Here is a 61,695-nt window from a genome sequence, read left to right as displayed (position 1 = left end):
ATTTAAGTTCATCTTGTCAGAGTAACCACAATAATTTGGCCTCTGTTGTGTTCAACATTTCATGTGCTGCTAGATTTAGTGCAGAATTACGGCCCAGGTAGCTGCTATGAGAGGTACTCGTCCACCTTATTTAGATGCTGTCTGTATTAACTGCTCTGCTAACAGGACCATTAGTGCTAAAACTTCTATCCTGTGATGACCAGTCCTCCACTATGGCCTTTAGCTATTCTCGTGTGACGCTGTGAACTGGAGGCCATACACTATCCCATGCTTGCATGAGCAATCACAGGGGCATTAGCCGTGTTGTTAGCAAGCAATCATTGCCCCTTTTCTTCACTAGCAGCACTAACATCTTGGTGCTGGACCAGTAGATTTTTTTAACTTTTGAACCAGATCTGTTATTCTTTCACTCAGTACAATGCACCTCTTTTAGCTTCATAGAGATGTATCTGGCCCCATTCTTGCACGACTCTCCTTATGTCATGCTAAAACAAGTAAAGTAGAGTATTGGAAGACCACTGGTGAACTACTATCACGCTATTTTTTTTATAAATGTTTCATTACTTTATTATTTTGATTTTATTACTTAGCTAAGAGTAAAATGTGCAGCTCTGTCAGCTTAGCGGTTAGCATTTACAAAATAATAAAGTAATGAAACATTTATAAAAAATAGCGTGATAGTAGTTCACTTTTAAGGCTTTAAGAACAGAGATTTGTAGAATGCCTGTAGTTATCTATCACCACACCATTTGTGCAAGGAATTCCAAAAACAGGTCTGTTGAATCACATTTGTATGTAGTGAAATATCAAAAAGATAATCCAGAAAAGTTTTAATAACAGCAGCTGCCAATTTTAGGTACAAAGATTGTAAATTATCAGGGCCTAGTGGTTTATTTTTATTTTATTTTATTTTTTCAAGTTTACTAGTAATCTGTTGAGCATAAACTCTTTGAATTCTGTTTAAAGTAAGCTGAAAGGCTCATCCACAAGGGTATCCCATAGTGAAAAAAATAATAATAAAGAATATGATCTTTTACTGATCATGATTTAATAATATTATAATTAGTTAATAATAATATATTAAAATAGTAATAATAATGTATATTAATAATATTAATGTATTACCATTAACAAAATCACATTAAAGTTGTGAGGAGAAGTTGAAGCATCAAGAAAAATTAAGTGAGAATGAAATAAGTCCCTATAGGCCTCTGCTGGATATATGTGGTAATTGCACTTTCTGTATTTAACTATAATTTCTAAAGTTTTTCCACTGACCTGCAGATGGCAGTATTCTATTTCTAAAATATAGAGCAATGTCCAAAAACCATTTAGATTTAATTTAGATCATCATTAAAGTGATTTTTTCATGAAAAATGAATTTTTCATTAACCCCTGGGTGCGTAGTTGAGTATTTGTGCAGTAAATAGGTATAAAAGTACCAAATATCCACAAAAACACAGCATAAATGTAAAGTTGAGAAGTAAACCAAAAAAATATTATATAGTTTTTAATATTATAAATGTATATTTCTTTATGGAATCACACTTTGGATCTTTGGGGTCTATATGACCCCAAGGAAGACGAACGTAAACCCCACTTAAGGAGAGCTTGAGGGTTAAAAAATGGAAAAATTCTTTCTAATTTAAATATTTTACAAGAATTACAACAAAAAACAGTTTGATGCAAGAATATATATTTTTATCAATATTTGAGAAATTCAAAATTCCTTTGATCACCACTGCTCAAAATGGTCTAAATTTATGAAGGCTACACATTCAAAACCTCGTTACTCTGAAATTTGTAACGTAAATGTTAAGTGTAAGTGAAATGTTAAGTAATGTAAGAGTATGTAATTGAATAATCGAGAGTATTGAATAATTGAATATTTACAATCAGAAATCCTGATGCGTGGGGGAAACCCCAAGGACAAATGCGTGTACGATCTGGAGATTATCACGTGAAACAAAACTATATCCAATCAGAAAGCGAGCCGACAGAAGACGGAAGCATAACACGCTCATGGCGTGCAGAGATGGAGGATCAGCTTGTTGATTTGTGGCAACAACACAAGTGTTTATACAGCGTGTCCTATAAAACTATCACCCGTAGTGTTTATTCTCAAGTCTCAAGAGATTTTCCTGTGTTCACTGTCGGGACTACGGTTGAAAATCTGTTGTGTGTGTGTGGTGTGCTGTCCTTGTCACATCATGGCACACCGCACATTATAGAAGCAAAATGGTTAAATCTGGGATTTTTTTGTCATCATGTTTGTGGTCTTTCACATTTTAAATTATCTTTTATTTTATTTTATTTTATTTTTTTTTTTTAAATCTTTCAGTGTGTACTCAGCATTAGGTCTTAGGTGTTGGCATATAATTTACGAGACTGAAAAAGAAAAAGAAGGCTACATATCGTCGATTCTGAGAAAAGAACACAATGCCACATACAAAGGTGACAGGTTATTGTTATTAACACTAGCATTTTTGTATGTTTATGTCTTGTAACACTTACTGCTACAATACTGTTTCTTTTTTATGGCATGCAATAGGGTTAAACCCAATTCCGAAGAAAGAGCTAATTTAGTTCCTTCAAAAGGACTTCCTATAATTCAAATCATCCCAGAAAATTCCAAAAGCTACACCCAGTGGAAAAGCCCCTTATAGCTTACAGCTGCCATAGTAAGTAAATCAGTCAGGATAAATGTACTAGATATTAAATTAAGTTTTTAAATTCACTCACTTTTTCAATCTGCCTCTGGAGACTTAAGTGACTACTGTTTGTGAAGATATCATCATCTTCACCAGTCTTTTGTGGCGAAGGTGGAAAGAGGGCCTCTTAAGCAGCTCTTTTGGCTTCCTATTATGGCCAGTGAAGTTGTCTTAATTGTATTGTTGCTTGATTAACAAACAAACATGGCCACCCATATGTTTGAGAGTGGATGAATTTCTTAAGCAAATATGACATGCCCTCTTCAAACTCTGGATCAACAATATACTGTCTCACCATCGCACCATCAGTCAAAACTTAATTCAAAGTGGTGCTGGGCAACTGTAGGGGGTTGTCCTCCTAAGAATAAGACAAAAAAAGAACAAATGTTGATTGTTTTACAAGTTTTTATTATTATTATTATGATGATGATGATGATTACTTATTTAGCTTTTATTATCAGAATCAGAAAGATCTTTATTTGCACTTTATTGTGTGTTCACACACACACACACACACACACAAGGAATTTGTCTTGGTGTTAGGAGCTTCCAGTACAGAAAGTACAAGTATAGTGCAGACATACATAAAGTTAAGGTAATAAAACACTAATATTAAAGAGAATATACAATTATAAATAACCGTAGTAATAAGAATATACAGAAAAAGGAAAAATGTCCATAGACAGAAAGTTCTTGGAGGTTGGGTATAGGGGCATCAATAATCCTCTCAGCAGTTTGAACTTCCTCAGCTGGTGGAGGAAATACAGCCTCTGCTGGGCCTTTTTCACAATGGAGTCGATGTGAGTGTCCCACCTCAGGTCCTGAGAGATGTTTGTACCCAGGAATCTGAATGACTCTACTGCAGCCCCAGAGGGGGGAATGCAGGGGTGGTTCCTCCTGAAGTCTAAGATCCTCTCCACTGTTTTGAGAGTGTTTAGATCGAGCTTGTTAAGACTATACCAGACAGCCAGCTCTTTATCCTCCCGTCTGTAGGCTGACTTGTCTCCGTCCTTGATGAGGCCAATGATTGTCGTTGTCCGCAAACTTCAGGAGCTTGACAGAAGGGTCCTTCGAAGTGCAGACATTTGTGTAGAGGGAGAAGAGCAGTGGGGAGAGAAGACATCCCTGAGGGGTGCCAGTGCTAATTGTGATAGTCCTGGATGTGAGTTTACAGATCAGATCAGAGCAGGTGTCGGGTGTGAGCCTGGCCTTTCCAAATCAACAGTAAAACACATTGAGATCGTCAGCCAGATGTTGATTCTCCACAGACTATGGGAGTGGTGTCTTGTACATGGTGATGTTCTTTAGACCACTCCATACTGACACCGTGTCAACTGCTGAGAGCTCTTTTCTCAACTTCTTAGTAGTTCGTTTCAGCCACTCTGATCTCCTTTGTTAGTCTGTTCCTGGCCTGGTTATACAACATTTTATCCCCAATTCTGTAAGCGTCCTTTTTGGCGTGACAAAGCTGTTTGAGTTTCCCTGTAAACCACTGTTAATCGTTATATTATATTACATTATATTATAATAGTATATTATAATAGAACACATTATTGACATAAAATGATTTTTAATCTGTGCTGTCAGACACTGTCAAACTATAAGTCATTAAAAATGGCTTTTAAAAAATGACTTTGACTTTGAAAAATAACTGAAAACACAAGTTTGCATCAATCTATGACTATTTAATGGTTTAATGACAATGACAAATGGTTTAACATGATAACTGGATCATTTTGACTAGATAAATTCTGACAACATGGTGTATGACTTGTGATTTCATTATGTTTCCATATATCAGTGGACATCGATGACTGTTAAAAGGTTATGAAGATATGCCAGTAATGACAGATGATAACATTGAGCTTTTTAGCTTTTCAATTAATTAACAAAGTCATTAATAGAGCTTCTTGTGAAGTAACAATTTACTTCAGAAAATGAACCTAATCGGAAGAGGAGCAGGAGGACGAACTACAGGAAGAAGTTTAATTTTGTTTTAATGTAGTTCAAAAATATTTTTTATTGTATATAGTTCACGGTGCACTTTGTTTTAAATACTTTTGTTTTAATAAATCTATATATATATTTTATATATTTATTTGTTGAATGCACAATTTTTTATTCACTCCTAAAGAACTCCTCAGTCAAAGCATGAAAACATTTGGTTAGAAGGTAGGTATGTGAAAACATCCAATCTATTAAACCAATCTCATTCACTAAATTGGAAATGGGATTTTTGTCCAATTAATCGATCCCACTGAATAAATTGGCAATGGACACCTAAAGCACAAACAATTTAGGTTGCAGCAAAAAAAAAAAACAAAAAAAAAATTTGCCAGTAAGTCTTTAAATATTTACTGAAAAACTTTTAAACAAAATTACACAAACCACTCAAAAAGAAACATCAAAAAGAATTCAAATTGTTTTTTGAAAACTCCAACAGATTATTGTTCTTCTGATTTTCAAGTTGTTTTACTGTATCATTTTTTTAATAATTGCATACCAAAATCATGACAAATGCTATTTACATTGCTTTATAGACATTTAAAAAAAAAAAAAATAAAAATATTAAATCAAATTGTTTTCTGCATTTTTTAACAGATTATTGTTTTTCATCTCCAAAATGTACCACTGTGGTGATTTTCAAAAAATTTTAATATATCATTTTTTCTGCAATAATTTCATACCAAAGTCCACAAATGCTATTTACATTGCTTTATAGACATTTAAAAAAAAAAAAAAATGCTAAATTGCTTTAATTTAAAAAAAAAATTGTTTTCTGCTAATTCCAACAGATTATTGTTCTTCATTTCCAACAATTATTGTTTTTTTTTCATCTTTTCCCATTTTTTTTCTGCTTGTTGTACCACTGTGGTGAAATTTTAATTTTTTTAATAATTTCATACCAAAGAAACTGCTTGACAAATGCTATTTACATTGCTTTATAGACATTTAAAAAAAAAATTTAAAAATTGCTTTCTTGTCAAATTTGTTTTAAATTGTTTTTTTTCTTTTTTAAAACCAACAGATTATTGTTCTTCATTTTTTAATGTACCACTGGTGATTTTTTTTTTGTTTTAAGTTGTTTACATTTTTTTTTTAATAATTTCATACCAAAGTTTGAAATGCTATTTACATTGCTTTATAGACATTTAAAAAAAAAAAAATAAAAATATTATTCATCAAATTGTTTTTAATATTCCAACAGATTATTGTTCTTCATCTCCCCATGTACCACTGTGGTGATTTTCAAGTTGTTTTACTGTATCATTTTTTAATAATTTCATACCAAAGTCATGACAAATGCTATTTACATTGCTTTATAGACATTTAAAAAAAAAAAAAAAAATATTAAAAAAAAAAAAATTGAATTTCTGCATTTTTTATTTTTAAATTGCTTTTTAGACATTTAAAAAAAACATAAAAATATAAAATCAAATGGAATACTCCAACAGATTTTTGTTCTGCATGTCCCCAAGTACCACAGAGATGAAGTTGTTTTATTGTATCATTTTTTTAATAATTGCATACCAAAGTTGACAAATGCTATTTACATTGCTGTATAGACATTTAAAAAAAAACAAAAAATAAAAATATTAAATCAAATTGTTTTCTGCATTTTTTAATAATTTCATACCAAAGTTGATTAATCAATTTTATTTACATTGCTTTATAGAAATTTAAAAAAAAAAAAAAAAATAAAAAAAAAATTTCATTTTTCAAATTGTTTTAAATGTATATTTTTTTTTTTTTTTTTTGATAATTTGCATACCAAAATCATACAAATGCTATTTACATTGCTTTATTGAAATTTAAAAAAAAAAATAAAAAAAAATGCTTTTACATTGCTTTTTAAAAATTATTTTAAATCAAATTGTTTTCAATTTTTGTTTTATTGTTCTTTTGGTGTAATACCACAAATCATGAAAAAATGTTTTTTTTTATTTTTTTTTAATAATTTCATACCAAAGTTGACAAATGCTATTTACATTGCTTTATAGACATTTAAAAAAAAAAAAAATAAAATAAATTAAATCAAATTTTTTTCATTCAAATTTTTTTTTTTTTTAAATTAAAATTGCATAAAAATCATAAAATGCTATTTAATTGCTTTATAGATTTTTTTTTTAAAAAACATAAAAATATTAAATCAAATTGTTTTCTGCTAATTCCAACAAATTACAGATTGTTTTTCATCTCCCCATGTACCACTGTGGTGATTTGCCAGTTGTTTTACTGTATCATTTTTTAATAATTTCATACCAAAGTTGACAAATGCTATTTACATTGCTTTATAGACATTTAAAAAAAAAAAAAAAAAAAAATAAAAATAAATTGTTTTCTGCATTTTTTAAATTCCAACAGATTATTGTTCTTCATCTCCTCATGTAAAAAAAAAAACATAAAAATATTAAATCAAATTTTGAAATTTTTAAATTTCATAAAAAATTGTTTTTTTTCTGTTTAATTGCAACAGACATTTTCTTTTTCAAAAAAAAATTTTTGTATTAAATCTTGTTTTGCAATTTTTTTCTTTTTTTTAAATTTCATACCAAAGTCATGACAAATGCTATTTACATTGCTTTATAGACATTTAAAAAAAAAAAAAAATATTAAATCAAATTGTTTTAAAAATTTATTGTTCTTCATGTCCCCAAATACAAAATTTTTTGTTTTTTTTTTTTTTTTTTAAATTTACCAATTTTTTTTCTTTAAAAAAAAAAACATAAAAAAATTAAATTGACAAATTTTCTATTTACATTGCTTTAAATAGACATTTAAAAAAAAAAAAATATTAAATAAAAAATTGTTTTCTGCTAAAATTTTTTTTCAAATTAATTTCAAATGCAATTCCAACAGATTTTTGTTTTCATCTCCCCATGTACCACTGTGGTGATTTTCAAGTTGTTTTACTGTATCATTTTTTTAATAATTTCATACCAAAGTTGACAAATGCTATTTACATTGCTTTATAGACATTTAAAAAAAAAAAAAAAATAAAAATATTAAATCAAATTGTTTTCAAATTTTTTTTTTTTTTTTCATACCAAAGTCCACAAATCCACAAAATGCTATTTACATTGCTTTATACACATTTAAAAAAAAAAAAAAAAATAAAAATAAATTGTTTTCTGCAAAAAAATTTTTTTCATTTTTGTGCTTTTAATAGACATTTTGCTTTATAAACATTTAAAAAAAAAATAAAAATATTAAATTGCATTGAATTTTTGTCAACAGATTTTTGTTCTTTTTGTCCCTCAAGTACCACAAATGATTTTGTTTTATTTTATTTTTTTTAATAATTGCATACCAAAGTTGACAAATGCTATTTACATTGCTTTATAGACATTTAAAAAAAAAAAAAATATAAAAATTGCTTTAAATTTTTTTTTAAAAATTTAAATTGTTTTTTTTTTTTAATTTAAAAAATTTAAAAAATTTTATTTACATTTTTTTATAAAAAATTTAAAAAAAAAAAAAAATAATTTGTTTTCTTCAACTCCAACATTTATTGTTCTTCATTTTTTAAAAATTTTGGTTTAATCAAAATTTTTTTTTTTTTTTTTGAAATTTTGAATACTATTTATCATTTTTTTTAATTTCATACCAAAAATGACAAATTTACATTGCTATTTACATTGCTTTTTAAAAAAAAAAAAAAAAAAAATCAAATTAAAAAAAAAAAAAAAAATTTTAATAAATTTTTTAAATTTTTAATTTTTAAAACATTTTGTTTTTCATTGCTGTATAAACATGTGGTGATTTTCAAAAATATTTTTAAATTGTTTTCTGCATTTTTTAATAATTTCATACCAAAGTCCACAAATGCTATTTACATTGCTTTATAGACATTTAAAAAAAAAAAAAAAAATATAAAATCAAATTTACATTTTGTTGAGTTTTTTGTTTTGCATTTTCCCCATTTCACCACAGAGATGAAGTTGTTTTTGTTTTATTTTATTTTTTTTTTTAATTGCATACCAAAGTTGACAAATGCTATTTACATTGCTAAAAAGACATTTAAAAAAAAAAAATACATAAAAATATTTAATCAAATTGTTTTCTGCAATTACAATTAGTATTGTTCAATTTTCACCATCTTGATTTTTTTTTTTTTTTGAAATTTTGTGTAAAACTCACCACATATGGTGCATGTCCACCCTCAATTTATTTGACGGCCTCTGAATAAATTGGAAATGGACATTTTGTCATGCAAATATTGTTGATAAAAACACCTCTACTGTACTTGGAATACCCATTGGAATCCATTTAGGTGAGTTTCATGTCATAATACTGTACAATTTGTACTGTACAAGTTTTCACACATTGGTGCATTTTTATTTGTTGAGTTTTTGGAAATTTTTGTCATGCATATTGTGCAAAAACACCTCTCAATTTGGAATTTGACAAATTTCAATTTGTCTTTGAGTTTCATCAAATAAATTGGAAATTATTTGACATTTTGTCATGCAAATGTGTTGATAAAAACACCAACATTTCTACTGTACTTGGAATACCCAAATTCCAATCCATTTAGGTGAGTTTCATGCCACCGCCGAGTCGATCGACCCCCTGGAGCCGGAGGTACGGGCCCCCGTATGTTCGGGCCCCGAACCTAAGGCCGGGGCCTAGAGGCTTGAAAGCGGGCTCGACGGATAGCCGTCAACGGCCCCTTTCGGACGCCGCCACCCCCGAGTCGATCGACCCCCGGGGGGCGGAGATACGGGCCCCCGAAGCCCTAAAGGCCAAACATTTGACCGGCCGTAACTCGCCCAAAAAGAGGGCAAACTCCATCAAAATCAGGGTAACATTAGAACATGGGCACCTCTTTCTGATGTCACCTGCCCCAAGTCCCTACGACCCGTCGTCTCAGAACGGGGGACGTCCCACTTCCCATTTAAACGCGTACAGGTTTGGTGGACGCGCGCTCCCTTTTTTGACCTTTTGACCCCAAAAGAAGGCCGTACGGTCACAGGACTTTACCGACCCACCGAGGGGGTCCCCTCGAGCCGAAGGTTTCGAATTCGGCTCGATCGGCCTTTTCGGAAGCGTGTCCACGAACCCGCTAGGCCGAACCCATTCAAATAAATTGCAGGTGGGATTTTTTCAGAAACGTCCCAGGGGCCCGAAATTCGGCACGGTGGCTCCAGGGCCATCCCCGAGCGAGGCACCTTTTTTTCCCAAGGCGCGAGGCCCTAGGGCCCTAGGGGGAAAAAATCAAGAGGCTCCTGCACAAAATATCTCCCTCAGCCTTTTTAGACTCTTACGCAGTCAGAGCCTTTCGAGTGATTTCAATGTGTCAGAGGGGCACTTTTTTTCCCAAGGTCCTAGGACTTTGCGCTTCGGGGTCGCGAGTGAGGGGCCCCCGAGATACCGGAATCTCAAATCTCGGGTCCCTACGACCCGTCGTCTCAGAACGGGGGACGTCCCACTTCCCATTTAAACGCGTTGAGGTTTGGTGGACGCGCGCTTTGCACAAACCTTTTGACCCCTAAAGAAGGCCGTACGGTAGTAAATGTGACTGCTATGTTTATTATTAAATTCAACAACAAAACACCTCAAACGCTCAATTGCAGACATTCTTGTCTTCCCCTGCATCGGAGTCGACATAATACTCACAGCTTACTTAGGGCGGGTCTAAGCTCACGTCAATCAACTACTGTGGGAGCACCCTTGGTCAGTGTGACATCACACCAACAAAAAGCTGAGAATGGCTCGAGAATTTTAAAAAAGGGGATATTTCTTATAAAGATCACAAAAATCACACTAGGTGGATTTTTATCATTATAGGGTGGTTGTGTACACACACTGCCAACAAACATTTATGTTCAAACAACATGTAAAAGTGAGTTTTGCATCTGATGACCACTGTAAGTACTTAATGTAAGTATAAGCAGGAAAATTGACTTGGGATCAAAACTTTTGGATTAAAAGTGAACTATTATACTATTATATCATTAGATTATTACGTGAAGTATGTTGGGGTTGGTTGAGGAAGTTTGTTGAGGTGAAAAAAGTAAGTACTATATTTCCCTCTGTAAATGCAGGTGAGTAGAAGTAGAATAGAGAAGCGATATGAAAACATACTTAAGTAAAATAAAAGTACCTCAAATTTGTAGGCTATAAGTAGGCTACAGAACTTCAGTAAATGTACTTAGCTTCTGTTCACTACAGATTTTTTGTTTGTTAACTTTGCTTAAGTAATTATTAGCTTATGTTTTTTTGCAGATTGTTGGCCACTGGAGACTCCTACTGCACCATAGCTTTCAGCTATCATGTGGGAGTGAGCACCGTGGCAGGGATTGTTGGAGAGGTCACCAGGGCAATATGGGACACCCTGGTGCAGGACATCATGCCAGTCCCCACCACTGAGGACTGGCGAAGCATCACCACTGACTTCCTCCATTGGTGGAACTTCCCCAACTGCCTTGGGTCCATTGGTGGCAAACATGTTATGATCAGGGGCCCTGACAACTCGGAGTCCCTGTTCTTCGACTACAAGGGGACTTAATCAGGAGGATGAGCGTTGGTGGTGTGCTGGCTAACTCCCTTGGCCTGCCACAGGATGCTCTGTTGCCAGGTGCAGAGCATTTGGGATTACAGCCACATGTTCGTGGGTGATGAGGCCTTTCCACTCCACTGAGACCTCATGCAGCCTTTCCCAGGACACAGTCTCTCCGGCAGGCATGGTTTTCAACTACAGGCTGTCACGGGCAAGGCTGATTGCTGAGAACACCTTTGGTATTCTCACAGCTTAGTGAAGTATGTACAGACAAGTCATTGAGATCAGCCCTGCCAATGTGTATGTCTGTGTGAAGGCTACCTGTGTCCTGCACAACTTCCTGAGGAGGTGTACAAACATCACCAGGATGCCCATGCCATTGGCTGGTGATGGACAAACTGCTGGCCTTCATTCTTTAGACAGAGGGTCAGAATGAAGGTAGAAAATAATACATTTTCCACTTTTTTTGTATGTGTGTGGGAAAAAAACTTTATTAACATTACAAGTAAACCTCAAGGAACATATTAAAATAATAAAAAAAAAAATCCATGTCATGACCCCTTTATGCTGCAGTTTTTGCGTCTAAACATCTAAATTAAACACTTTTTGGCATTCATATGTCATGTTCATATGGCACATACTTTTTGACTGAGGACAGAATCAACAAGGTTTTAGATCTTCAGCTTGTACAGGTAAGTTAATGTTATCAAACACACATATCACCTGTCTAATATTACACAAAGAAATGTTTTTTTACAGAGCTCAAAGGTCCCAAGTAGCACCTGGTGTGAGTTAGAGGGTCTAAAGCGCACCATAAGGTTTCTGACTGGGCAATATATGAGTGTCAGCCCTCATCACAGACAGAAATCGGTAGGTAAAGACATGCACATGTCCACTAAGGCTGTTTGATTCCTAATTTTTTTAATTGATTCCGATTGCCGGTTCTGGAATCGATGGGAACTTTTTCACTATATTTTAATTTTTTGAGATGCACCTGTATATGCCTACATTCCATCTCTCTGTGGTCCCAAAGCCTTGTATCTTCAACTACCCAGTGCAAAAAACCTATTGTAGTTGTGTTTCTCAATCATGGTCCTGGAGTGCCCTAACAACCTTATATAACACAATTTAGTTTAATTAATCTTGATTGGGAATACATTATAAGGAATACGCTCAAAATATTCCTGAACCTGGACTGAGAAACACTCAGGTATTGTCTTCAATTGTGTGACATTTTCACCAGGATGACTCTGGCACAGGTGCCCACCCTGGACCTGCACATCAGGTGCAGATCCACAATACATGATGTTTTACTGTGGAGAGAAGAGGCATTGAGTGAGCTCACCCACCCACCTTGGCTCAAAGGCCAACATTACACCAGGTGACAAAGGAAAATCTGTCTCTTCTAACCACGTCAAGATACACAGTATATGCTGCACAACACTTATACACACACATATTCAGAATAAGTGATGCTTATATTGATGGGTTAACTTTTTAATGACTTCAAAAATTATGACTAATTAATACTACCAGTTCAACTGTTTGGAAAGTAAACAGTTTAACAAAGTGACTTTTATTGACATTTTAGTAGTTTGAAACTCTATATTCCATAAAAAAAGAAAAAATACATAGAAATTAATCTGTATAATAGATAAACTATTGCCAGCTCATTACCGTTTTTTGTACCATAATTTACATAATCAACCCAGATGTGTGTGAGTGTATATACATACGTTTACAGTGAGGAAGCAGGGAGATGAGAATGCTTATTTTGTTTTTCTTGCCTCCAACATTGATATGTTATGCTGCTGCTTTCTTGCTCAATCTCTGTTTATTGCATTGGTTACGAATCATCTCTGTTGGTAACCATCTAACCATAACATTAACCTTTACCCTACATCTGAATAGCTTTAATTTTCTCCCAGATTATTAAGAGGGAGATCCTGGAGGCAGAGCTGGAAATAATTGAGGTGTCAGAAAAAAATGATACGAAATGATAAAAAATTAAAGTCTGGAATCACTTGATCTAAAGCAGAGTGTAGCATGGTACATGAAATGACTGGATCCAGCTGAGAGCACTGAATCACTTGATCCAATGTATTGAATAAACCAATGTTGATTACATTTTGAAATGGGACATTGGGTAAGTTTGTTGTTTTTTTACTGTTTTCTCATTTTTCTTTTTTTTGTAATTTGTCTTTTTGACATTAACCATTTCATATTTCTGTAAGTAATGTTCAACCTTGCATTTAATATTGTGTAACAACTTTGTTTATTGTTTACTTTTTGATTAATGTTAAATTTCTGCTTAGTTCTGCTAAGTAACACTTTGATTTCATGACTGTAGATTATTTATTTATGAGAAATTCCTGATTCGACATTATAAATTCTCAATTCACAATTACGGATATTTTCATTCTGTAAGAAGCTAAAAAAAAAAAAAAAAGATCAATTTTTTTTTTTTAAAATAATGCAATTGAAAAAACAAACAAACTTGCTTTAGTTTTCACAAGTACTTTTCTCTGTATTTTTTCTTTTTCAGCATGGCAACTCCAATTTATCCTCCAGAACTTTTACAGTTCAAGTGTGTAGCAGCCCGACTAAGCAGATGAGCCCTTACCTACTCAATTAAGAGGAAAACTGAAATAGCAAAATTAAAAACTGATCAGTGCTCTCACTGATGGCACAACTGAATTTAAAGAAAGGGTTAGCTACATTCTTCAAAATCACACTATCAAATACATATGGTCAGATGTATTTGTCCATTGGCCCTGGAACACTAAAATTCAAGACAGTTCCACAAGGAAAATTCCACTCCACAACATACACGTGTGAAGGGACTTAATGCACAACATTACTTTTGCTATGCCATTTGAGTATAACATGCAATTTGGACCTGTCAACATACATTACAATGAATAAATATTACATGAACAAACACGCTACTTTTCTGTATCTTTATTCAATATCTGATTATAGGCTACAGTTGCAAGTGAGACATTGTGTCTAAAAGCAACAGGTCAAGAAACAACTATTTATATCCAGATATAAAAATGTACACAAAAAGAAATACACCAACAGTGAAACATACCCGTACCGATACACCAGTACTGAGAGTTGCCACTTCTAGACTACTTTTATCCCCTCAGAGACCTTCCTCCTGGGTAATGGATGTTACTCCTTTTTCCAGAGACCATTACCCTGGTTACACCTACAAGTAGCCTGTAAGAGGAGTGACGCAACAAAGGTTTGGAAAAAGATTTAAACTAACTAAATTAACGAGTACTATGGGGTGTTTCTTATATTTAAATAGTATATAAATAATCAATCCTTTTGTGGCTTTACAGATTTAATGTCTATCATTCCAAAGCCTGCTGTGTCATTGAGGGCCACAAAAGGAGGGCCATCTTCTTCTTTGCCCTAGAAGTGGACACTTCATCTGTCCCTGATGTCATTGTGGCTTGCACCATGCTACATAACATTTGTGTCAGCAATGATGACACCAGTAGAAAATGATCAGCTGGGGAGACTGTGAATGGAAGTGTGCTCTGTGAACACATTCAGAAATAATAAATAAATAAATGGATACAAGAATAAAGTTAACTTTTTCTTCATTTAACAGGTATTACCATCTTATTCCTGCTCCATGCACCATTCAAATTTCCAACACACATCAATGTAAAATAAGTTTTTAGAAAATTACTGAGTTGACTGTTGTCTTCTCATTGGAGTGTACATCATTTTAACCATGAGTAACTACTGAATAAATTAATACATATACAATTTTGGCATGAAATTCTAGATGGCGCAGTCCGACATTTAATCTGACCTCATTATCACATGGCACAGCTGATTGGTTCTCTCCTGTATCAGTAGCCAATGAGCTCGCTGCTCAACATTCAAGTATGTGACTAGTGTTTGCTGTAACAGTTTGCAGCTTTCTTCAGAAACCCTTCACCTTCCCCAGCTCCACCTGTATAGATCTGCTGCGAGGTGATTCATGTATGCTATATGGTGATTATTCGTATGTGTTAAATGTGCAGCAGCAGTAGTTCTTACATGCCCTCATCAGCATGTTGAGGATGTATTGGCAGTAGCAAGCCTGTAGCAGATCTATTCTGCAAAGACCAAATACATTGATATTGTTATGTACATTACCAAGCCAATCCCTCCGTGATGAAAGAAATATATTTAAACTAAATTACACTTATTGTGATTGGAACTCAAAGGAATAAATGTTTTTATTCCAAAATTCTCTAAACTTTATCTTATACAAAAGACTAGTAAATAAAAAAGAACTCCTCAGTGCTAACAAGAAGGGAGCTTTCCATATGAAATGCTTTCATGGAACTGGTTGATTTAGATATTAATTACCCATCTGAATTAGCTTTTTGTTTTTACATTATTTCTTTAGTATGTCACATTGCACAATATCAGTAAGACTTTAATGGAAAGGTTGATATGGAAAGCTTTTGGGAGGGACTTTCAATGGAAAGGATTTTTAACAAGTAACGCAAATGTTAGTTAATGTAAAGAAATTTTTCTTATTAGTATGGTTGGACTGCATCATCAAATGTTAGCAGCAAAGACACTGGTTAATAAAATTTGATTGAATACATAAAAGATATTTTTGTTATTTAAAATTTTACTATTGCAAGTTCGCGTCACATTCCGAGTTTGCATTTCACTGTTTTAATTCATTTTAATGGAGACTGAATCTGTTTTTTGTTATTTTTCTTTGTGCACAGTGCCTCAGTACTTGCGATTTCTGTCAATAAACGTGAAAACAAAGTATCTGGCGTTACCTATTTTAAAAAGTAACTCAGATGTTTTCTTGTAAATGAAAAAGTAATGCATTAATTTACTAGTTACTTGAAAAAAGTTATCTGATTACGTAACTTGTGTTTCTTGTAATACGTTACCCTTCAAAACACTGGCAATTTACTATTCACCGTAATGCACTGTTGAGATATTTTTGTATATTTTTAGTAAACCCAGTATCCTCTGAGATATTCTCCACTGTTTAACCTGGTCCAATTAACATTTATGTACCAACTATTAAAACATGGGGGACTCATGTTGCTCTTGTCCTGTCATTCTTAGTTTTGTTTTTCTGTATGGCAGGAGGTTTATAGCATATCAGGACTGAGAACACTTATTTCTTGAGTTAGTGTAGGTTTTGATTTTGAATAACAAAACTGACAAAGCTTTAGGTATAGCAGCAAACAGTACAACTATCTTCACATAAATCAATGCAGAACCTGCACAACATACTGTAACTTTCTAGCCCTCTCAGACCTTTTCTCTCTTAAAGGAAAAGTCCACTTCCAAAACAACAATATACAGATAATGTACTCACCCTCTTGTCATCCAAGATGTTCATATTTTTCTGTCTTCAGTCGTAAAGAAATTATTGTTTTTGAGGAAAGAATTTCAGGATTTTTCTTCATATATCTGTCTTGACTTTGTGCCCCTGATTTTGAATTTACAAAATGTAGTTTTCAAAAGGCAGCTTCAAAGGGCTCTAAATGATCCCAGCCGAGGAAGAAGGGTCTTATATAGCGAAACAGTCTGTCATTTTTTTTTCCAAAAAAAAAACAATTGTATATAACCCTAATCGCTACTACGAATCACGTCTAAGTTCATTGTCTGTGTACTCCAGCTCAAAAAGGTAGAATATGGTGAAAAACTCCATCTTATTTTCTCCTACAACTTCAGAATCATCCGACATGTTGTACCTTTTTGTTTGTAAACGTTGTTTGACTTACTTGCACTTTCTTAGTCTTTGCGCGGTTGCTTTGTAAACACTGGGTCTGTAGATCTGCCTACATTTGGCGTGACCTTTCCACATGATTCAATAGTACGGTGTGAACGCGCATGCCAGAACCTGTGCTACACGAAATGACAGATCATTTCGCTAGATACGTTTCTTTTAGAGCCCTTTGAAGCTGCATTTAAACTACATTTCAGAAGTTCAAAATCGGGGGCACAACTGAAGTCCATTATGTGAAGAAAAATCCTGATATGCTTTCCTCAAAAACTATAATTTCTTTATGACTGAACACAGAAAGACATGAACATCTTGGATGACAAGGGGGTGAGTAAATTATTTGTGAATTGTTGTCCTGGAAGTGGACTTCTCCTTTAAAGGAGCCTCACTGCTGCAACAGTCAAATGACTTTCTATTTTAGTTTCAGCAGAACTAGTGCCCCACCAACAGCTGGAGATACTTAACATTTTTAACATTAAAAATTGGATTCATATCCAGGACAAATTTTTATGCTACATACTGAAATATGAATTGTTTGCCATGTCATGCACTATTATCTAATACCTGTTATTTGCAGCTGAGTTATGTGCAGGACACAGAACGTCCTTGGGCTGATACTGTTGTGAAAAAAGGGATCACATGTCTCGTGTGTGAAGCCTGGGTTTGCTAAAAAAAAAACAAAAAACAAAAAAAAAGGGTTCTGACGGTTCTGACAAAGAGTAGTGGTTATGACGTATGAGACATCTATTGAAATATCAGTGAAAATAATAATTGCTATTTCCTTTTTATTTTAGGTGGCGCAGTTCACAGATGAATGCCAATTCAAAGAAAATCTCCTTGCAAACAATTACAGTGCGTACAAATCACTGGCACATTCTAGGATGTACATCGGATTAAGTAAGAATGCTAAAAGAAAAAAATGGAAAACAAGTATCTATCCATGACGGTGACATATTTCTTGCCTAGAATTTAAGCTCATTGGGAAGGGTGCAAGACGGAGGAACTGCGATGCACTTTCTACAGAAGTTACTTGTGGGATTAAGTGTGTCATATCATGTACAGTGTTTACATATTAGACTATTTATGTCTGTTGATTTTACATTCATCACAATGTCCTCTTTCTGAGGTAAAAGACAATTAATTTATTTATTTGTTCATTTATTCTCATTGCTGCTAACACGTGTTCATGCTTTTAGAAAGCATAATCGTGTTGGAAATATTACAGACAGCTGTGATGTTTTCTTGCATTGGCCAGCACTGTAAAGACCACTTTTAACATTGCTTGCTTTCTTTTTTGTTGTGTTCATTATGTAAAGAACAGGTAGTATGACATTACATTTATTAAATATGTCAGTGGCAGTCATTTAAAAGCATAGGTTTTATTAAGAAATATTAAGTCCATGTTTGTGTTTGATTTTTTGCTCACTTCAAGCCACTCATGAGGGAGATGATCTTTTTAGACTCAAAATATACAGTGCATTGGTTTTGTGATGCAAAGCCAATTTTAGTACCACTGTAAATGAAATATTTTTGTTCTGAAGAAGCGTTTTTGAACAAAAGGATGTGACACCCCTAAACAACGCTAAAAAATGAAGTTTTTTTTTAAATAATAGGAGGTGGTGTAAGAAAAGAATACTAAAAGAAGAGGCCACAAAAACATTGAAAGTACTCACAGATGCAAAATACAAGCAACTGAATTGCTTTCGGCATTCGCCTCGTTAAAAAACAAACAAACAAAAAAACAGGAAGCGTTTAAAAAAAAAAAAAAAAACAGAAACAAACTGCCTAACAGTCACATATCTTATCACCAGATTTTACTGTTCATAATGCAATTATCTGTCAGAGATAAAGAGCTAGAGTTCTCACAAAATGTAAAAAAACAAAGCCAATGAAATTAGTGGCTCATTTCTTCTGTTCTGTTTGAACTTCAATTACTTTGACTACTAAAATATTCTCTTCCTTTGTTAGTCCCAAATCTTTCATCAGTGACTACCAATGTTGCTTTTATTGTTTTTCCTTCATTTTTTCCAAATTCCTCCATTTTCTCATTCCAACTTTTTTTTGCTAATTTGTCAGCTATTTCATTACCTCATTCCTATGTTTGCTGAAACTGAACATCTATTTATAAACTTTATAAATAAGGTTTAGTGAAATGTCATCTGTAGTTGTTTTACTGGTATTAATCTCAATAAAATACAACTTTGACTTCTTTCACCCACTGTAAAAACAGTGATATTGCAACTAGCTCCGCTGTGTATAGGTACAGGTATATAATATAGGTATATTATTGGAAATATTGGCTGCACCTCACAAGGTGTTGTTGAAAGTAAAAATGACTTCCTTGTTTACAACCCTGCGCCAGTCTCTTTCAATATAAAAATCTTTACTGCTGACTCACTCATAAAAACAGTCTCATATCTAATGGCAGAACAATGTAACTAAATTCACCATCACTAACAGACCATTTCTCAAAACTACTGTTAAATACTAATTTATTAAATATATACACACATATATACACATACATACATACACTTTTTGACCAATCATTTTACTAGACAAGACCCTTATTCCTCGACTGGGATCATTTAGAGGCCTTTTGCAGCTGCATTGAAACTGCATTATTAACCTTAAATCCGTTGAGCACCATTGAAGTCCACTTGTATGGGGAAAAATCCTGGAATGTTTTCGTCAAAAAGTAAGTAAATAACCCCCAAATAATGTTTAAATAATGTTTAACTGTTATGTTGAAATTTGGGAGCGTTCAAAATGCATTTTAATACACCGATTTCACGTGTCCACCATATTGTAATTGAAAGCAAAGCTCCGGTGGGAAGAAACCTGAAAGTAAAGGTAAACAACATGCCTTGGACTACAAACCTCTGGCTGTTGCCATGATTTTCGGTCTTGGATGTAGAAAAATGGGCAGAGGAAGGATGTAGCAGCAATTGGATTGAAAGATACGTCACTGATATTGAAGGTAAGGTTAACCTTTACACAAAGCCAAACCTAGATACACAGTACAATATATTAAAAATAATTAAAACAATAATGCAGCTTTAGTTAGTGTCCCTACTTCCTTTGACTAGAGTTAGCCAATATGCTGATGTTATTTGTGTTTTCATACGTTTACACAGAGCAACACCATTGTGGTGTCGTGCATGACACATCCAGCATTTGCACTTTTACTGTTTTTTTTTTCATTATATAAAGCCAAGATCTGATTGTAATTGATGTCATCTTGTTGCATACAAAAAACACAATTCCTGAAGGCTCAACACAATTCACTATAAGATATACAAGGACAATACTAGATTGATTTGACATGCAAAACTAAATCAAGAGAAACTCCATGTGAACCAAAGCTTGATTATTTAGGAGATGCTGAAAAAAATAAAAGTGCCAAGGAAGTTCAGGGAGGCAGTGGGAAGTTTAATCTAATTGTCCACCTGCACATGACCAGATTTAGTGTTATGGTGTTATTTGTTTTTCATACTTGAGCTTAACATTATTGTTTACATTTATTTATTTTGTTTGTTTTTAAAATTCTACCTGCAGACAGATACAGAGAAAGATGGTATTTGGTATCTTTATGTCTTTCAGAAAGATGCATGTCCTGTTAATAATACTGGTCTTTCTAGACCATGTCCCCGGTAAAGGAGAAGATATTAGCTGGGACAGTGCTCATCTCACAGGAATTAAACAATTTGAAACTGTACTGCAATGCTGGGATTGGCTATCATCTGCAGCTATTGCCAGATGGTAGGGTTTCTGGCATGCACAATGAAAGAGGCTTACCTTACATAATTAGGTTTACAAAAAAAATCCTTTACGAACACAAATGACGCATAGTGGCTGTTACACAGTTTAAAAAAATGCAATAGTGCGAAATTTGAAGAGGCATAAGTGGTGTTTCCTTCAAAAAGGATGCTCTAATTTTTATGTAAAAGTCTAGTTCTCTGTGGAAAAAAGTATGAAGTTTATATATCCAAAACACAAGTAAAATTACAGTTTTTGTTCCAGTATTTTAGAGAAAGCAGTATGGATTGTGAGCCACAGCTGTGTTTGCTGAGAAGAGATCTGAGGTCACATGGGAGCCAAACATGGGTCTGCAGAATACCAGTGTGCAATGGCAGTGTTCTGGATGTCTTCTCCTCAACATTCTGGGGAAATGACCTCGGCATGATGAAGAGTGTACACCTTGTAAGATCTACAAAAGAGGATATTTCTACACTCCAGAATCACAGCAGTGTTGTACTGATATTCTCTGGCATCAATGAATGACTTGTGGCAGTGGGGAGAACAACAGAACAATGTACACCAGCCCCTGTTATGTTGAACTCCCAAAATTCAACATAACAGGGGCTGCAGCAACATAACAGGGGAGAACAACAGCAATGCTCAACAGCGTTCATCAACAGAAATTGATTAACTCTACATGATCATAATTAACTGATCATAATGATGACATCAAATGGGAGGGAACTGAGCTGTTCAGATGGGAGGGGATTCATTTATCAGACAAGGGCAATATTTTTAACAAACTTCTGAGTGCCATTTATCATAAATCATAAGAAATCTACAAAATATTTGTTTGTCATCCTTCCTCTCTCTCTGTCTCTCTCTCTCACACACACACACTTTCATAATTTTAGGATTTAACTCTTTTTCTGTCTATATAAATATACATATTGTTAGTTATTATATAATAATAATAATAATAATAATAATAAACTACACAATGGATGCATCAGAGCCACAACTGGCACTAAACAGCACAAGACAATTTATATGACTGCATGCATAAATGTTTTTAAAGTGTACACTTTCTAGGGTGTCAGCTAAGACTGATCTTTGAAAAGGAAACCCTACTGAAACCCAGCTTTGCTCATTCATCTACTGGAGAGCGAGTGTTGGTGACTATGGATGCTTGTCACATGCTCAAGCTAACACAAACACACTGCAGACATACAGTTTCTTACCGAGTCCTTCTGATCAAGTTAACCGGAACTCTATTGCTGATCTAAATGAGAGTTTTAATGCTGCAAACAAGGTCACAAGCAAACTTGAGTTGGAAGAGCTCTGAATGAACACTCATTATCCACAGTCTGTGTACACACTTAAAATCTGTAAGTTGATCTGCACAAGGAGAATAATACTTCAGAATGGTTTTAAGAGCAAAGAAAGAGAATTTAAATACTCTGCTGAAGGATGTGTTTTGCATCATTCTATGTAATCGGTGCCAATAAAAAATGTTTAATCAATATTTTTTAAATATCCATGAAATGAAGACACCTTAAAAAGAAAAGAAATTGTATTGTGCCATCTCAAGTTATATGTACTGAGGGAGGTTCACTGAAGGCAAGTTGTGGATGAACCCAAGTGCAGCTTTATTGAAACAAATGTGAAGTCCAAAGCAACCCAAAATCCAAACAATAAACAAAGACATGACTTGACTTGACTTGACTTGACTTGATGTTAAACAGGCTTGACTTGGAACAGACTCACCAACAGCAGGACAACATCATCAATACATGACCAGAAACAATGGCTACATGAGGGCTAAATATAATCAAACAAAGAGGGTCACATGACACAAACCAGCCAATGAGAAACAAGACATGTGACTTGGACAACCAATCAGATCATGACACATTGAACAGAGGAACCCATAGCAGGAATACATGAGGGCAAGGGAAGCAAAACGCTAACAGCATGAATCAAATTATAAAATAAAAGACATGAAAAAAAAGAACATTAAAAAATATTTTAAAAAGGGGAAAGGAGTAAGTAATTTTGATCCACACTCCATACCAGTTGGTGGCGGAAATACACCATTTTGTTGTTTGTCAACCACCAATAAAATTTCAAAAAAAGAAAAGAAAAAGAAGAACAACATAAAACAAACCTCAAAACCCCACGTTACACTATGTTATTTATTATTTTATGACTACTCTTCTACCTCATGTTTTGGTATTTTTGTCAACCCTGTTATTGACGCAAGCGTTACCACATACTATAGTTTAATTTGAACTCATATGCCACTGAATGATATAGGCATTAGTTTAATAATATACCAAGGGTCACCTTTAAAATATCTGAATTTTACACAATCTTTAAAACCAGGGTCAAACCTACTCAGTGTCATCCGTTACCCACATGTCAAAACGTGTTACTGTTACTAGATTTGACAATTTCAAACAAATTTGTGAATTGCTGGTCAAATTCACAGATGCACATATTGTACACTTTGAAGGGATTTTACTTGTAGATATTGATTATATTAAATTTAAGAAATAATTGTTTAAATTTAAATTTTTAAAATGGTCACAGCATTGATATTGCATGATGGCCCCATTGCTTAACAGTGAGACTATATTTAAAACAATATGCAAATATGATTTTTATATCATTTTACCTTCATTTTACAAATTAAACGTCCTGATGAAAAGGAAAATCATTGTGTGGGACAGGCCAAAAACCTTACCTTCACCAGCATGATTGCTATTTAAATGATTTAAAATAATAGTATAAAAAATAGCATTATGTTTTTTTAAATTGCACATTTATTTGTTGCTATATTAATTCTATGTTTAGTATTGATTTAATATAACACATCTATGTTGTTATAATAAATCTGTGTGATTTATTTGTTATTATATTAAATCTATTTTTGATTGCCACAAAAGGCACAGATTTTGTGGAATGACCCAAATCATGGAGGACAGTTTTTGCCATTTAAAATGAGCCAAATGTTTCATTTTACAACAGATTAGGAATAATCCTTTTTGCTTATACCGCATGAGAAAGTTGACAAAATATTCTTTCCTTGCTAAAAAAAAAAAAAAATGGAGGATTACATCCATCTGTTGTAACATGGATGCCCACTGAGAATGAGATTTTAGTATGGCAGGTGTGATGCACAAGTAAGGAGATCTTTAGAAAGTCTGACCTGCATATACTTGGTTAGAATTGATAATTAAAGATTCTGAGGTCAATAGTTTTCCTCTTGTAGTGTTTTTGAACAGTGGCTCTAAAGAAGAGGACCTCCTCAGATTTTGAAAAGAACAATAGAATAATATAACAATAAAAATACAGTATTTTTAATTTTCTAAGTTATAATTCTTATAACTTCTGGGAAAATTAATTGGCTTGAACAAACCAACTTAGTGACTTAAATATGACCATGGTATGAGACATTTTCTTGTCTTTTTTTTTTTTAAATGCTGGCACTGTCTGGAAACTAAAAACTATAAAAACTTTATAAATAGTATGAACGAAAGTTAATATAAAGTAGCATGTAGTGGTCCAGGCTCCCAGCAACTCTGGATCACTATTCTACAACTACAAGTGGGCAATCTCGATTTTCCTCTTAGCAGCTGTAGATGGCAAATTCTGCTTCAGCATCATAGATCTTGGCAATTATGGGAAAACCAGCAATGGTGGCTAATAGTCAATTTGGGAACACTTTTCTCATCCTACTGGATGCCCTAGTGGGGCCCCAGCCTCACATCTTTGTTGCAGATGAAGCCTTCCCTCTCTGCAGAGACCTGATGAGACCCTTCCCTGGAAACACCCTTCCCAGAAGACACAGCGTGTTCAGCTACAGACTTTCATTGGCAAGACTGACAGTTGAGAATACATTTGGTATACTCACAGCACAGTGGCAAATATATCGGCATGCATTTGGTGTCAGCCCTGCCACTGCAAAAGTCTGTGTAAAGGCCACCAGTGTGCTACAAAACTTCCTGCAGAGGACAGCACGAACTAGGCGGTAGGAAGTAAAGTAGGGAGCAACAATACAGCATGAGAAGCAATGCATGTGAGGGAAGTCTTGCTGACTACTTCTGCACTGAGGACGCAGGCAGTAAAGACATTTGTAATGTTACAAAAGCTTTCCATTTCAGATAAATGAACAATGCAGTCATGAAATGATCCTGAACTGTTTTCAACATTGCTAATAATCAGAAATGTTTTTGGAGCAAATTAGCATATTAGAATGATTTCTGAAGGATCATGTGAAACTAAAGACTGGAGTAATATTGCTGAAAAATCAGCTTTGATCATAGCAATCAATTACATTTGAACAGATATCCACAGAAAACAGAAAAACGAAAACAAAAACAAATAATCAAGATCAAATATACAGCCTTGGTGAGCAGAAAATACTTTAAAAACACTGGATTTTTTTTTTACCGAACTAAAACTTTTGAAGTGTGTATCAAATCAATATTGGATCTTACTGACTTCCACTAAATTGACAAAAACATCTAAACATTATTTGAAATCATTTTTGTTCTGCGGAAGAATTATCCCCTTAAACATCGAAAAGTCTGACACCAATTAATATATTAAAAAACCGTAACGTTTATATATACCCACACATTTTCTATTTTAAAGACTTCTATCTTTTGCTGTAGTGTGTCAGTGGAAAATATAAGTTTACATTTCCAAACATTTATTTTGCAATTAACTGTAATAATCCAGTGAGATTTTGTCTGACAACAGGCAGTGCTCCACACAGCGATCTGATCTCATCATCATCATCCAGTCTGACTGGAATGACATGAAACTGAACAAACTAGACTAAACCCATAAGAACTGTGGTAACATCTCCAAGATAATTCAAGAAAACTACCTGCAAAGATACCTGAAAAACTATGAGTAAGTGCACCTAGGGCAGAAACTGCTTTAAATGCAAAGGGTGGCCACACCAAATGTCGATTTGATTTTAGTTAATAGAAGTTAATAGATAGAAAATCTGTTTTAAGACTTTTTTTTTGACAGCATTCTCATTTTACAGCATATTTACACAAGTGCCTAAAACTTTTAACAGTATCGTAGCTTTGTAAGTAGGTCATCATATTATTCATGTACTTAAACAATGGTAGCCAAAAGCCCTGAGGTAAGATAAGACAGTGGCTCACCCCTTCTTAAGTATAAGGCATTTATTTGTTGTAATCCTACATTACAATTCTTTAACTTTAGATCAAACATTTTTGTTTTTGTTTTAAGGAAACCTTAAGATCTATTTGAATTTTTTTGGAAACATAAAAAATTAAAAATTCTATTTGTTTATGAAAATTGGCCATTTAAGTTTTTTTTTTTTTTTTTATAAAATTGTTTTTCGCTGCAAGATTTATAAGTGGGAAGTTATACTTCATCATAATCAATGGCACACACTCTATGTGGCCTCTATTCATGTCTGCGGGTTTAGGCAACGCCAATAATATTGCATTTGACCCCCACCAAAACATGAGTGGGCTAGTTGTAGCTGCCCTTTGGCATCCATAAACGAGACACAGAGAGTTTCTGACAGGTGCTTTTTTTCTTCATTTTGCTCGTGAAGAGCGCCATGGACCTTTCTTACATTTCCGGTGTTACACCAAATTCTGTGACCATCGTATTCTGTGATCCTAGTAGGCGCTGTTATCACTGTTTGGCTTAAACTCGATCACACAGGCGGATTGGGTTTTAACATTAAAATACAGGTGAGATCTGTGACACGTTCATAAAATGTTTGCGTGTGAACGCGTTTGGTGCCCGTGCACATTGTATCTATCTATGCACAATGAGAGAGTTTTGCAAATGAACTCATCATATATAGCCTAAGGGAAAATCTTTAACACAGAAAGACTTGATGTCCAACAAATGTACTGTGTACTTTAAAAATTAAAAATAAATAAATAAAAAAACTTTAAAAGTTTTAATATGAACAGTGCAACTTTTACAATACTGAATTGTCATTTATTTTATTTATTCATTTTCTAACACTTTTCATTTTTAAAGTTACTTTAATTTCTATTTAATTAAAAATATGGTGTTAAATTGTGGTTTGTGTGCATTGTCTCTCTTCTCTCTGTCCAGTTGCTCTCTCTCCGTTACTCCAGGTTCCTGTTCATAATTGACTGGATAAGCGGATCGGATCCTTCTGCGTGCTTGCATCTTTTAAAAAGTCACAAAAAGTCAGTGTTAAGAAGACAGAGGTGTTATTGTTTCAAAGCTAGTCGTTATACACACAATATTTTGTTGTTGGCTTTTCTATCTTTTTCTTTCCTGTTGTTACTATTATTATATTAGTATTAAAAGGTAAACTGTAAAGAGAGACAACGCTCGTAGTAGAATTCCTTTTGATCTTTTTATCATTACTGTTGTATTGTATTAAAAGGTAATGCGTTGATTGCATGCAAAGTATGCAGTTTTGCAGGAGATGGGCGACTATTTTGTTCTGAAGAAATGTATTTTTCTTCTGTTTTGAAACAGATAGGGATGACAGCTTTAATTTTGTTCATTTTTATTTTGGGGTATATTTGTTACAGCCCAGTGAAGGAGCAGAGACGAGCAACGCAAGATAAATGAATATCAGCAGCAAGGAGTACAATTCATTTTCATTTATTGTGGAAGCATTCAGATAATTTTCCCCTAAATGCCACAATACAAGCTTCCGAGACAGAAATATTGCTGACTTTAAGAGCTACCATAGCCTAACAAAATAAAAATGAACAAAAATGCAGGCAACAATTAAAATTGCTCTTGAAGCTGGCATCACACATGAAGCAATTAAAGTCTTCACCTTATAAGTTAGAAAATAACTCATGGTCCATTGGTAACAAGGACTAACTTGACTGATGTGCATATATTAGTAGGATTATGTGCAAGTTACAACAGTGCATAATGGATTCTAACATGGTAACTGAGCTTAAGAGGTATCTTCTTGTGGGGGAATATCCCAAAAATGCTGACAAACATCAGTGTTACATCATAAAGAGGAGATCCTCAAATTTCTGCATGATTGGTAAGAGAATAGCATAAACTATAAATAAAATAATTATGTGCAGTGTTTGCTGCCTGTAAATTTGACAGTACTTAATAAAATTAGAGTGCTGTTAATGGTTTGCCGGTGTAAAACCATGGCAATAAAGCTACTTGAATCTTAATTTGTTAAGTGCTGATTTAGTCACTGTTCATGCAAGCACAATTATATATTTTGAAATATAGCCTTGATCCCAAAAATTACAATACAATGTTCTTTGATAACTTTGATAACTGTGGTCAGTCAAGTCATTATTTGTTATAGTGAGAGTAACAGAGTGGTTTGTCCATATATATATATATATATATATATATATATATATATATACATATATATATACACACACATATATATATATATATATATATATATACATATATATATATATATATATACATACATATCTATATATACATATATATATACATACATACATATACATACATATATATACATACATATCTATATATACATATATATATATATACATACATACATTTTATATATACATACATTTTACCAATTCCAAACCACATCAGTCTTAATAACTACTGTTAATTTTGTGTTTAATCATTTATATGTGATATATAATTGTCCGTGAAGGCTGAAAGTGAAAAACTCCTTATATTCAGGTGTGCAGAATTATTAGGCATGTTTTCGTTTACAGCTAAAATGAGCCAAAAAAGAGATTTAACCCAGACTGAAAAGTCCAAATTATTAAATGCCCATGAGAAGAATGCAATACTAATGCATTACAAGAATTTGCAAAGTTAAGGCTTGACCATTGGACAGTGAAATGCTTGTTGAGTCTGCATGGTCAGAAAAAACAGGTGGAGAAGAAAAGATGCATGTTAACTGCAAAAGAATTAGGAATTAAGGTGAAGAATTAGGTGTGACACCATCAGGAACCGTTTCCAGTTCTCCAGCGCCACCATTTTCCAGAACTGCAACCTACCTGGAGTCTTCAGAAGTACAATGTGTCAGGTTCTCAGAGACTTTGCTTGGTAAAAAATCCTAAAAAATGCCCCTGACTTAAGAATAACAAGCTGACGTCTTGTGAAATACATGAAGACAGTTTTTTTATATGCTTTAGAGACAGATAAGTTGAGAGTGACTCTTGAAGGACAAGCATCACATCCTCTTGTGCCTCTGATTCAAGAATTTATCTTCCAAAATCTGGCAGTAAGTTTTGGGAGTTCATTTTAGTCCATCTCTGCAAGTCAGACTTTTCAGGATAAGAGACTAAACATGAACTCCCAAAACTTACTGCCAGATTTTGGAAGATAAATTCTTGAATCAGAGGTACAAGAGGATGTGATGCTTGTCCTTCAAGAGTCACTCTCAACTTATCTGTCTCTAAAGCATATAAAAAAACTGTTCATGTATTTCACAACACGTCAGCTTGTTATTCTTATTAAGTAAGGGGCATTTTTTAGGATTTTTTACCAAGCAAAGTCTCTGAGAACCTGACACATTGCACTTCTGAAGACTCCAGGTAGGTTGCAGTTCTGGAAAATGGTGGCGCTGGAGACTAAACGGTTCCTGATGGTGTCACACCTAATTCTTCACCTTAATTCCTAATTCTTTTGCAGTTAACATGCATCTTTTCTTCTCCACCTGTTTTTTCTGACCATGCAGACTCAACAAGCATTTCACTGTCCAATGGTCAAGCCTTAACTTTGCAAATTCTTGTAATGCATTAGTATTGCATTCTTCTCATGGGCATTTAATAATTTGGACTTTTCAGTCTGGGTTAAATCTCTTTTTTGGCTCATTTTAGCTGTAAACGAAAACATGCCTAATAATTCTGCACACCTGAATATAAGGAGTTTTTCACTTCCAGCCTTCACGGACAATTATATATCACATATAAATGATTAAACACAAAATTAACAGTAGTTATTAAGACTGATGTGGTTTGGAATTGGTAAAATGTGTTTGGAAAAAAAATATGACCAGAATATCAACATGCCTAATAATTCTGCACACAGTGTACATCAAATACGTTTACTGCAAACTCTCTAAATTCCAGCCTCAGCCCAATCAGAACTACCAGTACTTACTTAGAAACCTATACAAAGCAGCTAGAAAGAAATGCTCATTTTAAAGAAATACGTCAGATGGATTTAGAGGCTTTTGCATCTGAACTCTTCGTATATAGATTATACATACAATGTTTGTAAATTTATTTTACATTTGTGGTAAAACAAAAAACAAACAAACAAAAAAGGTACATGCAAGGAGAGATAAATTACCTGAAATGGTTTAATTGTGTCAGGAATTTTCAAACACATAACAAATTCTGGGTCACAAATTCTGATACCCCTTTTAAATATTAGTAGTCTGTTTTTGTGACATCAGCTTCATGAACATTTTTAAATGTTTCTGTTGCATACAAGATGCAAAAATATGCTGCTCTGCAAACAACTGGATTGTGTTTAATCTCATGAAATAAATTGGTTTAATAAGCCTGTTAAATAACCAGCATTTCTACACAAACATTCCACACATCCACTTTAATTTTTATTTATTTATTTATTTATTTATTTAAGAAACAGTTAAGAAATTGTACAAACATATATAGGAGAACATTCGAGAGGATCTACAGTAGCCTGCATAACACTTAAGGCTAAAACATAAGCAGAGGGAAAAAAATAATAATAACAAAAAACTAAATTAAATAAATAAATAAAAATTAAGAGGTAGATTTTTATAAATGTAAAAGTATTAGAAAATGAAAAATAAATACAAATTATTTAATGTAACAGCTGTACTGTGCATATTTAGAACCAAAATTACCCAATCCGCCTGTGTGATCGAGTTTAAGCCAAACAGCGACAACAGCGCCTACTAGGGTCACAGAATACGATGGTCACAGAATTTGGTGTAACACCGGGTTTCTCATAACGGAAGTCGTCATAGTTGGGTAAAATCCAAGAGCAGTGAATGGGAGAGTACCACAAATATATTTTTTGCATTCCCATTTGCTCAAATAGCAAAAGAAAATGTACACGATAGTGTTTTCACGACTTTCAATCAAAGGAATAAAATATAGCTGGACTGATATCGGCAGTCAGAAGAGAGAACAATGTCAAATTCACGGTCCCTCCCATAGATGCGGCATTAGACGCACCCTGGCATAGCGTTAACTAGTTTTTTTTTGTAACTTGATGAAAAGGTGATATAATACAAAGTATAGTGTTATAAACGTACATACATATTTTAAAAAAAATCAAAATATAAAAAACTTTAAAGGATTTATGATGATGATGACCGTTGAAACGCGTCGTCACAGGCTTGTGAAAAGGGTCCGTTGAGCTTTAGTTTGCGTAACACCGTGAAACTACAAAAAGGAACAACAAAACCAATAACTACAACTCGTATACAAAAAAATACCATTGATAAAGTTCACATTTACGGAGAAACGTATGTAAAATAAATGATAAAGTGAATAAAGACCATTTGAAAGGACTAATTAACAGGCAGAGCTCACTGATTAACATATACGTACAAACGAGCTTGTATGACTCTGAAACAAACTGCAACACGTAACGTACGTCAACATCACATACCTCACTCCGTTTACCAAAGGGTACCAAGTAGGGCTGGCGATATGGCAAAAATGTAATCTTGATAATTTTTCCCCATATTGAACGGTAACGATATATATTTCGATATAAGCTGTTAATGCTGCCAGCTTTAAAAGAGTATCCCAACAATGACTGAAGCCACAAAAAATCTATTTCACACTGCCCCAATAAACTGACATAATGGCTTAAGCATGCAATGACAACAAAAATGGAATGAATTATGAGAAATTATCACGTTATTATTGTAGGACAGATGCATTACTCACTTTTTAAAACATTAACGCCATGTAACATGCTTAATATATATGCATATTTATTAAATAGCGTCAATCAGGTCTAGACGATCATTTATTTATTTATATCTGCCTTTACAGCGCACAACCACACGCAAGTTGGTGTTTGTTAGGGCAGTGTGAATACAACAGCATTTTCTAAATTATGCAGTCAAACGTGATAGCCTTAAATGCTGTGAAATCGTAGGATATGTTATAAATCCTCATATGCTGTTTTAGCACTTTAACTTTAGTAGATGCTTAACTTACCAATGGCTAGATGCAGCCGGTGACCAAAACACTGCAGGCGAGTCCAGTTTTTAAGTGAGACAGCCTTAACAATGTTTGCGCCGTTGTCCGTTGTAATGCACACCTGGCGGCCCTCGCTAAGGCCCCAAGATGCGAGTGCATCCTCCAGACCCGCAGAAAGTATTTCCGCAGTATGGTCGTCTGGAAAATATGCAATCTGCAAGCATCTTGATTGCAGACCCCCAGTCCTCATCGATGTAATGAATGGTGAGGCTCAAATATGGCTCGGATGTGCGGCTGGATCATAGGTCGGTGGTAGTGGCAAAGTATCTCACGTTCCTTAGATTATTTTCCAGCTTTCCGCGGCACTCTTCATACAGCTGAGGTAGTGCGGTTTTGGAAAAGTATTTTCTGCCAGGGAGTTTGTACCTGGAGTCAAGCACTTTCACTAATTTCCTAAACCCGTCTTGTTCTACTGTGCTTAGGGGCATCATATCTTTCGCTAGAAAGTTAGAAACGGCCCTGGTTATATCCTTGCTCCTTTTGGAACACCTTTCATAAGGTGTAATGGCCACGAAAGACGACAGGATCGATTTCTGCTTTGGTACAGCCCCACTGCTAGCCTAGTTGACGGAGTAGCGTCGGCCCGCATTTTCATGCTTTCAGTGTGGTCATTTGGGTGATGGAATAGGTTGGTTGTGTTGCCAGTCTTGGTTTTCACAAACCGACGACATATTTTACAGATCGTTTTAATCTGTGCCTCGTCATTTTTCAGATAGCCGAACCACTTCCATATAACGGAATTCGTGCTACCTTTTTTGTCGACAATTTCAACATCTTTGGATAATAACTCGAGGTTAGATTCACTTTCGTCGCTGCTTCCACTCATTTTTTTTGTCGTCCTGGTGTCAAGTTTGCTTCGCAAAGTGTGGTAGGAAATTAACTTTGACGTGCACGGCACGCGCAAGCTGCACGCTGTTTGGCTGTTGTCGTATTGTTCTGCTGTGTGATTGGCTCTTAGATTAATCCATATCGAGCAAAAAATGTCTAGAGCTTATCATCGTTATTAAAATCAAATAAATCGCGATTCGATATGATATCGTTTATCGGCCCAGCCCTAGTACCAAGATAAAATTAAGCAGAATCCAAGCATTGTTCACTGGAAAACTCTGTATCTTCATGGACTGAGAAGGAACATGAATCTACAATCTTTTCCTTGCTCTTCTGACTACTTCGGGTTACGCCCCCTACCACGTAAAGCACGTAACATGCTCAGAACAAATTTAAAGTTGTGGCAAAATGGGACAAGTCCATGCCAGGTCTTGTATATCGCCACAAATTAGGCGGAAGTAAATAGGACACGGATATATATAAGGAGTAAAAACGGAAGTGAAGGGGCGGTGTGGGAAAAGGAAATTCAAGCGTTACCTGTCGGCTGTTGTACTGTATGCGCTGCTGCAGCTTATTGTGCTGAATTGCATAGACCGGGTGCGAACGCCAAAGCTAAAAGAAAATTAGTTCCGCATGTGTTGCCGGTTGCAAATTTATTCAGACAAGACAAGTTCACCTGCTGCAGGTATTTAATGATTTTTTTTAACTTTTCACGTTGAACTTTCAAACTCCTTAACTCTTTTCTTCCTTGGCGTTGTCTATTTAGCAGCTGGCTGGCCGCCCCTAAGGCCGGTGACACACTGGATGCGTGGCGTAAGCGTCTCAGCTGCGTGGCGTGTCCGTTTTTATTTCGGCTCCCATGTTAACAGGTTAGAGCTTGCACACTGCCTGCGTGAGACGCGCGCTTGCTAGAAATAGAACCGACGCCTATTTTTCACGCGACACGCAAGCATGTTGGAAGCGTTTCCAGGCAAAATAGAATAGGAAAATATGTTTATATGTCATTTTGTACACAAATACATATTAATTAATGATATTTTGATGTTGGAAAGTTTATAGGTTGACATAAATTCAGATATATATGTAATTTAAAAATAAAAAAATACAAATAATTATCGATTTTCAAATATTGCACCTGTCAAACAGTCTATTTTGCCGTCAATACTGTTGACGGTGTCCTTTATCAGTAGGCTTTATATTTATGTTATATTTATATTAACATGAAGTATAGCCTTCCACAACTCTCTCCCCATATGTGAACAAGGGTGATCCAAATCACGTGACTTGACACAGGCTACACTTCGAGTTTGCAACAATGGACGACGGCAGGTTAATTGAAGAGGTGGAGAAACACAGACAATTGTACGATCCACAGGATCCTTGCTATAAAGATCCACGAAAAAAGGAGAAAGCATGGGACTCAGTTGCTACAGCTATTGGTTATAATGGTAGGTTTAGTATTTATATGATATTTGTGTTTTTGTAATTGAATTTCTGCCATGAAGATAGCTCAGATTGCTGACATGGCATTAAATAAAAATGATAATGATATAATGGTAGGTTTACTATATATTGCCTACATAGGCAACTTAGCGATAGCCTACATGTGGTCCAATCGAAGTTTGAGGGTGCAGGGTGTATAAAAAAAATTTCTATAGCCTACTAATCTTTTCAGGTCGGTTATCATCCCTCCCTCCATTATTATTTGTCAACCAGCACACACTTTACTGCTGTCTCCTGCTTGCACTTGCACTTGCCTTTTATAAATGTATAAATCCATTCAATACATAATTAAATACCTAATTGACCTACAAATCTTTTTATATATATTTTAACGTCCAGTTGTTATATTTGTGTTATTTTTTGTCACCATTACATTGTTCTAACAATATAATTAGCATTTCAAACGTAAGTTTGAAGTGATGTGTTCATCTGCCACATACCACAGAAAAACCTTTCAAAACACAAGTCACCAAACAGACTACAAAACAGAGCTTTTTTTTAATGCAGGCGTATTGACTGTGATAATATAAATAAAATAAGTAATTTTGTAGAGATCAACATGTCAGTCTTTATTTAAGATAATTATTATAATTATTAACATAAAAAGGATATTAGTTGAAGGATATTTGTCATCAATCGAGGTGCCACGCAGAACATTTCAAATTACAAACAAACATGACAAACTATATACAGGAATAGAAAATAAAGTTGTTAAATTATGTACAATGAATGTATGTTGTGATGTGATCACATGCTCCCTTCCAGAGAATTGAAGAAAGCGCTGAATTTCTCACGCACTCCATAGGCATCCTTGCTGCCTCTGTTCCCTCCCATGTTCCTTATAATAGGCAACATGTCTCCTGTATGTTCTGCCTCATCCTGCCATCTCCGGTTTTGCGCTGGGTTGGTGAGAAAGTTGTGCAGGATGCACAAAGCCATAACGACAGTGTCCACAAAGTGTGGTGCCATCTGCAGCCTCGAAAGCAGCACTCTCCATCTCGCAGTGAGGATGCCGAAGGCACACTCAACAACCATTCTGGCTGAAGACAGTCGGTAATTGAAATTTTCTCGCCACCTTGGGAGACGATGACCCGGGAAAGGCCTCATGAGGTAGGTTTTCAGTGGAAATGCCGCATCTCCAACAATTACATAGGGCATGGGACCCTGCACACCTGAACCTGGTAAAGGGCTGTCTTCGGGCACATTCAGTGTTTTGGCCTCCATGCCCCTGCCAAGCCGCGAAGAGCCGTACACCCCCCCGTCACTGGCCCGGCCAAAGTCTCCCACCTGCATGTAGGTGAACCTGTAGTCTGCATCCACAAGTGCCAGAAGAACAATAGAGAATGTCTTCTTATAATTAAAAAACAGACTTCCAGAATTGGGAGGTGCTTTGATGGTGATGTGCTTCCCATCTATTGCACCCAAGCAGTTTGGAAATTTCCACTTGTCCCAAAATTTGGAAGCAATGGCTTTCCACTGGTCCTCAGTTGGTGGAGGAATGTGGGTTGACATCATCCTTTTTTCAATGGCACTGCACGTCATGTGCACAGATGAGCACACTGTTATTACCCCCAAATGATATTGATAGGCCAGGCTAGCAAAGCTTTCTCCTGCTGCAAGGTATCTGTGTCAGAAAGAAAAATATGTCATTGTCAATATGAGTAATTATATTAGTAATAATATTACAACAAAGTGTTAGTAGTATTGATGAGATTATATTTTCTCCTCATAGGTGATGATTGCAAAAGAAGGTGGAAGGTGCTGAGAGATGCTTTTGTAAAACATAAAAAACAAAAGCATCCTCCCAGTGGCTCTGCAGGTGGGACAGTCAAGGAATGGAAATACGAGGTAGAAATGTCATTTCTACTGCCTCATTTGAATCCAAGAAGGTTAGTATGTACTTTAATTTCCTTGTTTTGGTTATAGAGATACTTAATAACTTCTTAGGACAAAACATTAAATTGTTTACATTATACACAAAGGTTGTTTTTAAATTGTATAAAGTTAAGTGTTACTTAATTATCACAAGGACCACTGTTAATCTATTTTAGCTCAAGATGTTCACTGGATCCAATACAACCACTGGAAGACACACAGGACCCCATTGATTTGAGCGCAATAGAGGAGGATGTGGAGCGCACTGCAACTCCAACATCACAGAGGTGTAACACCCCAACCCCACCATCTGGGCCAATCACATCAACACCCCACTCCCGAGCTAGTCCCACTCCAGCCCACCCCCGCATTCAAGCTATTCTGTCAGAGACTAGACAAAGCACTTCAGCTCAAACAAGACCTGCACGTGACAGGAGAAGACAAGTAGTAAGTGAAGCTGAGCAACAGCTACTGGACATCATCTCCATTCCAACTTCAAATGTCCCTACTGCGCAAGAGGAGATGTACTATTTTGCTTTGAGTTTGTTGCCTAGGCTAAATAGGCTATCACGTGAGGCACAGGCCCAGGCCCAAACTCACTTCTTGACATACCTCACTGAACTGGAGGACAGACAGCTGGCACAGATGAACACCCCAGGTCCTATAAGAGGAAGCCACTCTTCCACCTCCACTGCATTTCACCCTTACAGCCCCACATTCCAAGCCCGGTCCCAATATCATCCTGTTCCTCCCCAAGATGACCCTCCCAGGACATTTTCGGAGAATCTGTCTGACCCTTTACCCCACAGCTACCACAATTTTTAAATAATGGCATTAAATGTAAATAGTTCAGTTTTGAAAATTAACATTATGTGGAATAATGTATCTGTTTTAGTGTAAAGAATAGTGTTTTGTTATTTAAACGTTTATAATGTTCAATTGTTTATTAAAAAAAAGTATTCTTGTTGAACTGTCTTTTGTTCTTATATTATACAGAGAATAAAAAGCCTACCTGAGTGTAATGGCAGGCCTCTGCTTGGGTTCGATAGGATCACGGAAATTGGTTGTCTGGCTCGTCAGGTCGGGTCCGACAATAGACAGAATCTCCTCCATTTGTTCCGCTGACATCCGAAAGTAATTCAGATGTTTTTCGGAATCAAGTTGCAACTCTGCAACGAGGTGATAATAAGCTCCGAAAGTTTTTCTTCTTTGATTCATGGGGTGAACCCACCATCGTCTGTTTCTCCTCCGGCGAAGTCTTAACAGAAGAAGGGCCGCAATGGCTTTTCTTCTGTCAACAACTCGAACTGAAAAAGAACAAATACCGTTATAATTTTCAATAGTAATAGGGACCCAGGAATAGACTTTTGTCCACTGTAGTGGAAATTATATTTTATTAAATTTCTCTGATACCATACATGTCAAAATCTGGTGTCCTGTAAATAGCACATTCAGGGCTTTTCAGAGACACCAAATGTTTTGAGGTTTAAGTCTAACATTTATTTAGTGATCAAATTTAGCACTTCTGAAATGTATCATATTTTCATATTTATGGAAATATGATAATATATTGTAATCATAATTAATTTGAACTACTTTTCAAATTGAATTTCATTAAACCAACATCTCAGGAAAACGTTATGGGGTTTCATCTTTTACAGAACAGGGCATTGATTTCATACATGTCCACTGTAAAGGACATCAGGACTTAAATCATGTTTATCTGGCATTTTTGGAGAAACAAGAAGTGAATATTGAAATTAATTATTAATTAATATTCCTATTAAGTATGAGAGGTGTTCATGAGAAAATGTTGCAAATTATTACTCCAATTACACTACTTTTTTCATTAAATCTTACTCCAAGAACACATTAATATGCAAATTAGATCCAGTGAAAAGATACATTGCATTGAATGGGAATATTAATTTATGTCCATTTTAACCACATATTGCATAAAGTAAAATGGTGTATCAATTCATTACGTTAGATCTTTCATAACATATCTGAGAATCATCTTAATACAAATTTTGGTTAGAGAAAACCTGAAACCCCCAAATTTATTGGTGACTTAAAAAAAAAAAAATATCCCATTATTTTTGCCAGTAATTTCATGTCATTTTATTTTTTTAAACAATCGAGTCCTGGTGTCCAATACAGAGGTCATAGCATATAAAATATAAAAAAAAAAAAAAAAAAAAAAAATCCCATTTGTTTCTTAATTTGATTACATGAAAAAAAATATGACACACTACAATAACGTAGTGTGTATTCTGAGTGACGGTCCAACATCAGGTAGGCTAAATAAGCTCTTTAAAACTACACAAATTTGTAAATGTTATTGAAATAAACAGACAGCCCACTTACCCATTTTTCGGATTTTGGAAGGTGTAGGTGTGTGAAAAAAGTTGAAAATGTTGTCGTGAAGACAAGAGCCTGGTCTGTCGGAGGCCTCCCTATGTCACCTACAGCAGCAGCAGCGCGCCAGCGCCGCGTCTGGCACGGTTCTGGTGTGTAAAGACACAGAAAACGAGACGCAGCCGCCACGCAGCTGACACGCATCAGAAACGCCACGCTCACGCCACGCATCCAGTGTGTCACCGGCCTAACGCAGCTTGATTCACGCCGCTGACACGCACACACACATTACACGCATTCACGTTTACCCGACGCACTCACACACATATGTATCCAGCGTTTTTAATGCTGGGTTTTTGCATGGTGTGCGCAAACGTGTATGGACTGAGTTTTTTTTTTTTTTTTTTTTTTTTTCTCTGAGATTTGTTTTTTTTGTGTCTTGTTTGATTTGTTATTTTTTTTTTTTTTTTTTTTCTCCCAAACTCAAACTCATTTGTTGGACATTTTGGATTGACTGGGAGTGAGTCTGTTTTGAAGGACTGAACTGAACGCAATACTATTGTTCACTCATTAAGTTGGCTTGGGAAAGCCAACTTACTGAAATCCTATTTAAACTTCTTCTTCTTCTTCTTCTTCTTCTTCTTCTTATTTTTTTCTGACCGCAAATTTTTTGGACACTAACTCCTCCTAGACCGTTCAAGCTACATACTCCAAACTCGGGTCAGATCTTCATACTGTTCTGACTTAGTGTGCTATATCTTTTCAGACTGGTTTGAGTTACGGTTTTCTTAAAAATTAATATTAAGTCTATGTCTGTTTGAACTATGTTTAATGTAAACTGCTAGAAGCCATTGATACTCAATTAAGCTTTAAGCTATCTATGTTCTTTCTAACTAATAACTAATCTATCTATCTATCTATCTACCTTCAAACCTTATCTATCTATCTATCTATCGATCTTCAAACCTTATCTATCTATCTATCTATCTATCTTCAAACCTTATCTATCTATCTATCTATCTTCAAACCTTATCTATCTATCTATCTATCTTCAAACCTTATCTATCTATCTATCTTCAAACCTCATCTATCTATCTATCTATCTATCTATCTTCAAACCTTATCTATCTATCTATCTATCTTCAAACCTTATCTATCTATCTATCTATCTATCTTCAAACCTTATCTATCTATCTATCTTCAAACCTTATCTATCTATCTATCTATCTATCTATCTATCTATCTTTCAAACCTTATCTATCTATCTATCTTCAAACCTTATCTATCTATCTATCTATCTATCTTCAAACCTTATCTATCTATCTATCTATCTTCAAACCTTATCTATCTGTCTATCTTCAAACCTTATCTATCTATCTATCTTCAAACCTTATCTATCTATCTATCTATCTATCTATCTTCAAACCTTATCTATCTATCTATCTCTTCAAACCTTATCTATCTATCTATCTATCTTCAAACCTTATCTATCTATCTATCTTCAAACCTTATCTATCTATCTATCTATCTATCTTCAAACCTTATCTATCTATCTATCTTCAAACCTTATCTATCTGTCTATCTTCAAACCTTATCTATCTATCTATCTTCAAACCTTATCTATCTATCTATCTATCTTCAAACCTTATCTATCTATCTGTCTATCTATCTTCAAACCTTTATCTATCTGTCTATCTATCTATCTATCTATCTTCAAACCTCATCTATCTATCTATCTATCTATCTATCTATCTTCAAACCTTTATCTATCTATCTATCTATCTATCTATCTATCTTCAAACCTCATCTATCTATCTATCTATCTATCTATCTTCAAACCTTATCTATCTATCTATCTATCTTCAAACCTTATCTATCTATCTATCTATCTATCTTCAAACCTTATCTATCTATCTATCTTCAAACCTTATCTATCTATCTATCTATCTTCAAACCTTATCTATCTATCTATCTTCAAACCTTATCTATCTATCTATCTATCTATCTTCAAACCTTATCTATCTATCTATCTATCTTCAAACCTTATCTATCTGTCTATCTTCAAACCTTATCTATCTATCTATCTTCAAACCTTATCTATCTATCTATCTATCTATCTATCTTCAAACCTTATCTATCTATCTGTCTCTTCAAACCTTATCTATCTATCTATCTTCAAACCTTATCTATCTATCTATCTATCTTCAAACCTTATCTATCTATCTGTCTCTTCAAACCTTATCTATCTATCTATCTATCTATCTTCAAACCTTTATCTATCTGTCTATCTATCTATCTATCTATCTATCTATCTATCTATCTTCAAACCTCATCTATCTATCTATCTATCTATCTATCTTCAAACCTTATCTATCTATCTATCTTCAAACCTTATCTATCTATCTATCTATCTATCTATCTATCTATCTATCTATCTATCTTCAAACCTTTATCTATCCATCTATCTATCTATCTATCTGTCTATCTATCTATCTATCTTCAAACCTTTATCTATCTATCTATCTATCTATCTATCTGTCTATCTATCTATCTATCCAATAATGTATGCTAAAATCATGTTAGCGACTTGCTAGTCATGCTAACATCATGCTAGCGACTTGCTAAAATCTTGCTAAAAAATCATGCTATCGATCTTGCTAATCATGCTAAAATCATGTTAGCGACTTGCTAGTCATGCTAAAAAATCATGCTAGCGACTTGCTATCTTCAAAAAGTCGTGCTAATGATTTGCTAGTCATCCTAAAATCATGCTAGCGACTTGCTAGTCATGCTAAAATCATGCTAGCGACTTGCTAAAATCATGCTAATGACTTGCTAGTCATGCTAAAATCATGCTAGCTATCTATGCTAAAATCATGCTACTTGCTACTCATGCTAAAATCATGCTAGCGACTTGCTAGTCATGCTAAAGTCGTGCTAATGATTTGCTAGTCATCATGCTAAAATCATGCTAGCAACTTGCTAGTAATGCTAAAATCATGCTAGCGACTTGCTAGTCATGTTAAAATCATGCTAATGATTTGCTAGTCATGCTAAAATCATGCTAGCGACTTGCTAGTCATGCTAAAATCATGTTAGCGACTTGCTAATCATGCTAAAATAATGCTAAAATCATGCTAAAATCATGCTAGCGACTTTGCTAGTCATGCTAAAATCATGCTAGCGACTTGCTAGTCATCATGCTAAAATCATGCTAGCGACTTGCTAGTCATGCTAAAATCATGCTAAACTTTGCTAGTCATGCTAAAATCATGCTAGTGACTTGCTAGTCATGCTAAAATCATGCTAGCGACTTGCTAATCATGCTAAAGTCGTGCTAATGATTTGCTAGTCATCCTAAAATCATGCTAGTGACTTGCTAGTCATGTTAAAATCATGCTAGCGACTTGATAGTCATGCTAAAATCATACTAACGACTTGTTAAAATCATGCTAGCGACTTGCTAATCATGCTAAAATCATGCTAGGGACTTGCTAGTAATGTTAAAATCATGTTAGCGACTTGCTATTCATGCTAAAATCATGCTAGTGACTTGCTAAAAAATCATGCTAGACTTGCTTGCTAGACTCATGCTAAAATCATGCTAGCAACTTGCTAGTCATGCTTAAATCATGCTAGCGACTTTGCTAGTCATGCTAAAATCATGCTAGCGACTTGCTAAAATCATGCTAAAATCATGTGCTCATGCTGATTTGCTAGTCATGCTAAAAATCATGCTAGCAGACTTAGTAATGTTGCTAAAATCATGCTAGTGACTTCCTAGTCATGTTAAAATCATGCTAACGACTTGCTAGTCATGCTAAAATCATGCTAGCGACTTGCTAATCATGCTAAAGTCGTGCTAATGATTTGCTAGTCATCCTAAAATCATGCTAGCGACTTGCTAGGCATGCTAAAATCATGCTAGTGACTTGCTAAATCATGTTCAAATCATGCTAGCGACTTGCTAGTCATGCTAAAATCATATGCTAAAATCATGCTACTTGCTAGTCAATCATGCTAGCGACTTGCTAGTCATGCTAAAATCATGCTAGCGACTTGCTAGTCATGCTAAAATCATGCTAGCAACTTGCTAATCATGCTAAAATCATGCTAGGGACTTGCTAGTAATGCTAAAATCATGCTAGCGACTTGCTATTCATGCTAAAATCATGCTAGTGACTTGCTAATCATGCTAAAATCATGCTAGCGACTTGCTAATCATGCTAAAGTCGTGCTAATGATTTGCTAGTCATCCTAAAATCATGCTAGCGACTTGCTAGTCATGCTTAAATCATGCTAGTGACTTGGTAGTCATGTTAAAATCATGCTAGCGACTTGCTAGTCATGCTAAAATCATACTAACGACTTGCTAAAATTATGTTAGCGACTTGCTAGTCATGTTAAAATCATGCTAGCGACTTGCTAATCATGCTAAAATCATGCTAGGGACTTGCTAGTAATGCTAAAATCATGCTAGTGACTTGCTAAAATCATGCTAGCGACTTGCTAGTCATGCTAGAATCATGTTGGAGACTTGCTAATCATGCTAAAACCATGCTAGCGACTTGCTTTCTATCATGCTAGCAACATGCTTTCTTTCTAATCTAATCTTTCTAACTAATCTTTCTTTCCTTTCTAACAAATCTTTCTTTTTTCTTTCGTTCTAACTAATCTTTCTTTTTTCTTTTCTCTTTCTTTCTAACCAGTCTTTCTTCTTTCTTTCTAGCTAATCTTTCTTTTTTCTTTTTCTTTCTTTCTAACTAATCTTTCTTTTCTTTCTTGCTTACTTTTCTTTCTAACTAATCTTTCTTTTTTCTTTTTTACTTTCTTTCTTTCTTTACTTTTCTTTCTTACTAATCTTTCTTTTTCTTTCTTTTCTTTCTTTCTCTTTCTTTTTTTTCTTTTTTTCTTTCTTTTCTTTCTAACTAATGTTTCTTTCTTTCTAACTAATCTTTCTTTCTTTCTTTTTCTTTCTAACTAATTTTTCTTTTTTTCTTTATTTATATCTATCTAGCCTATCTATCTTCAAACTTTATCAATCAAACTAAAACTATTTCAAACTGAAAACCTTTAAACTTTCTTTAAACTAAAAGCTTTTAAAACTACTTAAAACTTACTGGCTAGGCTTTCTCAAGCCAACTTAAAGTTTGCTAACAAACTTTTTATCTAGTTTCCATTTGTTTTGTTTTTTTGTTTTGTTTTTTTCCTCTTACCCGAAATTGTATAAATAATGGGAAAATGAACATTGTAATTGTGTTTTTGAATTTCTCCAAATAACATTTCATTCTTTTGATTTGCAAATCTATTTTGTTGAGTGTGTGAATTCTTATTGTGTGATTGGGCACTTGTGTAATGGTGGCTTAGTTTGATCTTTGAGCTGATCTGAGGATTAAAGTAAATTATTAAAAAAAAAAAAAGAAAGAAAAACACTAGATATTTTGACTTGACAAACTTAGTCTTGTCTGGCGCCCGAACAAAAAAAAAATGGTCTAAGTTTACCCATTTGAAAACAAAACAAAAACTCTTAGTTTGGTTTAACTTGGAGGCCGCCACCGTTACAAAGTGACACAACCATATTGCAGTCATTTACAGCTAGTGCGCAAATTTTGAGTAGCAGTTGGACGGGTTTGTTACGAAATGCTAACACAAAAGATCCATTTGCAGTTTTATTCTCCAAAACAACATAATCCACATAAGCAAAACAGAAAACAATGATAGCAACACAAGAACAGAGTGCAACACTGATGCAACTAATGACAAAATGACAGGGTTGCCAACTTTTAAGTTCAGCTTGGAGTGAGATTATTTTTTTTTTTTTTTCAATTTAATCTTTAAATTCAGTATTTGCTTGCATTCATTGTGTGTACTTATACAAGTATCATTAAAAAAGGATGCAAGTTATTAATTTTTTAAATTTCACATTTAAAATATAGTGTTTAATAATTTCTAAACATTTATTCAAATGAAAAACTTAAACATAAGTTAGCAGGTATGACCTGCAATATTCTAGATACATGTATATTTAGTAAAGAGCCATACAGGTGGGTAAACCATGGCATTACAAATGAAAATGATTTTTTTTCTGAGCATAAAATGACTCTAATTTGCCTCCTTGCATTGGAATTTAAAACCCTTTTCTCCATTTAACCTTAAATACTACACTAATTTTAATATAAGTAATAGAAATATAAAAATATATACATATTTGAAGTTATTGATGGACCATAATTATTGGACAAATAGTATTTAGTACTAAATGATCTCCTTAAAATATTAAATGAATATTACTGAACTAAAATATAGAACATTTATTTCACTGAAAAAAATTTAAACTGTATGGTCACATTATAAGCAATACCTACAGGTTAAATACAAGAAAACCATATTAACCCTTCCCCATAACTCTTTGCACACGTTATTGGTGTGCGAAGAGTTATGAACAAGGTATATACAGGATATAGGATAAGGCTAATGAGTCAATGATAAACAGCTGGCAGTGATGAACCAATAATGAGTGCAAAGAGTTAAGGGAAACGCAATCCAGAACACACAATCAACGACACAAAGAGAAGCCAACACAAGTTAAGTCTAGACCACTTTTTTTTTTTAGGAAAGCTATATTTTGATAGCAGATTATTTTAGATCCAAAGTGAATCATCACAATCAAGTATTTCAAACTTCTGTTCTCGTAACTCCAAAACCACTAGAAGGCAAGCCTGTGACCTTTAGCCAAAAAAGCACAACAGCTAATGTTAAAGCTGCAGAGCAAGGAAGACCAGAGGACTTTTTTTTAATAGATGTAAAAGGAGAGGCTTCACTACGCAGAATAAACAGCTTTTTTGGGGAAACAGCTTATCATTTATAGCTGCAGTCCATAACATAAATGTTTTTTTTGTTTAGTTTTGAGCATACATAACTAGCCAGTGTTCAAGACTAGTGGTAAATCTCCTCACCTTAAAGCAATTCACAGCGGCAATCTTAAAATAATGTTTTCTAATTTAAGTGGTCTAATTTAATCATCAATGCCAGATGTCTAAACAATGTTAAAACTTGGTTGAAAAGTTAAAGATGAAAAGACGTCTTTATAAGACATGTTTTTGTCCTTGGATGTCCAAACTGCATCTAAATGTGGTTGTAAAGTGAAAGTTGTAAGACATCTATAAAAAAGATGTCTAAATTCAAAACATTTCACCTACCTAATCATTATTATGTGAAATATTTAGGCTATTATATTATGTTATTAGCCTATTAATAATTACTCTCAAAATAGGACAACTGACAAAATGTATTGACAAAACGCATTTACTGCAGTGATGATACATATCATCAAGTACATATCACAAAAAAATATATCTCATCGTGTGGTTATTAGTTTGCACCCATAGTGTGTCTGCCACTGCCAAATCGTCCAGGGACATGCTTAAGGTGGTCTCATCTGGCTCTGTAAATAATGTGTTCGGTGGCCTTGCTGTCCCACTTTTTGACTGCATCTGTAATGACAAAGAAGACATCTGTCTGTTCAGTTTGTTACTTAAAAGTATTCATTGGATAGTTGTAACGGTATAACAGGTCTTTCTTTTGGATATATAAACCTAAGTATTTCTGATAGTTAATCAAAACCTGTACTTACAAAGCCAAAGGATGGACTGTGTCTTGGCTCTCAAAAGAGACTTTGGGGTGTACTGGGCTGCTGAGACACAAGCAGAGGGGATGACAAGAAGACGCATATCAGAATATGATTGAGAGCAAATGTCAAGCCTATACGATTTAAAATGCATTCTCAGTATGGCAAATTAGAAATGCAGGATGACTGCTAGATAGATCACTTACAAAAATCAGTTGACACTGAAAAAGGATAAAAATGTAATGGTATAAATTCTTCAAGTTTAGAGATATTTTAAACAGCTTCTGTTTGCGCACTCACAGCAAAGCCTGTGAGACAGTGCTCTGATTTCCAAGTGTTTCCCATACACTGATTTATTTGTGGCAGCCTGCCACAATATCCGAACTGAACGCCACAAATACACATTTACATACGAATACATACGTTTCAAAGTCAAAATGTGGTGACAGTATTTTATATGTGTGTTTATTTGAAGGGAAAAGATTTCAGAAAAGCTTTCATGTCATTTTCATTTTATCGTTTCTGTAATGCCTGATAAAGTAGCATTTGTGAGTGCAGCACTGCTTTTATTACAGCCATTACTGGTGAAACCATTCATTCTTTTGCTCCAAATGAGCCTCCTACTGGCAGAGAATGAATTTTCTTTTTTTTTAATCAACCCGTCTGCTGAATGAACGAACAAACGAATGAACAAATGAATATATTTCCCTTGTGGGAAATGACGTCACAGACTTAACGGCATTTAACGGCAATGACAACAGCGTTTAACAGTATACACTGCAGATGAGTGGTTAGGTAGCACAAAAAGACCGAAAACCAGCATGTGTGAAATAAATAATACAGTTTTTCTCAGTCGCTTTGGTGCATTTCTCACAACACTATTTACATTTGCACAACATTTACTTCAACCTCCACAACATTTAGTCATTTGTGCACATCATAGTAGCAGTTTCTCATTCCTTCCAACAAATTGCAAATGCTTTTGGACATGCATCAATTGCTTTCATACAACTCTCTGCTGTTTTATAACATTATCATTTGCTTATGTCATGTCAGTCAAAATTAACTAAACTTGTGAATGCTGAATAGTCATTCCATATAAAACTAATAGTCCTCATTTCATTGCTTGAGTCATTACATACAAAAATGTTGAACTAGTTGTCAAAATCTGTCAAGCAAATTTTATAAAAAATTTTAAATCTTTTTTTTCCTGAAAATGTCTTCTAAATTGAACAATTTCTGCAAATGTGCATGAATGATTTACATACCTATATGTTGTAGGTTCAGTTCCAATATGTACTGCAATATTGTTTACAATTGTGCACAGCTCTACCCAAAGGGAGTTTATGTTTGTTGTAAATAAGGGTGTATTTATTCGTTTGCACAATGCTTTGAATAAATTAGAATTGCAAAGAGCATATGAAGTAAAAATGTGAAACATACATATTCAGTGTCTTGTACTCAGATACCTCACTAAATACAGTAATGTCTAGCTTTACTGTAGTTTTCAAATGGCTGTGCAAATAGTATATAGTGCTGTCTTGAGCATTTTCAGGAAGTGTCACCAAAATCTGACTTTTTTGCATAGGAAAAAATTTACAGAGTAAACTGTCATAATGAAAACATGACAAAGCCATTTGACTATCTTGTTCATAAACAATGGTGTCAGGACTTTTCATCTTGATGACACTGACACTTTCATTGACATGAATACTTGCTTTTGAGGAATGAGCTATCCATTTTGAGCAAGTGACACGCTTTTGCAGGTTATCAACTAGGTTTTGCAGTTTGTACTAATTGTTTTGAGAAATGCATTAACTGTTGTGCAAATGTAAATAGTGTTGTGAGAAATGCACCAAAGCGACTGAGAAAAACTGTAATAATTATTATTACTTTCTTCATAATATGTTGTTTTGTTTTGTTGTGGCCTTATGTTTTAAAATGAATGTAAATGAAACGGTTAAGTAAAAACAACTTTACCTCAGAAAAACCAGCAGTACTTGGAGTCCACTCAGAAGTGAGTCAGGGCTATGCACGCAATGCTCACATACCCCAGCTTATATGTGACCCTGGACCACAAAACCAGTCTTAAGTCGCTGGGGTTTATTTGTAGCAATAGGCAAAAATACATTGTATGGGTCAGAATTAAATATTTTTCTTTTATGGCAAAAATCATTAGGAAATTAAGTAAAGATCATGTTCCATGAAGATATTTTGTAAAATTACTACTGTAAATATATCAAAACTTAATTTTTGATTAGTAATATACATTGTTAAGAACTTTATTTGGACAACTTTAAAGGCAATTTTCTCAGTATTTTGATTTTTTTGCATACTCAGATTCCATGATGTATAAATCTCAATTTTGAAAAATTGACCATTATGTCTGGTTTTGTGATCCAGGGTCACATATAAGCCCAATGCCAGGTTTAAAAATGAGAATAGAAAAAGAGTAGCGAAAGCTAGTGTTAGGGCCTTTTTTAAGAAACCAAGAAAACAAATAGAGTGCAAGTCTTGAAAGGTCAGGTTAAAAAAAAAAAAAAATAGAATTAGAACAGAGAATGCTTTTTATATTGGATGTAAATTATGCATTTTTTATTTTTAATTCAGTGAGTATTGTTTTGTTTTTTATCACAAAAAAGATTGTGGAATTGTAAAGAAACCCAATCAGTCATTTGCGTGGTTGTATCGCTGTTTTTTGTTCATCTTATAGATATTACCTTAAATAACCATTGCTCATAAAAAATCATTTAAAGCATTACATTAAACATCTTACCTGTTTCTCCATCTTAGTGAGATGTACAATTAAACGTTGACTATTTAATGTTCATAATATCTACAGTATTATCTCTTGTGATGTATATTGAAATTATTTTTACATGATGGTTTATATAATTACAAAAATATCAATGCGTGGATGCTGCTTAATTAATATTTTTGTAATAAATAAATAATAAACAAACAAACACTTGACTTAAACATTAAATTAAAAACTATTCCCACGGTTTCACAGACAAGGCTTAAGCCTAATGATCTTGATCCACTGGTTGATCTTGAAATACTGTAGGTCAGTGGCCTTGTTTCGTCTCAAGATGCACACCAGTAATGTCTTTAATATGGCATGTTTAGAAAAATTACTTTAATGTCCTCATTGAACTATGGTCTAATCCTGGCTTAATCTAAGTCAGGGGTGCTCGACCCTGTTCCTGGAGAAAATTCAAAATTTCCAAAGTTCCAAATTCCGTTCCTTTATGTTCCACAGAAGAATGAAATTCATACAGGATTGGAATGACATGATGTTGAACAAATGATGACAAAATTCATTCATTCAGTGATGACTAATATTAGTAAGATGTTGTTTTGTTTTTTTTGTTTTTTTTTTTAACTAAATATAACAAAAACATCTTTCATAAAAGTAAATTTCAAAACACCAAAGGCTATTTGTAAAGTGCAAGTTAAATGATGCTGAATTGACAAGTTTTTATGTATTCTACATTGATATTTGGGCTAAAAGACAGCCATGAAGGGCCCACTTGATCTGGCCCAAAAAACAACATCCAAATGACGTCTGGTGCTGGGTGGGAATCACCATTGGCAGCACGATTTATTCCTAGATGCTTTTTTCCTCGGGTGTACTTGTTACCTACTTGTTCTGTTGACAATATCCAGTGAAAATTCTTATTTGGGTCATATATTCCAAGATGTAAGAGAGAATCTGTCATCCCAAAGTACAGTATCCACACCATGCAATGACTGACAGCCACACATGCACCTCAAAACATTAGATTCATCTGTGCTTGAGCCATGCCGGTGCAAAACCCATGTAATGAAGATAATTCAGCGAACAGAGCTGGCAACAAAGAAACAAAACTTACGGACTGCATCTTTAATGGATCGACAGCCTATCAGCAAATGTTTTACACTAAACAATACTTTTGGATTGAAGTATTTTTATAGTTTACCAAAAAAAAAAAAAAAATGCTGTTTTATTAGAGAAGTCACAGACTTTTTGGGACAGGTGGGATTCAGCTTACGAGAATACTTTTTATACGGAAAGAAAACAAAAATAATCACTTTATTCAACAATTCGTCCCCTCTGCATCACATAGTGCCATTTTGGAGAGTGTCCGCTGGGTGCAAACAATGTACGCTGTTCTGTGTCACCTTTATTTATATAGTGACTTTAACAATACAGAATTGTGACAAAGCGGCTGTATAGTATTAAATAGGAAATAGTGCATCAATAATGCAAAAGGGCAACAGTAAACACTCAATTTTCAGGTAAAGGCAGTTCATCATTGGATTCCAAGATGTCATCATCCAGCTCAGTTCAGTTCAAATAGTATACGATATCGTGTGAAGAGAAAGTGTCCCCAACTAAGCAAGCCAGAGGCGACAGCGGCAAGGAACCAAAACTCCATCGGTGACAAATGGAGAAAAAAAACCTTGGGAGAAACCAGGCTCAGTCGGGGGGCCAGTTCTCCTCTGGCCAGACACAGAGGACTCATCTGGTTCCTGTGGTCTTGTGCCGATGGCCGTCTAGGTGACGAGGTCTTCACTGGGGATCCATCTCTGGGGCTCATCTAGTCGATGTGGTCTCCGCTGACATTCAGTGCTGTAGAGGTCGTCTCTAGGTGCTGATCCGGTTCCGGTTGACCTAATTAGTGCAGCCTAACAATCCTTTAACGGATTTGAATTATAGATATATTTTGATGTGTTTTGTGTAAGCCAGGTTAAAGAGATGGGTCTTTAATCTAGATTTAAACTGACAGAGTGTGTCTGCGTCCCAAACAGTGTTGGGTAGATTGTTCCAGAGTTTGGGTGCTAGGTAAGAAAATGATCTGCCGCCCGCGGTTGATTTTGATATTCTAGGTATTATCAAATTGCCAGAGTTTTGAGAACACAGTGGACGTGAGGAACTATAATGTGATAAGAGCTCGCTCAAGTACTGGGGAGCTAAACCATTCAGGGCTTTTTAAGTAATTAGCAGGATTTAAAGATTTAAAATCCATACGATGTTTAACAGGGAGCCAGTGCAGTGTTGACAGAACTGGGCTGATATGGTCATTTTTTGGTTCTAGTAAGAACTCTAGCTGCTGCATTTTGGACCAGCTGGAGTTTGTTTATTAAGCGAGCAGAACAACCACCCAAAAAAGCATTACAATAATCTAACCTTGAGGTCATAAACACATGAATTAATGTTTCAGCATTTGACTTTGAGAGCATAGGTCGTAATTTAGATATATTTTTGAGATGGAAAAATGCAGTTTTGCAAATACTAGAGATGTGGTTTTCGAAGGAAAGAGTGTTCTATGTCAGCTGCATTTCACGGATATGCTGTTTTCCTTTGAATCAAAGTGTAAATAAACATAGAAAACATATCCATGCGGTGTGGCTAACACAGAACAGCGTACGCAGTTTCTGTCCAGCGGATATTCTCCGAAATTGTTGAATATTTTTGTTTTCTTTCCATACAAAAAGTATTCTCGTGGCTTTGTAAAATTATGGTTAAACCACTAATGCCAGATAGACTATTTTGACAACGTCTTTAATACTTTTCTGGGTCTTGACAGTGGTATTTACTTGGCGGTCAATGGGACAGTCACAAACCTCCCAGTTTTCATCCAAAATATCTTAAATTGTGTTCCGAAGACAAATGAAGCTTTTACAGGTTTGGAACGACATGGTGATTAATGACAAAGTGATTAATGACAAAATTTTCATTTTGGGGTGGAGTAACTCTTTAACAAGCCCACACACATTTTTATATATATATATATATATATACACATATAAAAAAAAAAAAATAATAATAATAATAATAATCAAAAATAATCTTGTCATATTGTTTATGATGAATAGTTTGAGGAATACTAAGAAAGCTGATGTCTAACTTTAAAAAATGAAAAAGGGAGAGGGTAGTGAATGACGACCCGAGGTATGCATTTAAGGGTTAAGTTGAAACAAAATGCAAACAGCTATTTTATAAACTCAACCAATCCTTCCTGTCAGAAATAGAAGCTATTTCATAATCCATTACAAAATACATTCTTAGTTCATCACAACATTACATCAGGGGATCATTAACATACAATTATGATGATATATTATAAGGTATAAAACTATTTTCCACAGTATGGTTGACAACAAACAATACAATACATCTTATTGAATTAATTGTGTTTATTTCAGTCATCCACCCAAAACCCATACTGTTCACTAAACCCACAAGTGCCTGTTGTCAGGTTGTACTTGAATGAAGAAAAAAGCGACCTTAGGCCAGACTTTCGACCGAGCAGGCAAACCCTGACCAATCTCATTGACACCCTTCATGAGGACCGTTTACATTTTTGATATTTATTAAAATAAACTAAATCATATGAAAAAAAAAAAAAAAAAAAAAAAAAAAGCTATTTTTCACTACAGAATGGGCTCAAATGCAAAATATGCCATAATTTAAAGCTCAATAGCACTTGAGGAGAATCACTTACAGTCACATATCCAACTATAAAATGTGAATTTTCCCTGCAAAATCAGAGAAAGATCTCTGAAAATCTGACTGGTGATGGTGGCATTTTATAGTGGTCACAATCATCATCTACTGGCCTGAGTCACTGATCTCATTCAGAGTCCAATTATGTGGGTGCTTTTTAGATATATTGTTTTATGATATCCAAGTTATTCTACAGCATGAGATCAGTCAGTGTGGTGACACAAAAAATATAAAAGACTTAAATATATTATTTTGACACAAAGATAGACATCAAGAATCAGAATCTCAACAATGGTGACAATTAAAAGCTTCATGCCACAGTGCATGCTGGGTACCAGCATAGTACGAGACCAGAGATTGTTTTACTGTAGGGAGATGAGAGGGTCTGTATTACTTACTGTTGTGCGACACTCATTGGCCGTTTATGTATACCATAGGAATGAATGAGCAGGGTAAGCTGAATCCCACCTGTCGCAAAAAGTCAGTGACTTATCTTATAAAACTGCTTTTTTTGTGCTAAACTCTAAAAATAGTTCAATCCAAAAGTATTGTTTAGTGTAAAACATGTTGAAGATTATCAGATAGACTGTCGCCATTTAATTTAAAAAGCTGTTTAATCAGCTTAGTAAAGCCTCTCCTCTGACACCCATAAAAAAAGCCTCTGGTCTCTTTTCCCACGTACTGCCAGAGCAGAAGCGTTAGCTTTAGCTTTTTCGGCTAATGGTTGCAGGCTTGCCATCTAGTGGCTTTGACGAAACTCATCCATGACTCCCAGCATGCACTGCAGCATGAATAAATTATGCCACTGAATTGTGAAGTTATTATTTTTTTAATTCTTGCTATGTGCTTCTATTTTTGTTTTGTTTTTTTAGTTTTAGTAGCATGTTTTGTAATGTAATTGATGTTGTTGATTTTCACTGTTGTTAAGTTTTATATACTCATTCTTTATGCGAAAGGCCTGTGGGAGGGTCAAGACTTGGTTTTAGGGATCAGGTTATAATTGTGTTCATTTTAGGATAAGGCTTTGGGTGAGGAACTTAGTTCTGATGGTTAGGGTAAGGGTTACCATTGTACACAGCCTGTGCATCAGTCAATGATGAGCTCAAAAACACTAGGCGTGTTTCCAATACAGATTTGCACAAAACTATGGTGATATTTTGTAAATGTCGATATAAAAGTATTGCGAAATAACAACATTTCCATTAACCGATGTCATTCATTTGTTCGATGTCAACTTAATTTGTTCCTCTCACGACAAGTCATGGCAATGGATTTTGGTGAGATGTGGACGGATTTTGGGAAGAGGCGTATGCGTGTATCTTTACAGAAGCAGCATGGGGAGCCGCTTCAGAAACGTGTGCGACACTGCTGGTACATAGTCATAATATCAGTCATTAATTATACTTGAGAGCGGCTACGTATGAAGTGTTTCATTGACGAATGATCGTTTACATATGCCATGTGACCTGTAAATACGAAAAAAGCCGTTTCCATTGCAGTTTCGCGAAATATTCCTGTTTCAAATTGCCTGAAAAACCACTTCAAGCAAACGTAAAAACTTTTAGCTATATATGGGAGTTTTTGTTAAAATTAAGTATCACAGTTGTCGTTTTTTTTTTTTTTTTTTTTTTTAACAGAACTGATGAAATATAATTTTACAATTCGTACATGTATGAATGAATAAATGAGGCACAATGTAGTTGTGTTACAGTAACAAAAAAACAAAAGTGAACCAAAAGAAATACAGTAAATTTTACAGTATAACAGTATTTTTTTTTAAGTTTTATATCTATTTTTGTATTTTTTGTATCTATTATTCAAGAAAAGATAAAAAAACTAATACAATAATAAACGTTACACTGTAAAATTAAATACAGTATTTTTAGTAAAAAATACAATTACAGTAAGTTAATAGTGAACTGTTGTCACATGGTTACTGTAATAAGAAGTTTCTCCAAGAAGTTTATTTTTAATATTTTAACTAATATTTTGGACCAAACAGTACGGGAAATGTACCTAAAATCTTCACTGAGACATTTTGGTGCACTGGATATTGGTTTCAGTCCAAGAACTTATATTAAAATATTAATATCTCATACAATAATATTTAATTTTATTTTAAATGACAAAAGCTTTTCTATTAAGATGTACATAATTAAATGCAAAATGTCTGGCTGTGCTACATTTTTGTACCCTTTAAGCACACATCTGTTGCCAATAAGCTCACATCGTGTCTCTTATTTTAAGCAACCTTTTTAACAAATTATTGAGAAATATGCTATTTGAAGGTACAATCACAAAAAAATCAGAACACTAAAATCAAGCAAAAAACCATTTAATTTGATCTGTTATATATTCATAAGCCCTATTCAGATGGTAATTGTTTCTCGTGGACATCTGTAAAAAAAATTTACATGGCACCTCAATGATAAAACTTGTGCATTTGGATGATTTATTCACAGTGGAGAAGCAAGTTCTGTTTAAAAAGTTAAAACAGTTAAAACATAGGGAACACATTTTCACTATTCAACTTTTGTCTTATTAAACTTGTAACTTGCTGCTTATTTATAGTTAGTAAGGTAGTTAAGTTCAGGTATGGGGTAGGACTAAGGGATGTAGTATATGATTGTACATATGTGCTTTATAAGAACTACTGAAAAAAGCAACATACTAGTAATATGCATGCTAATAAACAGTTAATAGTGAGAACTGAACCCTAAAATAAAGCGTTACCCATTATTCTAATTTTTTTACTAAATTATCTTCATCTCCTGCACTGCATCAAAGAACAACTGTACATAATGTGTAAGAGTGTAAACGAATTGTAAGGTAATTATTGCCTGATGAGTAAATCTGCCAGTGTGTAAATGAGAATGTGTTAGTTTATTAAAAAAAAAAAAAAAACCTTTAACTTATCCTTTTAAGTGATCTTTTTAATCTCTTCTATTAACTTGTGTTAATCTTATCTATTTACTTATGTACTACATTTGGGGACACTCTGCTTAGAACAACGTTGATAGTTTATATGTGTGGACATTATCAGATCAGAAAAGTATTTACAGTTCTAGACATTTCCACATTTTTTTTTTAAAATCTAAATGAGCCTTTTTAATTTGTTGTGGTTAATTCCAGCCCCCTGGGGGAACCTGGACTCAAATTTGAAAACCCATGACTTAGAAATATCTGTCCCTCTATCAACAGCAAAACAAATAAAATTTATTAGAGTAAAATGCTACTTTCAAAAACTGTTTATTTTCTAAAAATCAGAGTTTCATGCATTTTTGTTTTTTTGTAATGGCTTAATTAAGTCTGTCTACCACTTAAATGATACAGGTTTTTGTTTTTTTTTTTTCTTTTAGACCTTATTTGGGTGGTTATCTGGGCTGTCATTGAAAGGACAGAATTTCATTAAAAAAATCATAATTTTCCTTTTAAATTGTGACAGATGTCTGGTTTGGAGCAGCATGAGTGTGCGAGAATGTTGACAGAATTTGTATTTTTGGTCAAACTTTTTTTTAAGAATTTACTAAGAAAGCTTTTAAAAATAATCAGTTGAACCTTCCGAACAAATACAAAATTGCTGAACACTGAATTTAACTATTAACACTGAACAGTGAACACACAAGTAACTATTTACAGTCAAGATATTCCAACAAGATTTTTTAAGTGTGTCGAGTGTGACGAGTCGGCTGCCTCCCCTCTAATTATCATCATCACCCCGTCCGGTAATCGCCGCCCTTCACCAGGCTCCCAACGGGAATGGGTGTGCGAGAGAGGAGGGGCGCTAAAACAGCCAGGTCTGATGGTGTGTGATGAGGTGCACCTGACGTGAATAAAGCCTCACCACCGCTACTGTTGAAATGGCGAGTGCGCCTCTCCTTGGGAGACCTCGGGAGACCTCTACCCCGTGCATGCACGCTGGTGTCCTCGTGGGTCCAGGAAGGGTGCGTCGAGGGATCGAGCGCCACCAAAAGGACGAGCTGCGGGCCAGGATGTCGGGCCGTTTAATCTCCAGCAAAGGACGTGGCCAAGGTGGACTAAGCCGCTGGATGAAGCTGGCGCCAAAAACTCAGAGAGGAGTGCGTGCGGCCGCCGGACTCTGCCCTTTACCTGGACCCTTCCTTCTCGAACACTGCCCCTCCTTCACAGAACCCCCAGCACAATGAGGACACCAGATCCCCTATTTATTTTGGACACTTGATTTTCCCCCTTTGGACACTTTTGTCTATTTTATGTTCAATAAAAGCCTCTCCGAGGCCTGATGTCACGCCCACTGTATCTGTCGTTTGCTCCTCCCACCATGAGGAGATTTCACTTTTCTTGTTTCATGCATGCCAGGCAGATGAAGCTCTCCATCAGTAGCAATGTGGTGAGACGGGTGGCAGTGGAACCAGCGAGAGCATTCATCGCAGCCTATCCAAACATAATAAAACAAACAAACAAAAAAAAAAAAAGACAGAATTTAGTCATTTGAAATATAAATACAAAACTCCTTAAGGTCTTTTGTGCTCCATTAAACGTGAGTTGTGTTGGCAAAATGGGTGAAATGAGCAATTTTTCAAAAATGAACTTTAAAAACCTAAAATACTGTACGATTTGTTGGAATGAGACAAAAACTGACTGAGCGACATGTTTGAAGTCAACAAAAACAGTAAAGTCTGTTTTGAAAAGAATGTAGTTCAGAGGTTCACTGTCTGGGTGCTGTGCTTTGGATGTGTCAGTGCATAGCTACTGAGAATTCGCTATGAATATTCAGAAAGCTGGGATGCACTTTACAAATACCAAACTCTGTCATAGAGAAGCAAGCAGAAAATTGGTTCCATGGATTATTAAAACCATTTAGGACTGTATACTTCTCTCACTCAAAAACTAAAGATCATTGTAGTTGTTTAATTACTATTTGGAGCATTCTAGATCATTTATGTTATAACCTTAAATTCGCCCAAAACTGACATTTTTTCATTTAATTTGCCTGTAGCTTGTAATTGTCCCTTACACATTCCCACTCATTTTGCCACCATGGGTCACATACAGAGCAGTTTTACTCAAGATGCCTTCAAAGAAGTGAGCAAGGAGGAGCATAACTGATGTCTATCACATATGCAGATTTGACATTTATCTACCAGTTTTTGTCCCTATTTTTTTATTTATTTTTAAATCAAATAAAATGCAGACAACAAAAAGAATGAGATAGGTGTGTTGATCACCTATTTATATTGATAGGCTATCAGTTGGTATTGCTGTTTACACTTTCTCTGAAAAACAGATGCGATGAGACATTTTCTGGTTTGTTTGAGTGACGTTTCTAAAAGAAAGAAAGAAAGTATATTTATCCAGTTAGTTCCATTTTCATGTTCTCCACAGAAATAGCAAAGATCCTTCAGGTCATCTAGTCACCATGTGATTAGAAAAAAAAAAAGGTTGCATAAAATGCTTTAATGTTTAAAATTAAAAATTTAAAAGTTACTGCAAGTCCACAATTCATACCTGTGTTTTTATAAGAAAATTATGGTTTTTGAGAAAAACATTTCAGGATTTTTCTTCATATAATAGACTTCAACTGTGCCCCCAATTTTGAACTTTCAAAATGTAGTTTAAATGCAGCTTCAAAAGGCTCTAAACGATCCCAGAGGAGGAAGAAGGGTCTTATCTAGCAAAACGATCTGTAATTTTTTTTTGAAAAATAAAAATGCAATAAAAATGTATCTGTAATTTTTTTATTAAAACAATCAGAAAAATAAAAATGCAAATTCCAAAAATGTAGGCACAGGGGTCAGATCTGAGATGCGTAACAATGGGGGAAATCCAGTGCAGGGTCAAACCTTGAAATCAGTCCAAACAGGCAAATAAATCGGAACAAAGCAAGACGGCAACAGGTAATCATACTGAATCACATCGGAACATGGTCAGTCTTTATATAGTGCCCCAGACAACTCGTTCTTCCCGAGTCACCTTAAAGTATACACATTTTTATTTTTGGAAAAAAACATTTTTATTTTTGGGAAAAAAAATGACCAATCGTTTTGCTAGATAAGACCCTTCTTCCTCGTTTGGACCGTTTAGAGCCTTTTGAAGCTGCATTTAAACTACATTTTGGAAGTTCAAAATCAATGAAGTCCATTATATGAAGAAAAATCCTGAAATGTTTTCCTCAAAAAACATAATTTTTTTACAACTGAAGACAGAAAGACATGAACATCTTGGATGACAAGGGGGTGAGTACATTATTTGTAAATTGTTGTTCTGGAAGTGGACTTCTCCTTTAAGAGAAAATGAAGCTACATTGTGAATTTTTATTTTTTATAAAAAGCCTAATAATTTTGTGATTATGATGTGCTTAATCATTTTTAGTTGCTTTGACCCAGAAACACGTTTAAGTTTTATGCGCCAAATTAAAAAATAAAGTTTCTGCTCTTTAATACATATATGTATAGAATTTTTGTGATATAGTTATTTAAATGGTTGTTATAAAAACACAATTGTATAGTGTATTTATAATTTTGGCAATATCATTCTCTACAGAGATGTTTTTATCTTCCTGTGGTAAATGTCACATAGCTGACATGTTCTTCACAGGCTGTTATGCTGATTATTTCTCTGGCTGAAACAGCTTGCACAGGAATGATGCATGATTGTAAGTTGTACTTCATTTTTCAACACATTCTCTGATGTACATTCATGTTATAGCTTGTATTAAAGTGAAGAAATATTAATTAACCCCTGGTCCATGTTGCCATTGCCCGAGGCAGATAATGCGATCTATCCCAGGCTACATTAGACTTTAGAAACAGGGTTCCCACAGGTCCTTGAAATCTTTGAATGTTTGTGAGCCTGAAAAAAAATGTCAGGGCCCTGAAAAGTTTTTGAAAATAAACATACATAGATACAGTTTGTAAAGTGTTTACATTTATTTTGCGCAAGTTTTCTGGAAAAAATTCCATATTATTCCCTCCTTGCTTGACTTAGGTTTGTTACACGCATTTATACATTACATTAACGTAACGTTACACGAGCCTACGATTTTTTCAATAAAATCCATGCAAAAGTTAGAATCAGATCATTTTAGAATACAGTATAGGATGTACTGAATATTCTTTAGTTTTATCCAAAACAGAAATACAACAAATAGTGTTTGCATAGTTGTGTTTGACACATGAAAACTGTAACAATATATATTACAAGGTAACACAATGTAATCTTGCTCTCACTTGAAATGTGTCCCCACATTAAGTCCTTGAATTTAAGGGTATTGGACTTGGAAAATCCTTGAAAGGTCCTTGATTTTGAAGTTAAGCAAGGTGTGGGAACCCAAGAAACGTTTTTTTGTACTTTCCAAATTTTAAAAATGCCTTAAATTCAAGGATGTAGAATTTGGTACGGGCGCAACTGACATGGGCGTAGTGTCCGTGACGTCACCTGTAGGTTTCTGAAGTTGACATGCATGCAAGGTCAAAAAACACAATTTTATTGTCTTATAATATGCATTTACTTTTACATTATTTGCTCAACGACTCCCAAACGGTTTGTTAAAAAGAATAATTTCTCCAAACCACTCCTTTGCGTGACACTAATCTGCGGTGATTGGTCCGATGACCCAGTCTTTTGCGATTGGTTTAACGTTACTGCGTGCAGCGAATTTCAAACACGAAACATCCATCACCGTTACTCTAGCCCACGACTCGGTGGTAAACAACAACACCCAAACAGCCATAGTTTGGTGAATCCCGCATTGTACTTAGGATACGTCTTCTTGACATGACGTAAACCACATGGAAATTTTACTGTTTGTGGGCGGGCAAGTTGTTTGCGACGTAGAACATAGGCGGACATTAAGCAAATGTGTTACTTCATGACATATAGCCAAAAAAGAAAACAGAAAGAGATTTGATTTCCTGGCGACTCATTCAGGCGATTGTGAGATGACTTTCTCGCCTGGCCTCCTCGCCTTGACCGTCTTGCCGCCTGCCTACTGGACTCTTGCTCGTTTTCTTGGATTATTCTCTACGTCTTGCCTGTGAAATACCTGTTTGCTCCTGTTTTGACCCTGCCTGTACGACCATGTCTTTGTCTCGTCCCTTGAATAAAAGGCTCGCAGATGGATCCGCTCGCCTCTCGCCTCTCACTCCCCGTTACAGCATGGAAGCTCATATTTGAAAAGGCATAATAAGACACTTTAAATTAAATTTATTAGGCACTTGTTGGTGAGGAGTGGGACAGTGAGCTGTGAATAGAGATAACAGTTTTCTGTGCTGTGTGAAGCTAATATTGTTTAACGTAAGAATGAAGTGTACACAGTGTTTAGCGATTATTAAAATTTTATTTTTTCTAAATAATGACCTATAAGCATACTATGCACAACAGTTAGTTTACCCAAAAATTATCATTATATCATCATTTACTGACACTCATGTCATTACAAACCTCAGCTACTTTCTTCCATGGAAAATAACAAAATGTTTTGAATAATGTTGGTAACCAAAGCATTTTGGAGACTGATTCTTGAATTACTTTTCAGGTGTGACATACAATCTTTCTGTAACGTGGAGAGGGAGACGAGAGGCGAGGGGATCCAAATGCACGCTTTTATTAGTGGGACGAGGCAAAGACATGGCCAGACAGGCAGGGTCAGAACAATAACAAACAGGTATAACGGAGGGATACACAAGAGAAGTCCGTGAGGCAGGCGTGGGTCGATCAACGGCGAACATAGTCCATAACGTGCAACAGAAGAATAATCCTTATAACGAGCAATAATACAGAAAGGCAGGCAGCGAGACCGACGAAACAAGATAGCCAGGCGAGAATACTAACACACAGGAAACCAGGAACTCAGGATACCAGGAAACACAAGAAAGCTAGCACTAGGAGAGTACTAAATGCGACTGATTAATCTCCACAATACACTCCACAATACACGGTGAGTAACGCGAGAAAGTCCGGGGCTTTTATAGGGTTGCTGATTGGCCACAGGTATATGGCGCAGTCAGCGTGGTGGATAGTGGGAGATGCAGTCCGGGGTGTAGTACAACAGTCTGAG

At 34.8% G+C, this 61,695-nt stretch overlaps 1 protein-coding gene and 2 long non-coding RNA genes across 3 annotated transcripts; 1 reads left to right on the top strand and 2 right to left on the bottom strand.

The window, feature by feature from the left end:
* Nucleotides 1-34,071: 34,071 nt before the first annotated feature.
* Nucleotides 34,072-37,102, top strand: LOC127160732 (transcription factor Adf-1-like). Its single transcript, XM_051103385.1, has 3 exons — nt 34,072-34,250; nt 36,038-36,194; nt 36,357-37,102. Exons 1-3 carry the CDS (start codon nt 34,118-34,120, stop codon nt 37,003-37,005), a joined length of 939 nt encoding a protein of 312 aa, XP_050959342.1. The 5' UTR covers nt 34,072-34,117; the 3' UTR covers nt 37,006-37,102.
* LOC127160733 (uncharacterized) lies at nt 35,451-38,775 on the bottom strand. Its single transcript, XR_007826836.1, has 3 exons — nt 38,548-38,775; nt 37,412-37,487; nt 35,451-35,929 (listed from the first exon to the last, which is right to left on the bottom strand). It is a non-coding gene; the product is annotated as an uncharacterized LOC127160733 (long non-coding RNA).
* A 1,120-nt stretch (nt 38,776-39,895) lies between these two features.
* Nucleotides 39,896-40,588, bottom strand: LOC127160731 (uncharacterized). The gene is made up of 3 exons (XR_007826835.1): nt 40,341-40,588; nt 40,154-40,298; nt 39,896-39,964 (listed from the first exon to the last, which is right to left on the bottom strand). It is a non-coding gene; the product is annotated as an uncharacterized LOC127160731 (long non-coding RNA).
* Between the last annotated feature and the right edge of the window lie 21,107 nt (nt 40,589-61,695).

This window comes from Labeo rohita, unplaced genomic scaffold (assembly GCF_022985175.1).
Source record: "Labeo rohita strain BAU-BD-2019 unplaced genomic scaffold, IGBB_LRoh.1.0 scaffold_444, whole genome shotgun sequence".
Taxonomy (NCBI): Eukaryota; Metazoa; Chordata; class Actinopteri; order Cypriniformes; family Cyprinidae; genus Labeo; species Labeo rohita.
This window is presented reverse-complemented; position numbering and strand designations above follow the sequence as displayed.

Coding starts and splice junctions, on each gene's coding strand:
- LOC127160732 (XM_051103385.1), top strand. CDS start 34,118: ATGGACGACGGCAGGTTAATTGAAGAGGTGGAGAAACACAGACAATTG. Junction 34,251..36,037: donor TACAGCTATTGGTTATAATG/GTAGGTTTAGTA, acceptor TTCTCCTCATAG/GTGATGATTGCAAAAGAAGG. Junction 36,195..36,356: donor CCTCATTTGAATCCAAGAAG/GTTAGTATGTAC, acceptor AATCTATTTTAG/CTCAAGATGTTCACTGGATC.